We start from the raw sequence: 72,089 nt of genomic DNA on the forward strand, positions 1-72,089 counted from the left end.
CCCAATCCTTTCTTGATGATGCAACAGTCCTCTCAAGGATCCGCTTTAGCTCTCTATTTGAGACTTCTGCTTGACCATTTGTCTGTGGATGATAAGGTGTGGCCACCTTGTGTTTGACATTGTAATGCTCCAGAACCTTTTTTAGTTGTGTGTTGGAGAAGTGTGTTCCTCCGTCACTGATCTATGGCCACCCTATGTACCCCAAAATGGGAAAAGATGTCTTTCTTTAAAAAAAATTATCACCACCCTGGCATCATTCTTTGGAGTGGCTATGGATTCCACCCACTTGGACACATAATCTATGGCTACCAAGATATAGATATTCATGTATAAAGATGGAAGAGGTCCCACAAAATCAATGCCCCAACAGTAAAAAATTTATACCTCCATTATGTTTTGTAGAGGCATCTCGTTTCTTGTGGAAATCCCCCATGTTCTCTGGCATTTGTCACAATGACGCACGTAGTCAAGAACGCCTTTAAAGATTGAGGGCCAAAAGAAACCTGACTGTAGTACTTTTGTTGTCGTCCTGTCTCCATTCTGGTGACCGTCATAAGGACAACTATGGCAGTGCCAAAGGATGCTCTGTGCTTCCTCCATTGTAACACACCTCCTTAGCAAATTATCTGCTCCCAGCTTGAACAAATTTGGGTCATCCCATACATAGAAGTGGGCGTCGTGTAGAAACTTCTTTCGCTGAATTTAGTTGAGTTCTTCAGGAATGATCCCTGTGGCTTTGTAGTTGGCCATGTCAACAAACCAAGGTCTTGTGGTCACTTGTAAGAGGAATTCATCTAGAAATTCTCCCCTTACTTCTGATTCTTCTTTAGTTACTTCTTCATTCTTCAACCGGGAGAGGTGATCAGCCACCACATTCTCAAATCCATTCTTGTCTTTGATAACTATATCGAACTCTTGTATAAGCAGGACCCATCTAATCAACCTTGGTTTGGAATCTACTTTGGTGAGAAGGTGCTTGATGGCGGCATGATCGGTGAAAATCACTACTTTTGACCCCACCAAGTATGACCTAAATTTTTCCAAAGGCAATGACAATAGCTAGCATCTCATTCTCCGTAGTGGCATAATTCATGTGTTCATCATTAAGAACCTTGCTAGCATAGTAAATGGCATGGAATGTCTTGTGTTGCCTTTGTCCTAGGACTACGCCCACTGCATAGTCACTAGCATCACACATCAATTCAAATTCTTTGCTCCAATCAGGTGCGATCATTACTGGTGCAGTTGTGAGCTTGTTTTTCAGGGTTTGGAATGCTGCTGAACATTCTTCATCAAATTTGAAAACAACATCTTTGTTTAGCATATTACTAAGTGGCCTTGCAATCTTGGAGAAGTCTTTGATGGAATGAAGATATTTCCATCTTCCCTTCAGCAGTCTCTGACTCTAGGAAGTATTTGTTTAGGAACTTTTGTACGACTTCTTCCCAAGTCTGCAAGCTATTACCTTTAAAGGAGTGTAGCTACCTTTTTGCTTCCCCTGCTAAAGAAAAACAAAAGAGATTAAGGCGTATAGCAGTTTAAGGGACACCAACTATTTTTACCATGTTACAAATTTCTATGTAGGTGGCTAGATAAGCATAAGGATTGTCATTTGATAGCCCGTGGAAGAGGTTTCCTTGTATTAGTTGTATATGAGAGAATGAGGATAAGAAATGTTGGCTGCTTGAACCTCCGACCTTGCAATGCTTATGAAGAATTGGGGAGTTGTTGTACTAGGGTAGTCCTCTAGCGTCATTCTTCGTGCATGTTCCTCTTCCATTTGAATGTAGCTTTGTGGAGAGGGAAGAGGTGAGGTTTGATTGCTTTCTTATGCTTCTTGTTTCCTTCTTTTTCTTGCAGGGTTGTTACGCCTGCAAGTGGCTTCAATTTCCAAGTTAACAGGAGCTAAATCTCCAGCTGCAGTTCTACCTCGCATACACAAAAAAGCACTATCGTGCAAATTATGGAAGAAAAGGATGGAGAAGAAAAATTGAAAAAATGAAGAATAAAAGAATTATTGTTTGCGAATTAAAAATGTATGACAACCTAGTACGAATACAAAATCCTCGGCAACGGCGCCAAAAACATGTTAATGGTTTGGCAAGTGCACCAAATGTCCAAGTATTAAAATTCAGAAGTCCGAGTGTCGAATTCCACAAGGATTTTGTTTTGTACTTCTATTGTATATTTTTCAATTCGTAAGGGAAGAAATAAAGAGTGGTGTAAAATAAGTACAAGAATACTAATAGATAACCTCTAATGGTAGAGAAAATAATAGAAAGCAAAATAATTAATTAGAGAATTCAGTAGAATGAGAACATTAGGACCTAGCATGCCTTGTCGAGCGCCTAACCCCAAAAACTGATGCATGCATATTTTCTTTAAATTTTTATTAAGAGTTACCCTCTGTCAAGCATCTAAATCCTAACATAATGTAAAGATGAGCAATGCATGAAATATATATAAGAAAAGACAATAGGATAGAAAACACCTGTTGCATTGATAAATATGGAGTACATCATACATCTCTTTGGCTTTTTGGCCTGCCAGACCATAACTAGGGGTTTAGCCTCTCATGGCCATTGAGGGTCTTACACTGAAATGGGGGTATAACAATTGGTGGAGGAGAAGGGATGGAAGAAGGGAATAGAAAAAATGATGAGAGAGAGAGAGAAGAGAATTCCATAAGGAAGAGTTCTCAGGCTTTAGGTAGGTGTGAGAGTGCTCTGAGACTCGGTGTGTCCTTTCTCCTTGGCTTGACTCTCTTTTTATAATTGTTGAAGTGAATTTGGGTTTTCGTACTCGGGCTTTGCTCGTTCACCGCAAGTGCTTCTTTTCCTGCTCATCGCATGTTTTTCGCTGAGCGCGCCTTGGGTTGGGCCTGATGCTAAATCCTTAATTTTTCTTCATTATTTCTGTAGCTTTGTGCTTTTAATGCCTCCAGTTTATATATTTGGAAAATAATATCAATTCTTAACAATTTAGCATAAATAACTGTTAAATAATTATTTTTGAAGACAATTTCACTTTATTTCTCATTATCAAAAATACATTTATTTAGCAGTGATCAGAATGACCCAAAATTGCTAACAATAAACCATTAATAATACCAAGAGATCAATAATGTAGTAGTCATCAACGACAAAATTCACAATTATATTGCTTCAGTTAAATCCTATAGAACATTTATATTTCAACCATATATATTTCTTTGGTTGCTACATGCACACACACAAGATCTTTAGACGAAAAAGAATATCAAGAGATCCAAATGCATTGGGTTGAATTCGTCTTCTCTTCATCTTTCATATCTCATGGAACAAACATAAAATTTAAATATTTATAAGAGGCTCGAAACATATTTTAGTGTAAAAAAAATGTTAAACATATTTTCAATCCCCGTGATCAATTATCCAACCTCTATATTACATACATATCCTCAAATAGTTTCTCCCCTTATTTCAAGCTTCCTTGCAGCCAAAGGTAAAAGAGAATTTTCTATTAAAGAACCATGTAAGTGACAAAATAACTTATGTAAATGTAACATATTTTACATTGATTATGTATATAAGGAATGTAAAAAAAGTTATACAAATAGATTCAAATATTCAAATCTTCCTCGAGACAAAAAAAATATTTTAATTTTATAAGAACAAAAAAATATAATAAAATTTTTAAAAGAACCAAGATAAATTTCAAAAATCTCTAATTTTATGAGGGTGAAAAACATATTTTAATTTTTTTTATATAGTACAACTGTGTGAGATACTGAGAGATTGCAAGTGGTTGAGATATATATTTAAAATTATTTACTGAATAATATAATTTTCTTAATAAATATGTTATTGCAATTAAAAATTAAAAAACTCAAGTACAAATTCAAGAAAATGAAAGATACAATCTAAACTATATGTAATTTTAGAAGAAAAAAAAGTCCGGAGATGCAAACACAATTTGTTCAAATAAACAATTTCAAAACAAGTTAACAGGTAATAAATATAATTTAAATTAAACAAAAATATGTGAGAATTTTTTTATGAGAAAATTGGTGAAAAACTCAAATCAAAAAATTAATGGAGGATTTTAAAAAATGGTATTTTATCTCTGAGTTGAAATTTGAAGAGTAGATTTTACATAAATAAACTTTGTGTTAGCCATAAAAATCTCCATCTATTAACTATTAAAAACAACCTTTAATAATTTTATTCAATTAAAATAAATTAATATATAAATTCTAAGGAAGCAACCCGAGTCAGACTCACTTTATATATTTACATGAATACATATATCAGAATTACACAATATCTGTTATGACAAATAGCATGCAGCATGTTTATACATTTTTTACTTATTTAAGAAAAGTGTAATATATATACAAAATAAAATCTATTAAAGTTGTCATTATTAGATTATAACCGTTAAAGATTGCCCGCTCTTTTATCTTGTAGTGGTCATTATTATTATTATTATTATTATTATTATTATTATTATTATTATTATTATTATTATTATAAAGGCTTTTTATCCTATAAATATCCCACTCACATCTTTGTTTTACCCACCCGCCATAGTTCCTCTATTTCGCGCGCACAACCTTGAGTTCTGCTTTGGTTCCATTGGGGTTCATTCAACTCAGTTTTTCATATTTCACATCAATTATAGTAGGCCACCAAATCAATGGCAAAAGCAGAACATCCTCGGAGAAAACTCGTTATAAAGATCTTCCCTCCAGGTTCTAAAGTTTCTTATTCTTGTGGTGCCAACACTCCAAAAGATTCAATAGTGTCCAAAGTGTGTGAGCTGAAGAATAAGAAGGGTTATTATGCTATGACAATGTGGGTTAACACCGAAAACCCATCAGAATCTTGTGTCACTGATTCAAGAATTTCAAGAACCGAAATGGCAACACGGTTAACACTAAAAACCAGTCCAAAGTATGTGAGTCGAAGAAAAAGAAGGAGGATAGTGTGGATTAACATGTATGGGAGTCACTAATTTCATTGCCAGGATTTTAGTCCAAATGCCTATGGAGCTTTTTGGGCCGACCAACATCCCCATGCTGATAAGGATGGGAGTCGCTTGACAATGTAGCAGCCACTTATTGAGGGTTTATGCAATCCGCAGTTCTTATATTGGAGTACTCAGGATGTAGCTGAGCAGTAGCAAATGATGCATTGCTCTCAATACTTCCCTGGCATCAGTTGTTACCGAGCAATTGTATATACCCTGTTGCATTAATACCATCCCTGATCTCGAACAGAGAAGAAGCATTTGGAATTTTCTAAAAAACTGGAGCCAAATTCATTTCTGTCCCAAATGGACTGGTTTCATTTGTCAAACTTTGCCCACCAATGTTTGTCCTAGTAGGATCTCCCATGCCGTTCACGGCAACAACATATTGGTAATCGGGATCACTCTGCCGAACAGCACTTACCTCTAACGATGATGTCTCTTCAGATTCACCCAAAGGAACTAAAAATATTCTGAGTTTTTGAGAACCTTCATGCCTTTCAGGCCCATGGTATTCCTCCTTCATATTTTGAAGATCTTCATAAGAGAAAACAGATATTAGAACATTTCTATGTAGGTGGCTAGATGAGCATAGGGATACTTGTTTGGTAGACCGTGGAAGAGTTATGAGAGAATGATGATAAGAAATGTAGGCCGCTTGAACCTCCGACCTTGCAATGCTTGTGAAGAATTGTGGAGTTGTTGTACTAGAGTAGTCCTTTAGCGTCATTCGTCGGGCATGTTCCTCTTCCATTTGAATATAGCTTTGTGGAGAGGGAGGAGGTGAGGTTTGACTTCTTCCTTGTGCTTCTTGTTCCCTTCTTTTTCTTGCAGCGTTGTTACGCCTGCAAGTGGCTTCAATTTCCATGTGGATAGGAGCTCAATCTCTAGCTGCAGTTCTACCTCGCATACACAAAAACAAGCACTGCCGTGCAAATTATGGAAGAAAAGAATGGAGAAGAAAAATTGTAAAAATAAAGAATAAAAGAATTATTGCTTACAAATTGAAAATTTATGGCACCCTAGTACGAAGACAAAATCCCTGGCAACGATGCCAAAAACTTGTTAACGGTTTGGTAAGTACACCAAATGTCCAAGTAGCAAAACTGGGAAGTACGAGCGTCGAATTCCACAGGGATTTTTTTTGTCCTTTTATTATTATTATTATTATTATTATTATTATTATTATTATTATTATTATTATTATTATTATAAAGGCTAGATTGCTGCGTATTATTTTAACTACTTTTTATCCTATAAATATCCCACTCACATCTTTGTTTTACCCACCCGCCATATATTTCCTCTGTTTCACGCACAACCTTTCAAGCCTATCGAGCGCTTAACCCCTAAAACTGATGCATGCATATTTTTTTTTAATATTTTTATTAAGAGTTTCCCTCTGTCGAGCATCTAACCCCTATTGTAAAGATGAGTAATGCATGAAATATAAATAACAAAATACAATAGGATAGAAAACACCTGTTGCATTGATAAATATGGAGTCCATCATACATCTCTTTGGCTTTTTAGGCCTGTCAGGCCTTAACTAGAGGTTTAGCCTCTCATGGCCATTGAGTGTGTTACACTGAAATGGCGGTATAACAATTGGTGGAGGAGAAGGGATGGAAGAAGGGAATAGAGAAAATGATGAGAGCTAAAAGAATTCCCTTAGGAAGAGTTCTTAGGCTTTAGGTAGGTATGAGAGTGCTCTGAGACTCGGTGTGTCCTTTCTCCTTGGTTTGACTCTCTTTTTATAGTTGTTGAAGTGGATTTGGGCCTTCCTACTCACACTTAGCGCGCTCTGCTCGCTCAACCCAGGTGCGTGTTTTCACACTCAGTGTGTGTTGTGCGATTAGCGCAAGTGCTTGCTGGTGCGCGTAGTGCAGGCAGCGCCCTAAGCGCGCCTTGGGCTGGGCCTGATGCTGAATCCTTAATTTTTCTTCGTAATTTCTGTAGCTTTTTGCTTGTAATCCCTCCAGTTTTTATATCTGCAACCATAATTTGAAAAAAAAAACATCAATTCTTAACAATTAAGCACAAATAACTGCTAAATAATTATTTTTAAAGACAAATTCACTTTATTTCTCATTATCAAAAACACATTTAATTAGTAGTTATCAAAATCCCCCAATTAAAGACTTTGCTTGTTCTTAAGAAAAACAAAATAAGAGTAGGCTCTGAATGCTCCAACACTTTCAATAGCTGGAATTTTTCAAATTCCCTCAATTATATAGAATTGGTTAATTGTAGAAATCAATCAAGTCGGCGTGCCTCACTTTTCCTCACAAGTGTCTTAGGTGAGTGTTTAAAATTCTACGACCTGCAATTAATGTTCCCAATTTTGCACTTCATCTCAGTTAAAGTTATCATGCTTACACTTGGTGGATCACTAAGGACTTTTATTGGATTGTAATGGGGCCTGGCTAATCAAAGAAATTATGGTTTTTTTGGAATTTCAAAAATTAAGGTTATAAGAGAGCATTTTATCCTAGAAAAATTATACTTAGCCTACGCTTTATTTGTTTTTCAGTCTCAACATTTATGGCACCTATTTTCCGGCCCCAAATTTTTATTTTTTATTTTTGTTGGATATAAAACTTTTGGGCCTAACAAATTTTTGAGGGTGCCTCATTAGGTGTTGTTTTTACCTTCCTAAGACCATCTTTATCCTAGCCCTCCCCCAAATTAAGGTCTATTATGACTAAAACCTTTATGCTCTCTTAGAATCTTAAAACAAGGTCAGAGATTTCAAAAAATAGGCTCAGGGGTTTTATTTAGAAAAATAATTATTAATTTTTTACTCAACAAGGGTGCAAGGGATCAATTTTCATCAGCTACGACCATAGTCTCTTTGACCTCAGAGGGCTCACCCCCCATCAATAGAGGGCTGGACTCCTGGCCACGCAACCTGTTGGATGAAGGCCTCTGGGGTCGTAAGTGGTGGGTCCATCTTCATGTGAATGGAAAGTCGGTGAAGATCCTAGACGATGATCTATTGGCCTTAATAGATGGACTGGAGCATCCGACTGTGTTGATTCGGAAGTATTTTTTTTTTAAGGGTTAAATAAGTTTAGTCAGTAAATTTGACCTAAAAGCGACACTGACTATGATTGGTTGAAAAACCCTGGACTATATGACCTACCTTACTACCTAAGCTGACTTTGTCTTTCTTGCCATGCACTCTAGGTCGACTAAGATTGGCACCCAACTCTGTAGCATCGACAAATCCAAGATTCATCTCATCTTGAAGCAGATTTTTCATGCTCACGACACTCAAGTTAAGACTGAATTTGGGAGCAGGCCAAGGTTCTTCATGCCAATAGCATTCAATATCTTTATGGGTTTCCCCTACATCACAAAGGTCAATTGCTGAAGTGCATTTGGATTTAATCCTACACTCATCCCTCTATTTATGAGAAGTAGCATTAAACCTATGAGTAGATAGAGATATAAATATGTATGTTATTAATTCATAACATGGTGTTCAGAAGAAAAGTGCACTGAATGCTTACCAACCGTTCTTGCTCAGAAGACCTCCCTGCAAAGCAGCTCTTCTTAATTCTCTTTATAGCAACATCTGTTCCCCGCCATTTTCCATGATAAACAGTTTCATAAGTACCAGATCCTAACTCCGTAAGGTCTTCAAGATCAACATTTCTTATTATCTGCACTACATAGAAAAGGAAGAAAAAACTGTTAAACTTAAATTGAATCGTTGACCACCATTGAAAGAGTATATTAAATTATTTCATTCATGGCAATTATCTAATCAACTAAGACTTGGGTATCAACAATTCTTAATAGCCACATTTATGTGATATTGAAAGTTGAAGCAAACACCAGAACTGAAACATTTCAGTGATGATCAACCTGTAAACCATAAAGCTAACTTCCATTTCTGCTATCATTGCATCAGAAAGGAATTGATTTTTGTCTGTTTGATCTTCATTAAAATCCTGTAAATAAAAACAAAATATTCAGGAAGCCATAAAGAAAATATCATAAAACATCTTATTTCAGTTTTTCGTACCTCAGGTTCAGACTCAGGGACGATGCTCTAAGCTTCTGTATTGTTGGAGCAAAAAATAGGAGAAACAAGAAATACAGAAATCAATCTAAACACATGAACTCGTGAGAGAGAAAGATTGGAGGGAAATTTCTGTTATTCTATTGTGTATATGTTACACGTAACCATATGTCTATATATAGACTAACTCAACTAACTAACCACCATCAACTACTAACAAATTAGTAACTGTTTTTTGAATTATCCCTAACACCCCCCTTTGATTCAAAAACAGTGAATCAACAACAAGAACATTACAGCAACATTTATTGAACAAAAATTCTTAATCCTCCAAACTTTGAACTCCTATTTTCCTTCTCAGCTCATTGAATCTGCCAGCCTTCAAAGCCTTAGTCTTTATGTCAGCTAGCTGAACCTCAATTCTACAATGCACTAGCTTAACCTTTCCTTTAGCCACTTGATCTCTCAGAAAATGAAATTTAGTCTCAATGTGCTTAATTCGGTCATGAGAGACTGGATTCCTTGCTAGATCAATAGCAGAGCCATGAAGCTTGACAAGTAGTTGAACATGCTGCAATATACTCAGCTTCACAGGTTGAAAGAGCTACAACACTTTACTTCTTTGAGCTCCAGGATATAGGTGCACCAGCAATCATGAATATATATCCCATGGTACTTCTTCTGTCCAAAACATCTCCACACCAATCAGAGTCTGAATAAGCCACTAGATGTGGTCTAACCTTCTCATCTTGATGTGGGAATAAAATGCCCATATTCAATGTACCTCTAAGATATCTCAAAATTCTTTTCGTTGCAACCATGTGAGAGTGCCTAGGATCACTCATGAATTTGCTAATCATCCCAACACAGAATGCGAACTCAGGTCTTGTATGACAAATATATCTCAGACTTCCCACAATTTGTCTGAATACAGTTCCATCCACCGCAGCCTCATTCTCACACTTATCCAACTTCAAATTCACCTCAACTTCAAATTCACCTTCATGCCTTTCAAGCCCATGGTCTCCTCCTTCATATTTTAAAGATCTTCATAAGAGAAAACATATATTAAAACATTTCTATGTAGGTGGCGAAATGAGCATAAGGATCCTCATTTGGTAGACCATGGAAGAGGATTCCTTATATTAGTTGTATGAGAGAATGAGGATAAGAAATGTTGGCAGCTTGAACCTCCAGCCTTGCAATGCTTATCAAGAATTTTGAAGGTACTGTACTAGAGTAGTCCTCTAGTGTCATTCGTCGTGCATGTTCATCTTCCATTTGAATGTAGCTTTGTGGAGAGGGAGGAGGTGAGGTTTGACTTCATCCTTGTGCTTCTTGTTCCCTTCTTTTTCTTGCAGCATTGTTACATCTCCAAGTGGCTTTAATTTCCAAATTGATAGAAGCTAAAACTCAAGTTGCAGTTCTACCACACATACACAAAAACAAGCACTGCCGTGCAAATTATGGAAGAAAAGAATGCATAAGAAAAATTGTAAAAAGTAAGAATAAAAGAATTATTGCTTGCAAATTGAAAATGTATGGCAACCTAGTACAAAGACAAACTCCCTTGCAACGACGCCAAAAACTTCTTAACGGTTGGGCAAGTAAACCAAATGTCCAAGTAGTAAAACTCGGAAGTCCGAGTGTCGAATTCCATAGGGATTTTGTTTTGTACTTTTATGGTATAATTTCAATTCGTAAGGAAAGAAATAAAGAGTAGTGTAAAATAAGTACAAGAATAGTAATAGATAACAACTAATGGTAGAGAAAATAATAGAAATCAAAATAATTAATTAGAGAATTCAATAGAATATTAATGAGAATGTTAGGTCCTAGCATGCCTTGTTTGCCTAGGATGTATGATTTTTGGATTTTTCTTTATCAATTAGGTGAATTTATCCTACCTACATCTATTCAATTACTTGCCTCTAATGCCTCACGATGACAAGCCTATTTTACCTACCTATCTCCCAAATGCCTTTGTAAAGATTCAATTGATAAAATACATGAAGCTTTGATTCTAGATGTGTGCTTTAATGCATGGGCATAATGTTGTCATCCTATGTCTAACAATGATTTCCTTATGATATCTTTTCTTTTTGTTCTAATATAAGTTATCCTTTGTCGAGCGTCTAACCCCAAAAACTGAAGCATGCATATTTTCTTTATATTTTTATTAAGATTTACCCTCTATCAAGCGTCTAACTCCTATCATGATGTAAAGATGAGTAATGCATGAAATATAAATAAGAAAAGAAAATAGGATAGAAAACACCTGTTGCATTGACAAATATGGAGTGCATCATACATCTATTTGGCTTTTTAGGCATGTCAGGCCCTAACTAGGGGTTTAGCCTCTCACGACAATTGAGGGTTTTACACTGAAATGGGGTATAAGAATTGGTGGAGGAGAAGTGATGGAAGAAGGGAATAGAAAACATGATGAGAGAGAAAAGAGAATTCCCTAAGGAAGAGTTCTCAAGCTTTAGGTAGGTTTGAGAGTACTCAGAGACTTGGTGTGTTCTTTCTTCTTGGCTTGATTCTCTTTTTATAGTTGCTGAAGTGGATTTAGACCTTCGTACTCGCGCTTAGCGCTTTGCTCGCACAACGTAGGTGCGTGTTTTCACACTCAGCGGGTGTTGTGCGCTTAGCACAAGTGCATGTTTTCCCGCGCAGCGTGTTGAGCGGTCCTTGGGTTGGGCTGATGCTAAATCCTTAATTTTTCTTCATAATTTCTATTGCTTTTTGCTTTTAATCCCTCTAGTTTTTATATCTGCAGCCATCATTTGGAGAAAAAAAATCAATTCTTAACGATTAAGCACAAATAACTGCTAAATAATTATTTTTAAAGACAATTTCACTTTATTTCTCATTATCAAAAACACATTTAATTGCAGTCATCAAAATCTCCCAATTAAAAACTTTGCTTGTCTTCAAGTAAAACGAAATAAGAGCAGGCTTTGAATGCTCCAACACTTTCAATAGCTGCAAATTCCCTCAACTGCACCTTTTTGCAATTGCCATGATCTTGCAATGGAAGCATAAACAAACGTTTAGACAGAATTGGTTACTAGTACAAATCAATTAGGTCGGCTTGCCTCACTTTTCCTCACAAGGTTTTAGTGTTTCTCTTTGCGCTCAAGTGTCTTGGGTGAGTGTTTAAAATTCTACGACCTGCAATTAAAGTTCCCAATTTTGCATTTCACCTCAGTTAAAGTTATCCTACTTGCACTTGGTGGATCACTAAGGACTTTTATTGGCTTGTAACCAGGCCTGACTAATCAAAGAAAATATGGTTTTTCTGGATTTCAAAAATTAGGGTTATTAGAGAGCATTTTATCCTAGAAAACTTATACTTAGCCTAGGCTTTATATGTTTGTCAAGCTCAACACTTATGGCACCTATTTTTTTGCCCCCAAATTTCTTTTTATTTTTTATTTTTTTTTTGGATAGAAAACTTTTGGGCCTAACAGATTTTTGAGGGTGCCTTATTAGGTGTTGTTTTTACCTTTCTAAGACCATCTTTATCCTAGCCCTCCCCCAAATTAGGGGTCTATTATGACTAAAACCCTTATGCTCTCTTAGAACCCTAAAACAAGGTCAGAGATGTGAGAAGTAAGAGCAAGACTAAAGTAAGAAAGTACGCTCCATGTCTGTGCGAGCGTAGTTAGATCCTTCCTCAACAGCTTCCATGGGGCACCATCAACGTTCAGAACAAAACCTCCACCAGGTGTGCCTAGGGCTGTCGCAATGTCCTGATGGTCCGAGTACATATGTAGATACTAGGAATATGCTAGATATTCCTCTACATCAGCAAGGTTGACTAGGGTGTCAAGGAAGTCATTGATTTCTGTGTCAAACCGGATGACCTGTCCTCGCACCCTACAATATTTTGGAGCTCTGTCCTCTGGGTCATAGATGTTTGAGTAGAGTTCCTTGACCAAAGCAACATCAATTTGCTTCTTCGGGAGTTTGGTGAGTACTCGGTGCCACTACCTCCTCTGGAGCTCCCCATAAAATTCATCAAACATACCCAGGGCAAGCTCCATGTTCCTCTTTGGTAGAATGTTCTGAAGGTGAACGTTGTCTTGGTACCGGTGCCAAGTAGTTTCAAAAGTAAAGCAAGAAGAATCCCAAGTCGAATCCCCTCCTTGTGCGGGCACTACTCGGCGTTTCCATGAGGCCATCTGAAAAAAATAGGTAAGACTAGATTTAGTAAAAATAGGGGTGCAAATAGAAGGCATAAATAAAAGAAAAAGTTAAAATGATTGGCACTAAGTCGACACTACGCGCTTAGCACCTGGCTTAGCGAATTGATACCTGCATCAAAAAGTAAAATCCAGGCATAATCATATACCTTTTCGTTAATGAACTTTGAGAGAATGAAGGTAGTGAGTGGGAACAGAGAGGAATTCTGCTGCAGCGCAAGTGAAAGCAGAAAAGAGAATAAAGTAATGACGGATGGAATTTTAAAAGGGAAGAGGGGAAGTTGGGGTGTTGGGCAATTTTTGAAAATGGACCAGCAGTTATAACATGCACGCTTAGCGAGCAGTGGCAGCTAAGAGCACTAAGGGCGACGTCTCTTGGAATTCCCCCAGAAATTTCAAATTTCAAATTTAAATTTACATGAGCACTCAGCGGGGGAGTCTCGCTGAGCGTGTGTGTCAGTAGTGTGGCACTAAGCGTGTAGCTACGCTTAGCGCGAGACTCTTGTCAGCCAAACCATCTTTTGCTTCCTACACCCCTGAAATCAATATATACAGCTATAGGGCTTTTTCTTTTTCAAAAATGCTAGAAATTTTGAAAAAAAAATGTTGGGTTGCCTCCTAGTTAGAGCTTAGTTTATCTTCTTTAACTAGACGTTGTGTTTCCTTAGGGGTCATTCAAATAGACAATGCTTGTCAGCCTTTCTAATTGTCCGCCACTGTAAATTTTCAGATGTTGTCCATTGACGATCCATATCTTTTCAAGGTTGCCTGTTGTAGGGTCCATCATCTCCACTGCTCCATGGGGTCTCACTTCTTTAATCATGAATGGCCCTAGCCACTTTAATTTTAGTTTTCTTGGGAATAACCTGAGCCTGGAGTTAAAGAGTAAAACCTGTTATCCTAACTGGAAGTCCTATCTCTGTATTTTCTAATCATGATACGTCTTCATCTTCTGCTTATAAATTCTGAAGGATTTGTAGGCGTTCATCCACATTTCTTCTAACTCCAGCAATTGTAACTTCCTTTTTTCTCCAGATGTAGCTTAATCAAAGTTGACTAGTTTAAGAGCCCAATAGGGTTTGTGCTCCAATTCCACCGGTAGGTGGCATGCCTTCCCATATACCAGCTGAAATGGGGACAGGCCAACTGGGGCCTTGAATGTTGTCCTGAAAGCCCAGAGAGCATCATCTAACTTCAAAGCCCAATCCTTTCTTGATGATGCAACAGTCTTCTCAAAGATTCGCTTTAGCTCTCTATTTGAGACTTCTGCTTGACCATTTGTCTGTGGATGATAAGGTGTGGCCACCTTGTGTTTGACATTGTAATGCTCTAGAACCTTTTTCAATTGCATGTTGCAGAAGTGTGTTCCTCCATCACTGATTAGGGCCCTATGTACCCTAAAACAGGAAAATATGTCTTTCTTTAAAAAAATATCACCACCCTAGCATCATTCTTTGGAGTGGCTATGGCTTCCACCCACTTGGACACATAATCTACGGCTACCAAGATATAGATATTCATGTATGAAGATGGAAAAGGTCCCACAAAATCAATGCCCCAGCAGTAAAAAATTTCTACCTCCATTATGTTTTGTAGAGGCATCTCATTTCTTGTGGAAATCCCCCCTGTTCTCTGGCATTTGTCACAGTGACACACGTAGTCAAGAACATCTTTAAAGATTGAGAGCCAAAAGAAACCTGATTGTAGTACTTTTGCAGTCGTCCTATCTCCGTTGTGGTGACCTCCTTAAGGAGAACTATGGCAGTGCCAAAGGATGCATTGTGCTTCCTCCATTGTAACACACCTCCTTAGCAAATTATCTGCTCCCAACTTGAACAAATGTGGGTCATCCCATAAATAGAAGTGGGCATCGTGTAGAAACTTCTTTCACTGACTCTAGTTGAGTTCTTCAGGAATGATCCCTGTGGCTTTCTAATTGGCCATGTCAACAAACCAAGGTCTTGTGGTTACTTGTCAAAGGAATTCATCTGGAAATTCTCCCCTTACTTTTGATTCTTCTTTAGTTACTTCTTCATTCTTCAATAGGGAGAGGTGATCAGCCACCACGTTCTCGAATCTCTTCTTGTCTTTGATAACTATATCGAACTCTTGTATGAGCAGGACCCATCTAATCAACCTTGGATTGGAATCTGCTTTGGTGAGAAGGTGCTTGATGGCGGAATGATCAGTGAAAATCACTACCTTTGACCCCACCAAGTATGACCTAAATTTTTCCAAGGCAAAGACAATAGCTAGCATCTCATTCTCCGTAGTGGCATAATTCATGTGTTCAACATTAAGAACCTTGCTAGCATAGTAAATGGCATGGAATGTCTTGTCTCGCCTTTGTCCTAGGACTACACCCACTGCATAGTCACTGACATCACACATCAATTCAAATTCTTTGCTCCAATCAGGTGCGATCATTACTGCTGCAGTTGTGAGCTTGTTTTTCAGGGTTTGGAATGTTGCTGAACATTCTTCATCAAATTTAAAAACAACATCTTTGTTTAGCAGATTACTAAGTGGCCTTGCAATCTTGGAGAAGTCTTTGATGGAATGAAGATATTTCCATCTTCCCTTCAGCAGTCTTTGACTCTAGGAAGTATTTCTTTAGGAACTTTTGTACGAATTCTTCCCAAGTCTGCAAGCTATTACCTTTAAAGGAGTGTAGCTACCTTTTTGCTTCCCCTGCTAAAGAAAAATAAAAGAGATTAAGGCGTATAACAGTTTCAGGGACACCGACTATTTTTACCGTGTTACAAATTTCTATGTAGGTGGCTAGATAAGCATAAGGATTGTCATTTGATAGACCGTGGAAGAAGTTTGCTTGTATTAGTTGCATATGAGAGAATGAGGATAAGAAATGTTGGCTGCTTGAACCTCCGGCCTTGCAATGCTTATGAAGAATTGTGGAGTTGTTGTACTAGAGTAGTTCTCTAGTGTCATTCTTCATGCATGTTCCTCTTCCATTTGAATGTATCTTTGTGGAGAGGGAGGAGGTGAGGTTTGACTGCTTTCTTATGCTTCTTGCTCCCTTCTTTTTCTTGCAGCGTTGTTACGCCTGCAAGTGGCTTAAATTTCCAAGTTGACAGGAGCTAAATCTCCAACTGCAGTTCTACCTCGCATACACAAAAACAAGCACTACTATGCAAATTATGGAAGAAAAGGATGGAGAAGAAAAATTGAAAAATAAGGAATAAAAGAATTATTTCTTACAAATTAAAAATGTATAGAAACCTAGTACGAATACAAAATCCCCGACAACAGCGCCAAAAACTTGTTAACGGTTTGGCAAGTGCACTAAATGTCCAAGTATTAAAATTCAGAAGTCCGAGTGTCGAAATGTTGTCATCCTATGTCTAACAATGATTTCCTTATGATATCTTTTCTTTTGGTTCTAATATAAGTTATCCTTTGTCGAGCGCCTAACCCCAAAAACTGATGCATGCATATTTTCTGTATATTTTTATTAAGAGTTACCCTCTGTCGAGCATCTAACCCCTAACATAATGTAAAGATGAGTAATGCATGAAATATAAATAAGAAAAGACAATATGATAGAAAACACCTGTTGCATTGATAAATATGGAGTACATCATACATCTCTTTGGCTTTTTAGGTCTTCCAGGCCATAACTAGGGGTCTAGCCTCTCATGGCCATTGAGGGTCTTACACTGAAATGGGGGTATAAGAATTGGTGGAGGAGAAGGGATGGAAGAAGGGAATAGAAAAAATGATGAGAGAGAGAGAGAAGAGAATTCCGTAAGGAAGAGTTCTCAGACTTTAGGTAGTGTGAGAGTGCTCTGAGACTCGGTGTGTCCTTTCTCCTTGGCTTGACTCTCTTTTTATAATTGTTGAAGTGGATTTGGGTTTTCGTAGTCGCGCTTTGCTTGTTCAGCGCAGGTGCTTATTTTCGTGCTCACCGTGTGTTTTGCACTAAGCGCACCTTGGGTTGGGCCTGATGCTAAATCCTTAATTTTTCTTCATTATTTCTGTAGCTTTGTGCTTTTAATCCCTCCAGTTTTTATATTTGCAACTATAATTTGGAAAAATATCAATTCTTAACAATTCAGCACTAATAATTGTTAAATAATTATTTTTAAATACAATTTCACTTTATTTCTCATTATCAAAAACACATTTATTTAGCCGTTATTAATATGACCCAAAATTGATAACAATAAACCATTAATAATACCAAGAGATCAATAATGTAGTAGTCAACAACAACAAAATTCACAATTATATTGCTTCGGTTAAATCCTATAGAACATTTATATTTCAACCATATATATTTCTTTGGTTGCTACATGCACACATACAAGATCCTTATACTAAAAAGAATATCAAGGGATCCGAATGCTTTGGGTTGAATTTACTTTCTCTTCATCTTTTATATCTCATGGAACAAACATAAAATTCAAATATTTATAAGAGGCTCAAAACATATTTTAATGTAAAAAAAATGTTTAACATATTTGCATTGTTTTCTCCTTTGTTTATTTGACCCCTTGCAGTCTTTTTATCAATGTATTAAAAAGTCAATTTGTGCTAATCTCTCTTTCCTTTTCAGCATATAAAATTGTTGTTGTCTTGTGTTTGTGTTTTCATAATTTAAATAGTCTACTCTGTCCGGACTGTTTGATGTGTTTGTTGATGGGAATAGAATATTTTCTCTTCTATTTTCAATATTTTCAACTTTTTCAATTCTCATATTCTCAAAAGGTGATTTGATCTTTTTGTTATGTAATTGCTAAGCATGACTGAAAATGCATGCTCCCATTAGTTAGCCCAGAGCCAAGGAAGACATAAAAGTATTTTCAATCCCCATGATCAATGATCCAACCTCTATATTACATACATATCCTCAAATAGTTTCTCCCCTTATTTCTAGCTTCCTTGCAGCCAAAGATAAAAGAGAATTTTCTATAAAAGAACCATGTACGTGACAAAATAACTTATGTAAATGTAACATTTTTTACATTGATTATGTATATAAGGAATGTAAAAAAAGTTATACAAATAGATTCAAATATTCAAATCTTCCTCGAGACAAAAAAAATATTGTAATTTTATAAGAACCAAAAAATATATTAAAATTTTTAAAAGAACAAAGATAAATTTCAAAAATCTCTAATTTTATGATGGTGAAAAACATATTTTAACTTTTTTATATAGTACAACTGTGTGAGATACTGAGAGATTGCAAGTGGTTGAGATATATATTTAAAATTATTTAATGAATAATATAATTTTTTTAATAAATATATTATTGCAATTAAAAATTAAAAAACTCAAGTACAAATTCAAAAAAATGAAAGATGCAATCTAAACTAAAACTAAATTTAAAGAATAAAATTATAAATATTTTAAATTATTAAAACTTTATTTAATTATTATATTATTTACTCAATTAAGTAATGTTTTTTGTTCCATGTAATGAATGTTATAAAATAATTAATATTTTTAAGCTTTAAACATATTTATATAATCATCCTAGAAGTTTCATGCAATTACGCAAACATCTTTTTTTTTTCCATTAGTTACTTTGTCTTCAAGAAGATGTTAGTGTAACATACAAAAATGTGTTCATGTAATATTTTCAAACTTATAAATAATTATTTCAAAGATATAGAGGGATTAGTGCACTGATATAAAAAAAAAAAAAAAAAAAAAGTGGTGCTATATGTAATTTGAGAAAAATTCAAGAGATACAAATGTAATTTGCTCAAATAAACAATTTCAAAATAAATTAAGAGGTAATAAACATAATTTATATTAAATAAAAATATGTGAGAATTCTTTTATGTAAAAGTTGGTGAAACACTCAAATCGAAAAATTAAATTTTACATAAATAAACTGTGTTAGCCCTAAAAATCTCCATCTATTAACTATTAAAAACAACCTTTATTAATTTTATTAAATTAAAATAAATTAATATATAAATTCTAAGGAAGCAACCCGAGTCAGACTCACTTTATATATTTACACAAATACACATATCGAAATTACAGAATATCTATTATGTCAAATAGCATGCAGCATGTTTATCCATTTTTTATTTATTTAAGAAAAGTGTAATATATATAGAAAATAAAATCTATTAAAGTTGTCATAATTAGATTATAACCGTTAAAGATAACCTGCTCTATTATCTTGTAGTGGTCATTATTATTATTATTATTATTATTATTATTATTATTATTATTATTATTATTATTATTATTTTAAAGGCTAGACTGCTGGGTATTATTTTACCTACTTTTTATCCTATAAATATCCCACTGACATCTTTGTTTTACCCACCCGCCATATTTCCTCTGTTTCCCGGCACAACCTTAAGTTCATCTTTCGTTCCATTGGGGATTCATTCATCTCAGTTTTTCATATTTCACATCAATTATAGTAGGCCACCAAACCAATGGCAAAAGCAGAACATCCTCGGAGAAAACTCGTTATAAAGATTTTCCCTCCAGGTTCTAAAGTTTCTTATTCTTGTGGTACCAACACTCCAAAAGATTCAATAGTGTCCAAAGTGTGTGAGCTGAAGAATAAGAAGGGTTATTATGCGATGACAATGTGGGTTAACACCGAAAACCCATCAGAATCTTGTGTCACTGATTCAAGAATTTCAAGAACCGAAATGGCAACATGGGTTAACACTAAAAACCCGTCCGAAGTATGTGAGTCGAAGAAAAAGAAGGAGGATAGTGTGCGTGTGGAGTGCAAGAACAGAGAGAAGAAGAAGCGAAAGGTGGAGCACGTAATGACGATGGACCGTTGCAAGAAGATGCAATGCTGGGCGATGTTGAAGCGTTTGATGGTAGGAAGAGATGCATGGGCTTTACAGAAGGATGTTCTTCATCCTAAGATTTTTTACGTTCTTGATAAGTCTGAAGCCATGAAAAAGCCAAAGGGTTTGGAGGATATTGAGTCAAAGTTGAAGAATTCGGATTACTCAGAAGCTTATGAGTTTGTTGATGATGTGAGGCTTGTGTTGTCTTATGCATTGCAATACCCTCCAAGGAGTGAGGTTCATAGAACTGCAACAAGGATCACCGAGGGTTTTGAGGTCAATTGGAAAACTATGAAGGAGAAGTGGATGCGTGAGGAAGAAGAGACGAACAAGATTTGCAAGAGGGAATTACATGTGTGTCCAAATGAAGGAAGTCAAGTGAGTAATTATCTCACCAAAAGGAGCAATATTTCTATATGCTGATTCAAAATAGCTTCTCACCACAAGTCAAGAAAGCTATGCCAATAAGGGTCATTATGAGCAGCATGGACATTACCCCTCTTCAACAGTTTCATTTAATTACCTGGTTTATTCATTTTTATGTATAAAGTATCTATTGAGTTTCACGTAAGAAGTTTCTACTGTTTCTATTTTGAGTTGTAAGATTACTCCTCAATAACAAGAAAGTTCTGTTATGTTATGTTTGTTGTGTTCCGTATCTCCTTGATGTTCTTGACATGACTTTGAAAAACATTTTATTATTACGTAATAAAGCAGCACGGATTACAATTTATCAAGTAACCCCAAATTGATTGATTATGGAAAGGACTTCATTAATACACTACTGTTGGTTCTCGATCAGTATCATCAAATTGATTCGGAAGTACTTTTTTTAAGGGTTTAATAAGTTTTTAGTCCGTAAATTTTTTTGAAATTTGACGTTTTAATCCTTAAACTCTTGTTTGATTAGTCAAGATCATTTAACTTTTTTTCATTAAGGTTTTTAGTTCATAAATTTTTGTTTGACCGGTCAAGGTCTTTCAACTTGTATTATCTTATGCATTGCAATACCCTTCAAGGAGTGAGGCATACAGAACTGCAACAAGGATCACCGAGGGTTTTGAGGTCAATTGGAAAACTATGAAGGAGAAGTGGATGCATGACGAAAGAGAGATTAAAAAGATTTTCAAGAGGGAATTGCATGTGTGTCCAAATGATGATGATGGTGAAGTTCATGGGAAGTGAGGAGTTATCTCACAAAAAGGAGCAATCTTTTGATTTGCTGATTCAAAATATGATATATAGGAAGCAGAAAGTTGACCTGTTTGAAGATCGTTCTGGAGTTTGGACATCCATCTTCAACAGTTTCAATTTAATTACCTGGTTTATTCATATTTTTATGTAAAAAGTCTCTATTCAATTTCCTATAAGTTTCTACTTTTATTTTGAGTAGTAAGGTTACTCCTCAAATTAAAGAAGAAAGTTCGGTATTTTACCATTTTTTATGTAAGTTTGTTGTGTTCCTCATCTCCCTAATTGTTGTTCTTGACATGACTTTAATTACTATTGGTAATAAAGCAACATCGATTACAATTTATCAGTACACCTAGTTAATTGATTATCGAAAGAGCTTTATTAATATGTCTAAAATCATCCCAATTAATGACCATGATTTGAGTTTCTGTGATAATTAAAGAACAAATTATTGAATTTAGCTCAACTCATTTTAGAAAATAAAGTAAGTAATTGTAGTTTTTGACGAGAAAACCAGCCTTTGATATTATGTTTACATAAACATCAAATCATCCAAGTGTTGAAATATTAGTTATTGATTTTCTTGTATGACAACGGTTAAATTACATATATTAATCTTGCTTCCATTAAAGGAATCCAATCCCAAATTATTCATAGATATATAAACGAAAAGTTTTAAGGTTTTATCTCTTTTAAATAGAGTAAGTCTTAATCATTAGAAATTGATTTATTATTAGTTAAAATTAGTATAAGGCCTAGTAGTTAATAAGGTAAGCCTTAATCTTATTTAGGATATACTTGAGAGTGGTGTTTAGGAAGGGAAGGGATGGTAGGAATTAAGAAACCAAAAAAATCAATTTTAAATTAATGAAATTGTATCATTTCTATAAAAATAAACATAGTTATATATAATATTTTAAAAAAATATATACCAATCTATCATTCGATCTCTTTACTTGAATATCATATCAATTAAAGAATATTTATTAAACATAAAATTTTTTCCTTTTCTTCCCTCCAAAAAGCTCAACTTCCAAACATATTCCTAATCTTTTTTACATAAATTTTAATAAAGTTAAAAATAGCTTGTCTCTGTAAATAAATGAATGATTTTTAGTTTTGGCTGGTAGTAGAGGCAGGCATATTTTGGGAGGAAATTGAGAAGGGATGGTTGTAGATAGCCCCTTTGTTACTATTCCATTTCAGTTTTATTTCCTAATTCCTATTATACATTACTGTTTTGTTGTATATTGAGAGGACAAGGTCTTTGATCTTGGAGTTAGTTTCCCTACTCAACACATATTTCTCGGTCCCTACCATAGGGTTTACATTATAATCTTCAAAAAAATAAAAGGAAAGAGGATACTCACATCAATCAAAACAAATATTACACGCACTAGTGTTTGTATACATACACTAAAGACACCTTTTCTTTCCTATTTTTTTATATATCTTCTGGCAAAATGTTCTACCATGCCCCAAGTACAAAATTTTATAGATCTGAGCAATCCTACTAGACCATGATCTCAACCCTGGATTTTACAAAAAAAAAAAAAAAAAGAATAAACAAATGAAGATATCATAGCTAAAAGAAATCACAAGAAACAAATAGGTAAGTGTTGTCGTAACCCTGAAAGCATGTTAATTCCAATCTTGACTGCTTCTTTAAAGACACTACTGTACAATGAAAATCCTGCACCATCAAACATGCATAAAATGTGGCTGTTTCAGGAAGCTCCAGCAGGTCTTAACTGATATGCCTGATGACTCCCTTTTGCTTGAAGGGCCATAGACATAGATCTTAACCTGCTAGTTATCTCTGTGAAGGATGGCCGGCTTTCAGGGTCAGGTGACCAACACTCTTCCATAAGCTTCCTCCATTCAGAATCACACCGTTCAGGCACAGGAGGTCTAAGAGTGTTCTTTACAATACCCCCTACATGAACATGTCACAAAAAGGGAGGCAAGTCAGTAATGGAAGTCAGAAAGCAATCAATATTCTTCCGGTGGCATTAACTAGTAGTTTAGGAAGACATGCAACAAGAAACCATATCTTTGGCAAAGATTGGTATACAATAGGAGCAATTAACAAGTGCAATAGGTAGAGTAGTGCGTGCTAGTCTTTTTAAATTATAGAAGATATATGAATAACACATTCCCAACTTCTATAACATAAATTTAAGAACACTTAAATTGTCATGGATACTTATATGTCCAGCTAGTCGAGAATTTGATATATTTTTTAATCCCCTTCATCAAGGTAAGTCCTTAATAGTGGTAATAATAGTGTGTTCATACTCAATGGCCTTGTCTGGTCAATTTCAAACAGCTACTTGCTAAGTATATTTGCAGAACAATGAACAACATAGAAGTCAGAAGAGTTTCTAACGGGGATTTCTAGCTAACAGTTTCAGCCATCATTTGAGTTGGAATTTTGGAAAATACCAGCAATGGTTGAAAATTAAAAAAAAAAATTATTTTATGCCCTACATATCCTCCAATACACCTGGCCAGTTTTGTAAGTTTTTTTTTTTATTTTTATAATTGGATATTTGGATTCAATCTCTGCATTCTAATACTACCAGTATACTAAACTAAGTAAAAAATTAATGAAATGCAAGTTGGCCAAAGCAAACAGCCAACAAAAAGTGGAGGCACTTAATCATTAACATAAATACCATCTGGTCCGGCATTAGACATACCAGGAGATCAATAAATGAGGTAGTCAACAAAGAAAGATTCACAACTACACTGCTTCAGGTTAATCCTATAAAACATTTCAACCATATTTTGTTACTTGAGCACATGCACAATCTTATGCTAAAAACTAAAAAGTATCACATTAGCATCCCTTACATATATCAATCATAGTAAGACCAAATAGAACAGAAAATAATGCAACATCCTACAATAATAACATTTCAATTTTCTCTATGATACTCCACTCCTTCCTCAAAATTTCTTTTGTTTGATAAAAGAATGTAACTTTCCTTTACCCTGCAATTGGATGGGGGAATTAAATGGGGTAATTCATTTTTTTGAAGAATTTAAAATACTCACCCGTAAAATAAGCTGTTTGGATAAAAAGTTTAAGGAGCAATTAAAATTCTGGTATTTGTATAAGGAATTTTAATTAGTTCAAATAGGAGAATTTCAAATTCTCTTTAAAAACTAAGAATTTGAATTTCCTCTCCCCCACGGACTCTCGCTCTCAGGCTCTTGCGACTCATGCCTCCCTAATCTCACAACTCTAACTTGACGCTCCACTCACGACTCTCACAAGCTTCACTCTGCTTTCTCTCATGGTGGTTCTAAGCTTGCTTTCTCTCTCGTGTAGTGTTTTTGCAAATTTCAATCACAGTACAATCCCTTCCACAGCAGCGCCTCTTTCTCCAATGGCGACGGAGAACCGTCTTTATGTTTGACAAAATCCTTTATCAGCAGACAAACACCAGTGCTGCCGTCGTAATCCAGTTGTTGAACACGGCAGCGGTGGAGATCGACGGTTCATCAAAGTTCACAAGCACAAAGCCAACCTCTTCTTGTTTCTTCTCATCTACCTCATCTTTGTTATGCTTCTCTTTGTTTTCGTTTTCAATGTTTGGCCATGAAATCTTGTGTGCTGTGTTTGCTTTGGAGGTGTGTTCTTGCAGTAACGAAATTGAAATGATGATACTGTTTTTTAATTGTTTAATATTATCTAATATTAAATTAAAATTATTTTTAAATTATTAGATAATTAAATATTGGTTAATGTTTGTTTTAGTAATGTTAAAGTTAAAATTTAATTTGTAAAATACATATTTAAAACTAAAATTTTACATTAAGTGGAAATTGCATTATTCAATTCAAACAATGAAATTCAAATACAATCAATTAGGAATATTTTTCGGCCAACGTCGGCTAGAAATGCCAAAAAAATCACCAACTGACACCTATCGAAAAACCTGGATGGCACCAGCAAAAAAATAGTTCTAGTCAACGTTGGCTGAAAAATATTCGCTGGCAACATAAACCCTACTCGATGTCGAACACAAAATAGTATCGGTTGGTGTTGACCTAAAAGCATCACTGACTATGGTTGGTTGAAAAACCCTGGTCAAAATTATCAATATTTAAAAAAAAAACTAGCGTACCTCATTGCCCAGAGGCTCTTCGCTATGCGAAGGTATGAGGGAGGGATGTTGTACACAGCCTTACCCTTGCATATGCAAAGAGGCCGTTTCCGGATTCGAACCCATGACCAACAAGTCACCAAGGCACAGCTTTACCGCTGCACCAGGACTCGCCCTCAAAATTATCAATATTTATATTTTAAAATTATTTTTTAATTAAATATTTTAAAATTAGATAAGTGTTTATTTTCTATAAAATTTAATATTAAAATTTCGTCTATTTAAAATATAAAAATGAAATTTTGCATATTGAGAAAATTGAATTGCCCTATCCAAACAAAAAAAATTCAAAATTTAAGAAATTTGAATTGATTTATTCAAACAAAACATTTGAAAAATAAAGGAAATTAAAATCGAAGCAATTCAAATTCCAGGCATTTCAAATTCCCTAATATTTTGAAATTTCTTGTCCAAACACAAGGTTAAGGTATAATATTGTTGACAGATTCTTACCAATAATGGCACCACAATGCATATCTGCATAAGGTTCCTCTCCTGTTAATAGCTCCCACATTGAGATGCCAAATGAGAAAACATCAACCTGTCAGTCATTCCACAAGCTGAATGCCTGTCAAAAGACTCATTGATTCCTCTATATTACTGAATTTTATAAGAATAATGCCCAGTTACCTTTTCAGAAACCCGACTGCTATTCCCATTCAACAGCTCCGGTGCCATCCATGGAAGGGTTCCCCGCACACCACCAGATACAAGGGTATTACGTTTAATTCTTGATAATCCAAAATCTCCAACCTAGGAAAAAATAATCAGCCATGTTGCAAAACAAAAAGTATGTCATATTAAGTAAGACAATTAGATAAAACTTCACTAAATCAGACTAATATTTTTTCTTTGATGCACAGGTTCTAGTTTCTTTCTACCCTGGGCTTTTGCCTACTCCCATGTACTTACATAAATAAAGAAAAAGAACCAAATAAGTGCAAAGAAAAAAAAAATTCACTCCAAAAATTCTGTGCATGATGTAGCAAGTGGTGACAGAAGAGAATCATACAGGGTTGGAATTGAGTTGAATTACATGCTTGTGATTTCACCATCCATGTCAATGCCACTCCTCTGACAGGTTGGATGGAAACAAATGTGATACATGAGCTTTAGATATCAAATAGTGGATTACCAAGAAGGACTATATGACCTACCTCACTACCTAAGCTGACTTTGTCTTTCTTGTCATGCATTCTAGGTCGACTAAGATTGGCACCCAACTATGTAGCATCGACAAATCCAAGATTCATCTCATCTTGAAGCAGATTTTTCATGCTCATGACACTCAAGTTAAGACTGAATTTGGGAGTAGGCCAAGGTTCTTCATGCCAATAGCACTCAATATCTTTATGGGTTACCCCTACATCACAAGTGTCAATGTGTCATTGCCCCTCAAAAGTTTGAAAGCCCCGTGTTTGCTTATTTAGAGAAATTTGATGGGTTCTCTATGATTTCAAACAATATTTTCCCCTATAGAGACATCAGCCTAGGAATTTGAGCAGCATAGCACTTTCATGTTGTGGGCTGACTATAGTTTACCTTTGGAATATTCTACCCAGATCAAATTTTGGACTCACCCACTGTCCCCAAAATGAACAGCCTATGTTTGATATGCCTCCACCTGTTGATCCTGTGCACTTTTATCCTAGATTGTCGATCATGATGATGTGTGCAATCACTGCAACAAGTTGGACAACAACATTGATAAGTGATGGGCTTTCTGCTGCCACCCTCCTCACACTGTCGATAATGCAGAGGCTACTCCATAGAAGACCCTGAGTCATTGGATTATTTGACACCATCTTTGGCTACCTATTCTGACTTTTGAAATGGTTTGTGGAACATAAGGGCTTGGGTTCCGTTGCCTTTGCAGTGCATCCTGATAAATCCTATGTTTGTCTTTCCTAGTAATCACCCCTAGGTCTTGGATTCTAATGACATTGATCACATATTTGACAATAAATCTCAATTCTCCAAAATTTCTGCATTTGGTTATTCCTTTGTGGTCACCTTTGCTAATGGTTCCATAACACAATCTCAAGGGCTTGATACTACCCATTCTCTCCCTTTTTTTTGCCTATATGTTTTATATTTATGTTCAAGCTTCCTCATTTAATTTTCTTTCAATTAGTTGGTTTACTCATTCTCTTGATTGTATGATATCTTTGTTGGATACTCGAATGCTAATAGTAGGTTCCTTGCTAATAGGAGATCCATTTCTGGGTATTGTCTATTTATTAGGGATAACTAAATTAATATCCTGGAAAGGAATAATGTTGAAAGGTCAATTGCTGAGGCAGATATCGAAATTGAACCATGACATCAACTACTTACACGAACTCATTTGACTCAACAATTGTTTCAAAAGCTCAAATTTGGGAAGGTTAAGTAAAGGACACCCATTTATGCTAATAATCTACATGCCCTAAAACTATTTCACAAGACCAAACACATTGAGATAAGTTTCCGTTTCATTAGAGAGAAAAATCTTATCCAAAACCAAAAACATCACCACTTAGTTCATTAATTCAAATGACCAATTTCTGGATGCTTTCACTAAGTCCTGGATAGGTCCTAAGCTAAGTTATATACATGACAAACATGGTGCATTTGATCTATATGCTCCAGCTAGAGGGGTGTTGGAAATTATTTAAATGGTGTCAAGATTCATTGTATAGGATGATCAAATCATGTATTTATGGTAATTTGGATATTTGTTAAATTGTGATTAATAATTTTTGTCTGTATAACTCAATCTTTGCAATGTAGTTTAACATATGAATTTCATTAAATCTCTATTCTCATTCCTTAACATTAACCAAGCTGAAACTTGACATCACGGATTCTTACCTTGCATATGGGTCGTTGTGGATCCCTTAGATTGACAAGTAAATTGTCACATTTCAAATCAAAATGGACAATATTTTTTGAGTGCAAATATTCCATACCAAAAGCTGCATCCATGGCAATTATTAGCTTTTTACGACGATCTAGTAATCTGCATAAAAGAATTGGAAATTTGGTACATCCATAAAAAACTTATTCAAAACATTAGTCAAAGAAAATTGACTAAATTAGAATACCTGTTGTTCTTTACAAGGACATGCCTAAGGGAACCATTAACCATATACTCTGTTACAGTTGCTAGGGTTCCACCAGCCCCATCCGGTACTATTCCATAAAATGCAACCACATTGGGATGGTGAAGATTTGAGAGGATTTGTGCCTCTCTCCAGAAATCTTTTGCCTACCGAAACCATGAAACATTGTAAGATTCAAGTGCATAGCTGACTTTTTCTTTCAATAGAACTCAACAGAGCAACTTTTGAAATTGGTGTCTGGTATACAATTTTTAAATGAATATAAACTTTTCAGAAAAACTGCAAAATAGTATGTAAGGCATCTCTTTTCACCTTATGGTTTAAATCTAAAAAACTTACGTATTAATTTATTTGAATTTAGGACATAAATAAAATTTAAATTCCATAATGATATTCACATGGAGATAGATACAAAAAGAGATAAAAGGGTGAGGGAAAGGGAATGAGGCAAGGAGGGTGGAAGAAAGAGTGCAAGTGCATTTGGATTTAATCCTACACTCATCCCTCTATTTATGAGAAGCAACATTAAACCTATGAGTAGATAGAGATATAAATATGTATGTTATTAATACATAACATGGTGTTGAGAAGAAAAGTGCACTGAATACATACCAACCGTTCTTGCTCAGAAGACCTCCCTGCAAAGCAGCTCTTCTTAATTCTCTTTATAGCAACATCTGTTCCCCGCCATTTTCCATGATAAACAGTTCCATAAGTACCAGATCCTAACTCCGTAAGGTCTTCAAGATCAGCATTCCTTATTATCTGCATTACATAGAAAAGGAAGAAAAAACTGTTAACCTTAAATTGAATCGTTGACCAACCATTGAAAGAGTATATTAAATTATTTCATTCATGGCAATTATCTAATCAACTAAGACTTGGGTATCAACAATTCTTAATAGCCACATTTATGTGATCTTGAAAGTTGAAGCAAAAACCAGAACTGAAACATTTCAGTGATGATCAACCTGTAAACCATAAATGCTAGCTTCCATTTCTGCTATCATTGCATCAGAAAGGAATTCATTTTTGTCTGTTTGATTGTCATTAAAATCCTGCAAATAAAAACAAAATATTCAGGAAGCCATAAAGAAAATATCATAAAACATCTTATTTCAGTTTTTCATACCTCAGATTCAGACTCAGGGACGATGCTCTCAGCTTCTGTATGAGATAGGGATACAACAACACTTCCAACATCCTCTGAAATATATGGACAAACAACACCATTCATGTCTTCTACTACAACAAACGGCTCCACTCGATTTACATCATTACACCTTCTTGATTGTTCTGAAATTTTATCTTCAACTTTTGACATTCCAGAGGCAGAGTATTCGGGGATAATCTGACTCACCATTTGACCAGTGCTGATAATAAAGTCATCAAGATAAGATGGTGCAATTTTAAAAGACATAATATTGCTTGAATTATCCTGGTCATTCAATGGCATGTTTAGATTTGGACTGAGATCATCACGAAATGCAGAAGGATACAAACTTGCAGAGCTTACAGTAGGATTTTCTTGAAAACCTGCAGCCCTCTGATTCTTACAAGGATGAATTTGTTTGGCTTTAAGAGAATCTGGGTGAATGGACTGCTTGAACATATGATCTCCTTGAGAAAATTTGTCACAAGAGCCTACTTCACAATTTAAAATTGGAGCATTTAAATCAAAATTTCTGGTCAATGAAAAATCAATCCCTTGTTCACCATTCAGACCTTCAGCCAAAGCACATTTTTTGTGATCACTAGTCCTTTGGCTCATGTCAAGATCAGATCGGGCCTTTCCCACTAGATTATTTAGAGAGAGGCCCATCATGCCTGATGAAACAGGAACTATACCCTCAGAAGGTAGCTCCCAATTCTTTTGCATATTAATCATAGCATTGAAGTTATTAGCAGGGAAGGACTCCAAAAGATGCAATTCAGGCACATGTCCCATATCAATGACAGCTGATTTCACCTCATGAACCTTGTTATCAATAAAAATTGGATTCTTTTCTTCAATTAACTTCATCCTTTCTAATTTTACAGAATTTTCCTGAATATCCTCAGCAACATAGCTGGGTCCACTCAAGTCAGTTTGAGCAATAAGGTTCTTTTTTTCAGTTATAATGCTATCCATCATATGAACAGGATCATTCATTCCCAATGAATCATAGTATGGAGAAGATGCCAAATCTTGCCTTTTGTGTGGCTCAGATGACTCAACTTTTGGTGTCTTACTTTGCATTTGAGGATGATGGACAATGGACTCATGCTGATTCTCCTTAAGGTTCACCTGTGAGACTTTAGGGGGTAACATCGAAGATAATTGACACTTTTCAAGGTTAATGGAGAAAGATTGACCAAATCCATCTTGCGAGATGTAACCAGACCTTGCTCCACTCTTGTTCAACTGTGGATCAGATAAGGCATGGGGCATCCCATGAGGGGAGTCTGTAATTCCATAAGATTCACCCTGTTGATAGATTAGATCATCCAAGCATGAAAGAGGATTTTCAGAGTAGACTCTTCTTTCCTTTTGCATGGACCTTCCACCAAAAATTTCATCACTGTAACCATCACTTGGATTAACACATAAGGGAGTCACTAATTCATTGCCAGGATTGTAGTCCAAATGCCCATTGAGCTTTTTGGGCCAACCAACATCTCCATGCTGATAAGGATGGGTATCGCTTGACAAAGTAGCAGCCACTTGTTGAGGGTATCTGCAATCCGCAGTTCTTATATTGGAGTACTCAGTATGTAGCTGAGCAGTAGCAAATGATGCATTGCTCTCAATACTTCCCTGGCATGAGTTGTTACCGAGCAATTGTATATAACCTGTGCTAGAACCTGTTACCTGGATTGGAGTGGGAGGAATTGGCAAGGGCCTTTGGAAATTCAGGGAATCATTCAAAATTCCATCTGGATTTAAAGCATTAATAGCATCCCTGATCTCCAACAGAGAAGAAGCATTTGGAAATTTCGAAAAAACTGGAGCCAAATTCGGTTCTGTCCCGAATGAACTGGCTTCATTTGTCAAACTTTGCCCACCAATGTTTGTCCTAGTAGGGTCTCCCATGCCATTCACGGCAACAACATATTGGTAATCAGGATCATTCTGCCGAACAGCACTTACCTCTGTCGATGATGTCTCTTCAGATTCACCCAAAGGAACTAAAAATATTCTAAGTTTTTGAGAACCTTCATGCCTTTCAAGCCCATGGTATTCCTCCTTCATATTTTGAAGATCTTCATCAGAGAAAACAGATATTAGAGCATCAAGATCCTCCCCTGGAAGCTGGTACTTGATTGTGTGAGGTTGATTGCAAATACCCAAGGTCTTCTTCATAAGCTGTTCCCATGAAATATCCTTTCGGATAGATATAATGTGTGTGTCTCCCCCTACATATCTGAGTTTCCCATCGCTGGGTCTTGGTAATATTTTTCCACCGAAGCTGCATAGAAACTTCATTTTCCCAGACTGAAAATCATCTAAAATTCCCAAACCGGAAAATCCATTGGACTGAGAAGCTTCATATCTGCGAAGGGGTGATACAGCTGAAGCGAGACTAGACTGGACACCAACTGGTTCTTGAAAAACCTTCCTTGACACACCATCTCTCTTCTGAATTTTGCTTAAAATGTTGGCAGAAGCTCCATTTTCCATCTCCTGTGCTGGCTGTTTTATAGCGACAAAGTCAGATATATCAGAAGAACTCTCAGAGTCCATTCTCCTCAACCCCAGAATATTAGTAAGATCTTCATATCTCACATGGCCATTCTCCCTGTTCAACCCAAACACATTCTCACAATATCGAGGTATATCAGGTGAAACAGGAACCCTTCCAGCAGCAATTCCATCACAACCAACATTTGTAGAAAATTCTTCTCCTGCCTGTATAGCAATATTGTTATTATTTACATGACGTCCAGTATTTGAGACACCACTGGATAATTCTGGTTGAGCTTGGGCATGTTTAGGAAACATGGTAGGATCCTTACCAGTGTTGGTACCTAACAAGTTTCCTGTCTTATTTTCTGGCATTTTCTCAGCTACTCAGGCTGCTAGTTCTTTTCATAGTGCTGATATAGTAATAAGGCTAAAAGTGTAAAAAGCTGATTAACCAACAAATTCATGTCTGATTTCTCCTTCCTACTTACACCCAAGTCTCAATTCTCAACGACCAAATACCAGATCAACTATAACCAAAACCAAGATGATATATATTTGGGGATACTGAACAGCAGCAAGAACTCATGTACACGCTTTTACAACCAAAGAGAGAAACACACCTTCCAGCAATTAAACATGGAATAAATGCATACACCACAAGAAAAAATAGAATCCCCTCTTCTTCCAAGTTTATCTAGCCGCATACACACAAACCAACCAACCTTGAATTATTTACAAGGGCCAATAGTATCTATGACAAACTGATGAGTATTTCAGACCAAGTGGAGAGCCGCAAACCAGCAATCCTTCAAAATGCAACATAAGCGAATCAGAAGCAACAAACACAACATTGTCAATTGCATGAATTGAAGACAGGAATCAAGCTATCAATCAAAACACAAAATTGTCCAAATTTAAAAAGTGTAAACGTTTCCAAGTCGCTCGTGCAAGGGCTCAACATGGGTTATCAATCAAAATCCAAAAATTTCCATATTTCAAAACTGGACTCAACATAAGAAAAAGAATAATCTAAATTAATAAAGGTGACACCAAAGGCAACAAAAAGTGAACATTTCCAAGCTGCTCATACAAGAATTCGACATGGGTATCAATCATAATTTCCAGATTAAACAAATGGGCACCCAACAAAAAAGCCTATTTTTTTAATAACAAAATCAAGTCATAGAAAACAATGCAAAAAAAGCTACCCTATGATCAAGAAACTTTATTTTCCCATATTCCACAAGCACCATAATTGAAGCAAACACAACCGAATCAGAGAGAAGAAAGAGGAACAAAAAACAAAAATAAAAAACAATTGGATCATGGATTTGAATTGAATTGAGGAAAAGATTGAAAGGGGGAAAGGGTGAACGTAGCTTACGCGTGAAGGTTCAATTTCTGCGTTGGGAAAGCAACATTGGCGAAATGGCGAGAATTAAGCAGCGATAACACACGGTGGCCATATCCATGAAAGCAAGTTTGGATCTCACACAACACAAAAACATAAAACACACACCCTCTCTCTCTACGTTTGTTGCATATTCTTGTTCCGATGTTCCTACGTGGACACATTCTTTTTAGTTTTGACAATTTTCTGGAATGACAAATAATCATCGGAAAATAATATAATATTTCAAAAAGATACCGCAAGAGGAAAATAAAATAAAATGAGACAGAAAAAAGAAAACAAATCAACCCCAAAAGACTATTTCATGCCACCCTCCACTTTTTGTCAGAAAATTATTCTCGAATTTTCATTTCTGTTTTATTATTTTGTTGTATATTATGTGTCGCTTGTGTGAGTTTTTATTTTCTGAATTTTATAAAGATTATATATAAAATGTGTATACCATAAAAAATAAAATTTATGAGTAATTAATAAAAAAAATTATATATATAATTTTATTAATTTTTATAATAATAACTTGAAAAGTTATTTCAAATTAATTATGTAAAATAGTGACACTGTCATAATACATAGAAACTACACTCAAATTTTATAAGAGTAAACAAATTATATGCTGAAATTTATAAAATGATTTCACACACAGTTATTTAATTATAATATAAATCATATTAATTGATAGTATAAACCTATTTTATATTATTAGTGTTTATTTATAAATAAATAAAAAATATTAGCCGTACGTAATCACTAAATTCATTTCATTATATTGTGTATTATGTATTATTTGTGTACAACTATCATGCCTGCCTTGTGTTTTATTTGTATTAAAATAAAATAAAAGCTGTATCTTATTTATCATTTATTTACAACTATCATGCATGCCTTGTTGTTTACTTCTATTTCTATTAAAATAAAATTTTATATATAAAACAATGTGTGGCTTTTTTAATTCGGCCCCTCGTAAACTACAAAAGCAAAAGGCCCGTCAGAGACGGCCTCTCGTCTGGAGTAGTGATGATGTGTCCCTCTCAAAAATTAAAAATAGCTATTACGTCTACGTGCTTCCCTCCAATGGAATCATTCTTATACTCTGAGACAGTTGTTCTATGTGATGGTATGGTTCAATGTATCGTTTCTTAAGTTAGTTTCATATATTCTTTTTTAAGTTAACAAATATTTTTCTTAAATTAAGAGAAACTTTTCAAAAATATTCTGCTCACAGATTTTAGGAAATACTATCGTAAATATGAGAAGGTAAATAATCAAGTTTATACCTCTAAAGACATTGACAAATTGATCCATAAAAAAATAAAAATTTAAATTTAATCCTTAAATGTGTGAAATGTATGATAAATTAATATTGTAGATAATTTAATGATAAATTGGTTCTTAAACTTTTCCACTGAATATTAAATTGGTCTTAAAAATAAAAGTTATCGTCAAATTGATTCTTAAATATTAATTTAATGACAAAATATTTTCACAAATTTAAACTAATTTGTCCCACATATTGCACATTCAGATATTTAATTAATATTTTTCATCTTTTAGATACTAATTTATCATCACATCACAACTTTATATTAGTGACGCTGACGCATATAAAAATAAATAATATTAACTTTGGTCCTATATATAAGAAATAATTATGTAACTTATCAACACTAATAAAAAATAGTTTAATTAATTAATTTGTTATAAATTTTAATTTTATTTTGAGACTAGTCTTTATATAAATTTTAAATTGATTAATTATTTTGTTTTTGTGTGTGGCATATACTTGATTGAATAAGTGCTCGAGAAGCTTAATCCTAGGTTCGAGATGACGTGTCTTTGACTTGAGAAATTTTAATCAACATATAGTCAACCAATCAAAGTAAAGAAATTTCTTTATTAATGACATTTTTAAAATTATACGAATTTTTAGGATAATTTTTTTTTGAGATTGATAAAATTATTTTAATTATAATTAAGAATTTTCATGTTTTTAGTTCAAGGAAATATTTTATTGTGCATTAATAATTAGTTTATTGAGCATAATTAGTGTTTTAATCATAGAAAAATCATTTTAAATTGGATTTGAGTTATTTCAAAGGCCTTGAACTCATAAAATTATTTGTTACAATATGATTTATTTATTGAAGTCAGATTAATAAAATAGGATGGTTATAGATACCCAAAAATGTTTTAAACAAATTATATTTTGAAAATGACTAAAAAGTCCCTGGACTTAATTTTGGAGTCTCTATATAAACTAAGAGAGGCCCCTACCCTAGGAGTTAGTGGCTGAGTTTTAGGACAAAAAAAGGGAAGTTTGGTGCTTGGTTTGTGAGAGGTAGGTTTCTCATATATATTTTTCGTGGGTTTTTAATTTTCTCTCTTTCTTTTTTCCCTTTAAATCTTCTCATTTTCCCTTGCATTTTTTTATGTCATAGAGTTTCTCAAGGGCTACAAGTGGGTGGTCCAATTTTCCATTTTGATCATGTAGAGCTTTGGAATCAAGGTAAGATGTAGTTATTCCAAATCCTTGAGATCTTTGTGTGGTTGCAATGAGTAAAGTTTTAATTTTTATGTTTTGGAATGTTGTGTATTTTTCATATTTGTCTCTATCAATGTCAGTGGGACTGTTGTGTTTGTTATCTTCTATTTGGGATGACAAAATTGAATTCCTTGACCCCAAAAAGCCAGGAACGCATATAAAGTTTGTTGAATTTGGATTTAAGTAGCAAAAGTTACGTAAAAATTGAGTTTTGAACCATTTAAAGGTGATTTTCCACTATTTTTTGGGAAAAAAGAAATTGGGACTTTTGAACTCCAAGAATGGATTTAGAATATAGATTTTTTGAAACTTAGACTTCTATGTCATTCGGAAAAGTTGCTTCTAAGTTATGTTTCTATCATGAAATTCTCATTTTCTAGAATAAAAGTGTATGACAAAATTTTAATACTTCATTCATGAATGGTATCAAGAACAAGAGGAATTGTGGTTTATATGAAAGCAGGACAAAGATACTAAGAGATGATTTCGAGTCATAGAATGTGTGTGTGTTGAAGTATCTGAAACATGCTAGAAGGGGGATTGAATAGTGTAAAGAATGAAAACTTCGTCTTTTGAAAACTATCTAAAGTTTTTCTCAAACAGATATCAATGGATGAAGAGTTTCGTCCAAGGGGGTCGAAATTAATTTGTGCTTAGAAAACCAGTTCACAAAACTTGGATATGATAGTGTAGAAGTGACTTTAGAAAAAGAACAAGTTATATAGAAAGAGTACTCCTTCAAACCTTGAAGGGTTCTACAAATCAAATATTTGATTACAACCAAGTATTCTCTATTTCACTTCTGGCTATAACGAGTACTCTCTAGGCCACTCCTGGCACCTCTTTTGATAGAAAATGTATTATAATCACTCAAAGAGTGTTTACAGAGGATTACTCGCCCGCTAGATGCTTGGTCTTTTAAGCACCTCTTTTCTCTCGCTTGTCGGTGCGAGTTTGAGTTGAAGGAGGTGGAACCTGTGGAGTTGGTTTGACCTTATTCATTTGAGGCACAGTGGCTTCATCCGAAGGTGGTGCAACTTTCCTTTTTCTGAACACTAAGTCATCTTCATCATCATCAATCTCGCCAAGCTATCGTAAGAGTTCTATAGTGCATGATGGTTGTTGCTTTTTAGGTTTTCCCCTTCTTGATACATGGTACATTGCACTTATTGCCTTCGGAGCAACCAGAGAAGGTGGTGAACACAGTGGTACAGGGGCAACCTTGGACAAAGGTGCATCCATGTTCTTTTTGGTTCTCTTCTCAGCTTGAGAGGCGTCTGCATCCACCCTGTCTTCTTCTTCAGCAACTTTCCACATTGTGTCTAGTTGGTCATCTCTCCTAGTGTTGAGTCCAAAATTTTTTATGAAGTTCAGAAGAATGGAATCATCCACTTGGGGAGTCTGCTGAAAAGATCCATGATCAACTAGCCTAATTTTTTATATGTTTTCTTGGCTGAAGGCCTTTTGTTTGGGCAAGAATACCCTATAAAAGTATATGTGGTCTTGTACTTCTTCAGGAGTCTCGTACAAAAACTTCTTTATCACTCCATGAGCCTCAAAGACTTTGGTCAGAATGATTCCATGGTAGATCCTTCCCAATGTTCTTGTCCTTTATCACTTTAGTTGCAAAGCAATTGAAGAGAATCTAGGGCAAGTCAAAGAGGGTGCCCTCTATTAGGTGATACAAAATGAACTTTTGGGCATTATACGATAAGTCCTTTGATCCCTGTTTGTGGATGATGGCCTTGTTGACGATTTGCTGAAAAAACTTTGCCTTGCTTAGTAGTGCCATATTTCCTCGGCATGTTGGCCTAGTTGGGCCTCACTTGACATTTCTGACTAGAGCGGAGCTGTATCCATGGTTGGTGGTAGTGTCATATCATGTATTAGCATGTGGCGTGTCCTTCCAATCGTCATCCATGGTTTGCATAAGACTATGAAGGCCTAGGAGGCTTAGTGGCAGTTTTGGGCCTAAGATAAGAACAGTGTAAGAGTAGAATGGAAAATAGCATGTCATGAGTGATGTTTATTAGTCAACCACTCGTGGTGGTTGTTAGGTTATGTGTGGGACTTAACACTCATGTTTGTGGTTCTGAAAGGGATGGAGTACTCACTCTCTTATTACCATTTCAAGACTAGATGACAAGCCCGACACCGCCTTCGCCATTCTACATTGATGCTATCGAGACCATATGGGAACATGATGACTCGCTCTGTGTGGATCACTTCTACGGGTTCCTATGTTGTTGTCGTATGCCATATGTACCAGGAGCCAGGATTCACATAGTCAACTTTTATGTTTGGTGGACCCAACCTATGTCATCTTATTATCGCTTCACGATGCTCATGCTTGAGGTCATCATTCCTTTTGAGTCGCATTCACCACCTGCCGACATCGTGATATCTTCTATTGGATTTGGCTCCTCATCTAAGGATACTTGATGCAATCCTCCCTAGAAAGGGACCAATCACTAGAGCCATGAGCAAGAGGCTCCAAGAGGATTGGGCTAGAGCTGCTGAAAAAGGCCCTAGGGTTCTCATGAACCTCAGGGTAGATTTCTGAGCCCATGGGCCAAGGTCGGGTCCAATTATCTTTGTACATATTAGACTAGGATGCCATTATATTTGGTCCTTGTATTTAGGGCTCCATAATGTAGGTAGGGTACCCTAGAAATATAGGATTTTTCAGCCCTTGTATTTTAGGGCACCTAGACTAGTTTTTGTATTAGGGGTAGTTTTGTAATTTCACATGCACTAAGTGAATATTTGATGTGTGTGTTGGGAAATAAATTTATTTGAATTGGTAGAAGCCCAATCCAATTAAATTTTAGAGGGGGAGGTGAACATTTTCTTACTACACCCCATTGCCACATCATATAGTCACACTTTGTGCATGTCCTTCATTCTTTACATGCCTCATGACACCTAAGCACACTTAGTGGAGAATCTTGGAATTGATCTTGGATCAGTGGGTTGAACTATAACTGAAATTCACTAATCATAATTAGTGAAATTTTGGCTCCAAAGTTTGGCTCCACAAATTCAATTTCAAATTCAAGTGAAATTTGAATTGAAATTCAAATTTCCCTCCAATTTCGTGTGACACTTAGGCTATAAATAGAGGTCATGTGTGTGCATTTTTTGAACTTTGATCATTTGAAAATTAAACTTCAGATTTCAGAGCTCTTTTAGAGCATAAAATTTCGTGCTCTTCTCTTCCTCTCCCTTCATTAATCTCCTTCTTCCTCCAAGCTCTTATCCATGGCCTCCTATGGTGGTAAGCTTCTTCTAGACTCATCTTCTCCTTGAAGTGGCGTATCCTCTCTCTCTTCCTTCTCTATTCGCTGCCATTCATCTTCCAAGAAGCAAAGGAATTCATTGATGAAGAAGATCTTAGGCCTACAAACTCTAATGGAGCTACACCAATACTAATGCCACCTTTCTTTCTTTGATGTCTCCCCATTTAGTGTTGCCTAAGTCTTGGGTGCTGCCCGAGGTGGATGTGGTGGATCTCTTGTCAGAAGATGAGGTAGAGGACCTAGAGGAGGACACTTCGTATGAATAGGACCTCATCACAAAGCCGGGCTTATGGAGGAGGATTCTTCAAAGGATTCATCTGAGGATTCTCGTTAGAAGGGCTTTCTCCATCCAACTTTATTGAATTCTTTTTGTGGATACAATTGACTTTGGGCTTGGGTAAGGATGACTACTCTAAGTTTTAGGATTTTCCCCTTATATGTATTTTGGGACAAGTAGACCTAGGCTCAGACCTTTTGTAATTATTAGTCATGACTACTTACATTATTGTTTTGGGTTGTATATGTTGCTCTTTGGTTCCTTTGGGACGTACATATTTTGTTAACTCTTCTGGCATATGACACTTAATTATTATATTTGGTGACCATGGATGTTCACCTGTTTATTTTCATCCATTACTTATCTAAGCATGCATGGTTTATTCACATTTTTGTTTTATCCACCAACTCAAAGTTTTAAGTCGTTAAATGGTTTCTTGAAATTGATTAAGATCGTTTTTATTTCTAACAAAAAAGTTTGCTACCTTTTCTAATCTTTCAGTTAACATTAATATGAATTGAGTTTTAATCTTTTTTTTCAAATAAAATTAATGGGTATTTGAAAGGTTATATTTAAAGGTGTTATTGTTGGATCGAGTGGCCTCAGAATAATTAAGAAGGAGGGGTTGAATTAATTATTCCTAAACCTTTACTAATTAAAAAATTACTCTTCTAAGGCTTTTACTAAGTTGTTAAGAGAATAAGGAGTAGAAGAGAAACTTAACATAAAGTAAAAGCGGAAATTAAAAGAGTAGGGAAGAAGGAAACAAACACACAAGAGTTTTTATACTGGTTCGGCAACAACCCGTGCCTACATCCAGTCTCCAAGCGACCTGCGATCCTTGAGATTTCTTTCAACCTTGTAAAAATCATTTTACAAGTAAAGATCCACAAGGGATGTACCCTCCCTTGTTCTCTTTGAAATCCTAGTGGATGTACCCTCCACTAGAACTGATCCACAAGAGATGTACCCTCTCTTATTCTCAGTCAAACCCTAGTAGATGTACCCTCTACTTGTACCACAAAGGATGTACCGTCCAATGTGTTAAGACAAAGATCTCAGGCGGTTAAACCTTTGATACTTTGTGAATGGGGATACAAAAGAATTCTCAAGCGGTTAGTCCTTTGAATACTTTTGTATAAGGGAGAGGGAAGAATCAAAAGAATTCTCAGACTGTGTCATTTTGAATTCTTTGACAAGGGAGAAGGGAGACACAAAAGAATTCAGGCGGTTAGTCCTTTGTTCTTTTGGAAAAGGGAGAAAAGAGACACAAAAGAATTCAGGCGGTTAGTCCTTTGTTCTTTTGGAAAAGGGAGAAAAGAGACACAAAAAGAATTCAGGCGGTTAGTCCTTGGCGAATTCTTTTTGGCAAAGGGAGAAGAGATAAAAAGAATGAATAACACAAGTTTTCAAGGTTTAGAAAACAAGAAAACTTTAGAAAGCTTTTGACAAAGAAAGAAGAAGAAGAAGTTCAAAGAGACTCAGAAATTAATTGGCAAAAGTTTGTTGTCTAAAGAATGAATTGGAAAGATTGATCTTAAAATGCAAAACAAAGCCTTGCTTTTATAGACTCTTCATGTTTGGTCAAGAGAACCATTAGAAGAGTTATGACCTTTAGAAAAACTTAAAACCAATTTGAAAAAGTCAAAAACTATTTGAAGAGTTACATCTTTTGATTTGTTCAGAAACTATCACTGGTAATCGATTACCAAATAAGTGTAATCGATTACACAAAGCTTTTTTGTGAAAGGATGTGACTCTTCACATTTGAATTTGAATTTCAACGTTCAAACACTCTCGTAATCGATTACCAAAACATTGTAATCGATTACAACTTTTTGAAATTAATTGGAACGTTGTAAATTCAGTTTGAAAACTTTTTCAAATCCATTTTGCTACTGGTAATAGATTACAATAATCTGGTAATCGATTACCAGAGAGTAAAAACTCTTTTGTAAACATGTTTTGAGAAAAATTCATGTGCTACTCAGTTTTTGAAAAAACCTTTTCATACTTATCTTGATTAAGTTTTTTCTTGATTCTTGAATAGCCTTTTCTTGATTCTTGAATCTTGAGTCTTGAACCTTGATTTCTTGAATCTTGATTCTTGAATTCAACCTTCCTCTTGAATCTTGAAGTGTTCTTGATTCTATCTTGAACATCTTGATGCAACCGTTGTTCAGGGATCGATTCTTATCACCATAAAGGATGAGTGATGAATTGTTAAGAGAGGGTGGATGACATACAATATGTACACTAAGGGACAATCCGAACATTTAAAAGGAACCTGGCTGGATGTTGAGTTGTGATAACCTAACTAAGGGAATTTTTGGTTAGTTTGATTTCTGACAGGTATATGTTTAAGTTATTGTGAGACTTAGGTTTTCTCCATTTTTTTGTATTAATATGAGTAAACCTAGGCTTTAGAAACATTTATATATGTTTAGTCATCTTATTTACTTACTATTTACCTTTGATAGTTATTTGCTTATGTTTAGTGGTCATGGAGGCTCATCTCATAACTTTATATATATATATATATATATATATATATATATATATATATATATATATGTTATTTCAAAGATGTAAGGTTGTGTAATTAAAGTTTAACCATTTATTGTGTATATCAACTTCGGGCTTTAAATGAAACAACATTATGTAAATACGTAGGTTGCATACGATTTTGAAAATAGATCACTTTCTTTTTAAGTTGATAAATTTCAATAAAAAGAAAAGAGTTGAGGAGACTTCCTGAAAATTTTATCATATCTTTTTTTTTTCTATTATGACATTTATGTAAATTATTTAAACTCACTTGTTTATAAATATGCATAAAAGATATTTGAAGTGCATTTGCAAACTCATATTCTAGGGTGTTGCACTTAAAATTCAACAAGTTGTTTGTGTTTGGATATATATGTTGAAAAGTGCTAACATAATTTTATAGCATTTGGATATACATTGTTGCATAAACACTTATAATATGTTGTTTGATTTACAAATTAAAAAAAATCAAAATCAAAATGATTCAAAATAGATTTATTTTATAAAAAAATTAATTAAAAAATAAAAAATAACATTATATGCTAAAAAATATTAAAAAATCACTAATTACCATTTACCTAATTTTTGTTTGTAAAAATGTTAAGAATCATAATCTAAAAAAAATCAATTTCATATAAATATATATATTTAAAACTATGATTTAAAAATAAAAAAAATCACCATATACCTATCAATAAAAACATGAAAAGTAAAAATATGAAAAATAAAGCTAGATAGTTCTAGGCTTTCGATCTCTAACGGTATATTTGACTCTCCATTTGTCTAATACTTCCTTTAGTTGGTTCCTCCCATGTGATATCTTCAAGTGTTGTATTGTGTAAATCAACACTATCCTCTAAATCAAAATTTCCATCAAATAAACAAAATTCTTCATTGCTTGTGTCATTCCTTCTAATGAAATTATGCAAAGTCATACAAATAAGAATGATTTAAGTTGTAGTCTTCAATGAAAATTAAGGCATGTTTCCTAATATTCACCCCTTAGCTTTGTAACATCCAAACGATCATTCAATTGTACTTTGAAGGCTAGAGTGGATATAACTCCAAAAAAGTTCAAGTTAACCTGAAGGAGGATATGGAAAATGTAATCAAGGTGTGCGTAATGCATCCATGAAGACTCTAATATTGTGTGCAAAATCCTCTCATCCCACTAACACAAATGTGAAGCGCATATTGTAATCACAAATAACTATTACATTAGTTTATGTATATCATTTTCTAAAGGTGTAAGGAATTTGTTGTTCAGCAGATACAATGATTTGCACATGTGTAACATCTATAGCACCGATACAATTCTTAAAAGGAAGTTATTTATCATCCTTTATAATTTGATCAGGAATATCTTTAAAGGTAGGGTCATTAGGCTTTATAATGTCTTTCGAAAGTACAAGTATCACATTAGGACTCTATGAAAATGTCTAGAAATAGTTTCTCCAGAATCTTGGAGTCTTTCTTGGGCATTGCAAACTAAACTTGGTTGTCCTAACATATATAAGAAAATCCCAACTTCATGAATTGTCACACCTCTTGTGACTGTAGACCATAATTTTGCTCCAAAACATTGCATAATTGTAGAACGCATGTTTTCTCATCCTCAATATTTCATAACAATGATTATCTTTTCCATGAATAATTTCTTGAATCCATTCATGACCTGTCAATTCAGAAGTTCTACAAGGACTCTTCACCACATGATTTAAGCAAAAGTTTGCAGCATGCATTGCCATCAACAATAATACTATTTTTCTCTTTTTAATTTATGACAAATGATTGTTATCACATGAATTGTCACTACTTGACCTAGAGGTAGTATCATTTGTGTTGGTGCTTGGCATCCTGTGTAATTTTCAAATATAAAAATGTTATTTACTTTAACAAGAATATAATTATTAGTAATAAAGGATAAAAAAAATAATATCATAGATTGATAGGTCAATTAAACACACATAGGTCCACTTAACATCACATATAAAACTTCAAAAACATAGCATCAATGATGAGTTGCATCACATAATCAAGCCAAAGGTACGATACAATTGATAAATTAATGACGAGACACATAAACTACAGTGTGACTCTTAAGTCTTAATCCATTTAAGTTGAAGAATATGGCCATCCATGAGAACAAATGTCTCCATGTTTGACTTTGATTTCATCAATCTAATACCAATTATGTGGGTCTCACTCCTGTACTCCAACCTTGGTAATTTCTTATGCATGCATCTCCAAGCAATCAGAAATGTTAGAAATATTGGTAATAGTTCCACCAGAAATAATATTTTCACTATTAAAACTTTCAATCATATGATCAAATTGGTCACACATCTGATGACCACCACTACTTCTCTTGTTATCCTTCCCACCCACTTTTCCTTTTTGGCCTTTGAGTAGCAAGGCTTGTTATTTCTTCCTCTTGCATACCTAAGTCCTCCTCATCATGATCCTTATTCATTGGTGTATCTCCATCATTTGCTTCAACTTTTTCTCCAACTTGTTTTAGGTCCTTAGATGGCCGCCCATGCATTATGACCAATGGACACAATATCCTCGAAAAGGATTTCTATCTCATGTAAATTTTTTAGCTCCTTGCCTTTAAACTTTGCAACTTTAGGATATTTATAAAAGAAAATTAACTAAATATTTTTTAGATCAAATAAATAAACAAATGAATACATAAGATAAATTTGAGATATGAAATTACCTTAATCTTGACCTACCACCACTCTTCACTTGTTGTAATAGTTTGAGAAGCATGGTCTCATCCAACTTTTGTATTTTTCCCTTGAGTTTTGACCACAGTTGCCAGTCCTTTTTTAAAAGATCTCATTTGCTTATACCCATAAGATAAGCTAGTTTGTTCATTAAAATTCTTGATCATGTGGCTTATTTCCAGCTCTTACTTGCTCAGTGCATACTTTTTAAAATGTGTCACTATTTTTTCATTCCATTCAGCTTTGGATTGTTTTTTGCTATACCATTATTTTTCCTTTGTTTGAAGCCATTTTAGAGGCTATTCTATCAAAACACAAAAGTAAATAGAAGTGTTCCTATTTATAAATATATGTAGGATTACTTGAATTCATCAACTTTGCACCCAAAAGACAAAAGTCAAAAGTCAAAATCAAGTAACTTAAGAAATATGAAAATTTATAACAAGAAATTAAGACACTTTTGTCATTTATAAATTAATAGAAATTTTTACTGATAAAAGATTAATAGAAATTTATAACAAGAAATTGAAAGAATAAAATAATTCGAGTATATAAACACTGATGAACAAAAATTGGCCGGGAGCGTGAAAGTAAGGCATCATGATTTATGTGAACTTATGATTGAAGAATTAAAATTCTAAGCCAACATGAGTTGTTGAAGAATGTGTGGTGGTTGTGTAGAGGCCCATGTATAAGTAAGATTGCATGGGTAACTTTCATTTTTATTGATAAGCTCATGTACAAAATTAGATATCAACCTTCCAAGTGACTCACCTTCCAAGTTCTCAACTTAATCAGTACTTTTCCATATTGGTTCAATAAGTAACTCACCTTCCAAGTTCTTAACTTAATCAGTACACTCATAAGTTTTGAATTTGTAAATTTGATCATTCCTAGCATATGCAGTTAAATACATCAATAGTTCCCTATGAGAGTTTTGTTATATTAAAAATAACAATCTACCCAAGAGATAATTAAAGCAGTGGAAGCACAAAATCTCCTATGAACAGTTTTCCTTGGTCGTGATTAGTCTATTGACACATATGGTCTTGCATGTCCTTTACAATCTAAAAAAATAGATCACATTCTCCATAGAAATATTGTGATATAACTATATATTTACTTCATAGGGGGACAATAGCATATGATATCTTGATTATATATTGTCAAATGTTCTCCAACATTTGATGTCCATTTATCGATTCATGAGAAAGTTCAAATGATATTCTTCTAAACAAAACACCCTACCTATATTGATTTTATACATATTTAAGAAACCACTTAGTTAAGCACTATTTTATTAAGAGTTTATCACATGAATGTTTAATTATAATTGGCATCCAATTTTACTAAAGTAAATTAAAAAAATATTTTAATAAGTGTCATCATAAACTTACAAATTATTAAACTTTTAAAGAATTTATAAAATTATATATCAACCACTTTCACAAGTTTATATAAACTTAGTATAAGCTCTTTGGTATTATAAAGTGTGTCTTTTGTAAATTGTAGAACCCAGAATATCAATGGACTAGTACTACAAATGATTGGTTGGTTAGTTATCAATAGGGGAGTGAAGGCATAGGATGTCATTGTGTCCATTACCATTACCCCTATGGTTCTAAATGACTCATTCTATCCTTTCTATCATTCCTATGATGAAACTGTCCAACATGTGTTCTTCTCATGTAAACAGGTTGATACCAATTGGAAATGTTGATACTTTTGGCTCTCGATATCAATAGGTTTACCTGAATCACCAGATATGATTTTTTTTTTGGCAATTTCACCTAATCACAATGTCCACAAGTGTTCATGATGGGTGGAGGTTGGTGTGGTGTGTGGTGGTGCGGGTCATTTGTAGGCACAAAAATGCCTGTATTTAGGGAAGGGTCCTTGGAGATTGGAGTAGTCATGCAAGAAATATCTTTCAATCCTTTATTGCATGGTTATTGAATTCGGATTTAAATCACTAGTCTCACTTTTGTGCCTCAAATCTTGCCTCCACCAATGAGAAGCTAACACATAATTTAAAATAATTACCTTTATTTTTATATTTTTTTACACTACCCTTAATGCCTTTATCCTTCTACCTCTACAATTCTTTTCTCTATCATTTCAAATCGGCATTCGGGGTATAATGTGCACTGTGCCAACATCATTAACACCTTACCTGGCTTGATTAGGCTTGTAACATTCTTGATTGTCAACTTCTCAACGGCTTTCACACTACAATACTTCATAGGTTGCACTTCACTCAACTCCTTGTTGGTCAGAACCCTTCACTAGTCAGAACCTTCCATAGGTAGCCTTTTCCGAGACCTCGATAATCTGCTCTGCCTGCTTTTAGGATTAATGACTGACCCCACAAACTAACACAAGATTTTTCAGTGTGTTTTGTTCTCACTAACATGCTTTCCAGGAAATGTCCTAGAAGGTCACCCATCCCATAACTACTCCCAGCCAAACATGCTTAATTGTAGAGTTCTTATATGATGGGCTACCGAAAAGTAGATGCATCTTGTTTTTATAGGTAGTATCCCTTAATTCCTTTAAGCTATCCTCAACTGCATAGTCTCATACTTGCACAGCCTCTAGATCCTTCTCATTTTGGTATGATTCGATCGGGGTGTTATATACTCACTAGCTTTCACCTAGTTCGTCCTTGAACCACACTGTACTAGATAGAGGTTTTCTCTGATACCATTTGTAACATCCCTAATTGTCGAATTCTCGACGACTTTCACACTATGACACTTCACGCAGTAACACTTCACTTAACATCCTTGTTGGTCAGAATCCTTCACTAGTTAGAATCCTCTGAAGGTAGCCCTTGCTAAGACTTAAAAAATCAACACATGCGTCCAACATCAATTATCAAATTCAATTTCAAGAATATCAAAATTACAAACCATCAAAACATCTGACAATCAAATTCACCTAAATCATAACAAAACAAAGTGCTTTAGGGTATTCACAACCCATCAAAGAAACAAACTTGCTATAATCATAAACCTAAGATTATACAATCTACCTGTGGCTCATTACCACTCATACAAGAAAAGAAAAAGAAAGAACCCACTTTTCGGCAGCCCATCACTTAAGAACTTCATAGTTAAGCTGTTTGACTTCGAGTAGTTATGAGATGAGTGACCTTTTGGGAAGTTTCCCAAAAAGCATATGAGTAAGTACAAAACATGCTTAAAAGTCTTGTGTCGATTTGTGGGTCAGTCATTGATCTTGCAAACAGGCATAATTAATTTTCAAGGTCTAAGAAATGACTACCTGCAAAGGGTTTTGACCAACAAGGATGATGTGTGAAGTGCCACCTATGAAGTATCGTAGTGCGAGAGCAGTCGAGAAGTCAACAATCAGAGATATTACAAATGGTATAAGAGCAAACGTCTCTCTCAGTACAGTGTGGTTTGAGGACAAACCAGGAAAAAGTTGGTGGGCATGTAACATCCCGATCGAATCACACCAAAATGAGAGATCCAAAGGTTATGCAGGTATGAGATTGTGTAGTTAAGGATAACTTAAAGGAATTAATTGGTATTACCTATATCGATAAGATGCATCTACTTTTTGGTAGCCCATCACTTAAGAACTCCATAGTTAAGTGTGCTTGGCTTGGAGTAGTTATGAGATGGGTGACCTTCTGAGAAGTTTCCTAGAAAGCGAGTGAGTGAGGATAAAGCACACTGAAAAGTCTTGTGCTGGTTTGTGGGATCAGTCATTGATCCTGGAAGCAAGCAGAGCTAATTTTTGAGGTCTCAGAAAGGGCTACCTAGGGAGGGTTCTAACTAGTGGAGGGTTTCGACCAACAAGGATGTTGAGTGAAGTGTCACCACATGAAGTACCATAGTGTGAGAGCCACCGAGAAGTCGAAAATCAGGAATGTTACAACGCTCATTGCCTTTTAAGCTAAAGACAAGAAAAAACCATAGTTTGAAATACCAAGACTAAGACATTGCATACCACAACAAATAAAACACAAACTAGCACCTGTGACCAGGGAACTATTTCTACAACCCAGAAATTCTACAGAAGATCAATGAACTATCATAGTAAATTAAAGCATTATATAAAAAAAAGAAGAAAAACCTTCAATCTAACGATGCCTAATTAAGCAACACCTCTTTAATTAATTTGTCCAAGTTCATGTATGAAAAACTACAGGCCTACAGTCCTGTGCTTCGTGGATTGCTAAGTCATATGGAAATTCTCAATTGTCTTACCAACTCAATTGATTAAATCTCTACAACAATGTTGGCGTGCGGTTAAGAAACTACTAGGTATCTCTGATGGTGGTGTGCATAGTCACATAATTTGCCATTTGCTCTGGTATTTGATACTAGTTTAGGTATGTTGCATGTGACCTTATAAAGAGTTTGTACATTGGGGGGGGGGGGGGTATACCTAGCAAATTCCCTTTGATTTCCTTTTTAGATAAAATTATAAATTATTACGAAATATAATAATTATTTTATACATTAATTATGGATACAAATTTAAAATATACAACTTTTGTAACTTATGATAATTTTATTATGAAATATTATAAATTATTAATTATTATCAATATAATCAATACACAGTTTACTATGTGTGGAAATGTCCTTTATACTTAAATATCTTTTATTTAAATTTAGAGAAAATTACAAAAATACCCCCATAGGTTTACTCTAATTACACATGCACCCTCTTTTTTTTCACATACACAAAACCCCCTAACTTTTGGCTATTTGTTACACTTGTACTCCCCAATCTCATAACATTGTTAGTCTATTAACTCTAACATGTCATGTGTCAAGCGCATGTCTTTTAATGAATTTTTTATGTCTAAAATGTCCTTTTTCATATTTGGGTACACTCATTAAAAGGATCGAAAAAAAATACAGCAAGAACAAGTTCAAACAAAATTCAACTCCATGCATGGGAAATTTTTTAGCAGCAAGAACAAGTTTAAATTAATTTTTCCTATATCAACTTCCAACAATAAATAGTAACTGAATTAATCCAACGATACAATTCAAAAACAATTTTTCCAATGGATTATTCTCAACTGGAACTGAAAAGACATTGGATAGAAACACATTGTTTGTTGAACACAAAATTGTACCGCATCAAAATAAAATGATTTGCTAAAAGAATGTTGTTATCGAATCAAAGCAATACGTTGGCTTTATAGCCTTACAAAAGCAATAACCACCTATACATTTTCTATGGTCTAACCTTCAAAATCCAATACTTATAGAAGAGAGGAGTGTAGAAGGAACTAAAAGAAATATAAAGGAGTTATATAAATTATCTTCATTTCAAGTATAGTATTCAAATGATTTAATGACCACAAATTGGCTACATCTAGTTGGAGAAGACTAGAATTACTTGTCTCCAAATCAAGCAAAACCCTAAAAGCCAACACTATAAAAAAAAATTAAATCAGATTCGCTCGTCCTCGAGATCTACTCCTCTTCGTGAACTAAATCTACTCCCTGCCATCTCGAATCGAATCTGCTATCACTTTTTCAGATTTGCTCACCTCTATGAACCAGATTTGCTTGATGTAGATTGAAACCGTTTCAGATCCCACCTATGCAAACTTCGAACGAGAGAAGCCCTTTATTATTGGACCAAAATTGCAAAGTGATGAAGGTGCTCGCTCCCCACAAGCATTTGTCGATGCAACAACTTCCATGAAACCTATCTTCTCCTTCCTCCCCTCCATCGGTGGACATGGCAACTACTTTCTTTTGATGCTCGAGCAGGCGAAGCATGATGTTACACATGTAGATCCAAGGACGTCGACCAAGTTGGCGAAGCGAGACTAGGTGTTGGTGACATAACTGCCTAGGATGTAGATCTTACCAACGAGGAAGAACACTCGGGACGAAAAACTCAGAGGAGATGCACATGGGGAGCGGGGGCCTTCTAAAAGTCAAGATGAGTAGGATGAACCAGGATCACTCCTGGCAAACCCTAGTTAAAATAATGTAAGGGTAATCTTGGGTTTCTCTATTAATGTCTAAAGAAGGAGGGAGTGCATGTGTAATAAAATTAAATATGAGGGGGTGTTAGCAATTACCGATGCAACTCTCATTACTCATATCAACAAGAGTGCATGACAGTTAGTTCCTTTATTGAAACCAACACAACTTTTCTAAAAAAAATAACAAAAACAAACCTTTTTCATATTCCTCTTCTTATTTGTTATTTCCTATCCTTATTGTTCTTCTTTTTTGGTGCAGCAAATCCTGTTTTTGTGGTTCAATCCTTTCATGAATTGAATACTGAATTCCAGGGAACCAATTCAAAAACATGCCTCAAATTGGTACACATGAACCAATTCACAGTTCTCTGATGGAATAAACAATTTATGTTTCTATGGTGGTGTCACTATTAGAAAATTGACTTTTAACATCACCACGTTAACATCGGTTATGACAAAAATTGATGTTAAAAAATACACGATGAAATTTTTATAAATAAGATGTCATCATTAACATCAGTTTTTTGAAAACCGATGTTAAGAGAGGGATATCAACATCGGTTTTTTAAAAAAATTGATGTTGATATCCCCCTTTTAAAAAACCGATGTTATCTTTGCTTAAACAACATCATTTTTTTTTTAAAAAAAAAAAAACCAATGTTGTTGAGTTTTTTTTTTTTTTTTATAAAAGAAGGGTTCTTGCGGCTAAACCCTTTTTGTATCATTTCAGTTCTTGTGTTCTCCTCCTCTTCCTCGCAGCGCAACAACTCTCATTCTCCTCTTCCTTGTGACTCTCACTCTTACTCTCTCATTGTGACTCAACTCCTTGCGGTAGGACATGCCCACCGTGCCATCACTGCATTCTCGCTCTCTCACTGTGAGACTCAACTCCTCACGGCGGAACGTGCGCACTGTGTCACCACCACGTTCTTGCTCCGTGACTCTTATTCTTGCTCTGTGCTCTCATTCTTGCTATCACTCCCGCCCTCTCATTCTCGCTCTCACTCACAGCTCTACTCAATCTGGTTCTCATTCTCAGTCATAAAAAGGTTAGTTTTATTTTTGTGTTTGGTTGTTGCTGTGTTTCTGTATTTGGTTGTTTGTGTGTTTGGTAATGAAAATGCTTGTCAATGAGACTTTGTGCTGGTGTGAGAATTCTGCCATAGCCTTTGGCCCCCATTTTTTTCGTGATAAGAATATCGTTGTTGGTTTTCAAAAATGGGTATATGCACTACTGTGTCTTTCAACTTCGGGACATGTACTCAACCAAGTTCATATGTGTTGGTTTACTACTTGTAGGTAGGCATGCATACTTATTTTTAATAGTAACTTTAATATTGTAAATGGAGTTTAGAAACAATGGATGAAGATCAACAGAACTGGAAGAAAATGGCTAAGACAATGATTCAGATTAAAAAATAAAACTAGAGAAAATGTTCAACACAATTCATATTATGGATCAAATTAGAAATTTCAAGACTTTTCTCAAATAAATATGACATGATATAACACATTTGCTTATATTAGTTTGCTTGTTAAATGTAGCCTTATGGTGAAGTCAGTATGTCATTTGTTGTAAGATGGAAGGATGAACTAGAGCATACTTGGCATCTGTTAGACAGTAATGGCAACGTGCACTTTGTTACATACAACCAAGATTTGGTGAGCCCAACTCTACTAGCTGGATGGATAAAACTTAGAGATTTCCATGGACTCATTGGAAATCATCAAGTGACCTTAACTCACTTTGGATAAAGTGTTTTCCTCCTCACCATCTTTAAATGCAGCTCTAAACCAAAAGCTTACCCTAAATGCCACTCCTTGTATCACCAAGTTCCTAACTCAATCACTTTTAAAGTCCTATTGAGTGAGTACAAAGTGACTTGCAACAGTTTGGCAAGTAATTAAGCACTCCTCTGTATGTCAAATTTTAAAATCATATACATATCTAATATGAATTTAATGTTAATTTCAGGATGTGCCTAGTACCATGTACTCATTTATGAAATCTGCATGATTCACCTATCTGAACTTGGAAGGGATTACAGAGTGTAGGATTGTTTATATTCATTGGAGGAAGACTGCAAAAATTGGGAATGGATGGAGGAATTTTGTGCAATCACAAAATTTGTAAGCTAGAACTCATTATATTTGAGTTCGCAGATGCAACTTCTATGTTTTATTTTGAATTTGTTTGTAATTAAAGTACATTATATTATAGTATTATCGATATGTAAATTTTTGTTTATAAGTCTTGGTGGTATATATTTTGTGGGAATCGAAACATCCTGAACACATTTGTGGGAAATTTTGGTTTATAAGTACTCTTGATGCATGATATATTTTGTTTAGAACTCTTAGTTATATATTAATTCGTGTAAATTTTTGTTTATAAGTCTTGGTGGTATATTTTGTTTATAAATTTAGCTTATCTTATGAGTTTTATACAACTTTGAATGATAAGTTGTCATACAAATAATTATAGGTTGGTAATTAAAAAAATATGATATTAAAAAAATCAAAAAACAACATTGGTTTTTAGAAAAACCGATGTTGTCAGTAAACAACAACATCGGTGTGTGTATATATATATCATGCTTTATACATGTGACATAAATTAGGTAATGTAGAGAGGACAACAACATATATAATAAGTGGTGTGATAGGGGCAGGGGTGTTGTCTCTAGCATGGTCAGTGGCACAGTTAGGGTAGATTGTTGGTCCTTTTATCATTATACTTTTGGCTGGAACAACCTCTCTTTCAGCAAACCTTCTTTTTGACTGTTATAGATTCCCTCATCCTCAACATGGCAATATTAGGTGCCCCTCCTACATCAATGTTGTTAAGGTCTACCTAGGTTAGTGATCAAACACTATTATATATGCCATGCTTGGTTAATTTGCTATTTATTTCCACTTTTAATTTATCAATAGGAAATATTATGATATGATAAACTAGGAAACACAAGGCAAAATGTGTGCGGAGTGGTGGTGCATGTGAGCTTATATGGTGCCACCACGGCCTATGTCATTACATCTGCCACCAGCATCAGGTAAGCCCATGCATGTGTTTTTAATTTGGTATAGCCTTATTTTTTGTTCTACATATAGCTAATGGTGAGTTAGGATGAGTGTAATGTACATATTTGGGTTGGATACTTTTGACTTCATATGGCTAAAATAATGTCAATGTTTGCCAAAATGCTTGCAACACTAAATAATAAAATTTATTATGTGATATAAACTTTAGAGTTTAGATGCATATAGTAGACATTTTTGAATTATTTTTCATTTGTATTTATTTATTTATAAATGAAGATTAATATAGATAAGGAAATTAGGGGGGGTGGGGGTGGGGATATAACCTGATGCATTTGGTAGAGTTTCATTTTCAAATAGAAAAGTTGAGAAATAATAGAAAAAAATGTATTTGTTAATCAAATCAACGTTGAAACATGAAAATAAGAGATGGTAATCATTTATAAAATTAATTTAATTTGAATAAAAATGATTTTAATTGTAATTGATTGTGAAGTAAAGTTATTTATTTATGTTTAAAAATCTTTACTCTAAAAGAAAATTAGTACTAAAATTCAATATTTTTCTTTATCTAACGCAAAACTACCTAAATGGAAAGTTCATGGACAACAAAGATAGCCAAGTTCATGGATGGATTTGCATGGATCCTACAGTTGGATACTGGCTAGCTAAGTTCAATGCTAGTGAGGCATGGAACACTACTAGAATAAAAGCTTTTTACAACACTGGTTTCACGACGGTTATACAAAAACCGATGTAGTAACTGATGCGGTGACATTTTTGTAAATAATTGTAATATTTTAAAGGCGGTTTTACCAAAAATGACTTTAAAAATGCTTTACTATGTCGGTTTTTAAAAACCACCTTCAAAAGCATGTGTTCTCCCACTCTCTCATGCTGAGGTGGCATGTTTTAATTGGATTAGCTAGCTTACCCTAAATCTCAGTTTTTCTTCTACGCTCCCTCATTCTTCCATTCTCATTGTCGTCGTCATAGAGAGAAAGAGGGAGAGAGAGGGAAAGCTCACTTCACTCCTCCGTCGAGCCTGAACTGTATCCCAACAACGCCTATGACGTGCCATGGGTGGACTATCAGGCTCTAGCACTCCGACGACCTTGTTTTGGAGCGCACCAACACTCATTATATAAACCCACCTTCCCTCAAGTTTGAGTTCATCGAAAAATCAGAACCCAACCAACCAAACCAGCTATGGCAGAGATGCAGAGGCCACTCAAAGGAACCATTGCAATTGCCAAGCTACGTGCGTGCTTTTCCTCTCTCCGACCCGCCATCGCTGTCGTCGCACCTCCTCCGTCACCCTACGGTAATCGATTTCTCTTTCTCTTGTGGTGTTTTGGTCGACAGAGAATAGAATGGAACTTTGTAGTAGCTTTTGTTATTGTGTTTTGTTTCCTGAGATTGCAGAATAATTAGTTTGGGGCTATTTTGTATTTATTATGCTTTTTCAGCTTTTGGATATGTGATGAATTGGACTTCTATAATTATATTGAATATGCTAGCTTGTGCTTGTTACTGCTGAATGATATGGCCTCCTTTTAACTTTTATGATTACTACTTTGTTGCTGGGGGAGGGAATGGAGTTAATACTTAGTATGGAGAGAGAGACAGGTGGAGTGGGAACCTTAAAATTGAAATTCGTAATGTTCTATTTTATTATTTGAGCCACAAATTTTCATTGTCAGTCACAAATGCGAGTTAGTTCTTTTCTGGTGTGTGGCAATCTCATACTTGATATTGCAAGATACATTTTTTTCTGCCCATTAAAGGTTTTGGGTGTTTCTCTGCTAGTAAAGTCAACAACTCTTTGATTGGATAAGTAATTTTGATAAATTTGAATTGAATTAGAGCTTTTGTTAGAGGCTTCTATTGATTAATTTTACTTGTCTGGTCTATTTGTGATTTGAGTTATGGATCAAATGGTTTCAGTCCTGATTGATAAATTGAGTGTTGAGTTGTGGCCCTGCCTCCATTGTCCTTTTAAGTTGTTTATTTCTTGTGGCCCTTGTTATGCCAGACACAAAGCTAATTTCGATGGAGCACATCCATGCTTTTTAATGGCAAATTCGGCAAGCTTTGCGGTTGAGCTATGGGGAAATTCTCATTACTTCTTAGTTTTACAACTTCTGGGCATAATAGTAAATTAGGACATCCAACCTGTATTTCATCTTGCATTTTGGTTTACAGTTATGCAGTTAGAACATCTGGCCTTTATATCTCAAATTCTATTGAATATATCCCAGTGAATAAGGGATATGCGGATATCAATGACTGATTTTTCTGCTTCTCTATTAATTTTCCATCTTCCTTGGTTGGATATTCTTCTAGGTTGTTTGTAGATTCAATTCTTTCTCTCTTTTTCATGCTTAAGAATTAATACTAAGGCCCCAAACCAAAACATTCTCATTTTCCTGTGATGGTGTGATTTGTGATGCTTTGTTCTTCCTTTGTCTCTACCTTCCTCCTCTTCAATTCTACAATTTTTCTTTCCTGTATCTCTGTAACAATACTTTTGATTTTCTGTTGTTTTCCCCCCATTCTTTAATACGAGTACTATTTTAATTTTGAATAGTATTTCAAAAATCATATTTATTTAAATAATATATACTATATGTCTAAAATAGCTGCACTTGGCTATAGCCCTGCAAACCAGCTATGAATTGCTACTAAGTGTGTTTGTGGTAGTTATATATGCTAAATATTTTGCATTAACACATGCTATAAGGATATTCGTTAAGACATTGACACTTAAAAACATTAAATGAAAAAGTAAAGCATGCAATGTATTTGGAACTTATAAACAACTGTATTTGATTTAATCTGTACATTTTTTATTCTTTAAAAAGTGCCTTTGGTGCTTTTAGCCAAACCTATCTTTAATAGTTGTTGTCTTGCTTGTTCTTTCTTTATTGTTTGTATTTTATTTCTTTCTTTTTAGCTGAAAATGATAACAAGAAGTTTACATGCATGTTTTTCACCTGTAGGCTAGGTGCTATAGGGGGGTTGATAATGCTGCTGCTGCTGTTCTTGGAATGTAGGAATTGCAATTCAAAGATTAACAAAGTTGGGGTTTGAATTGCCTCTAGTAAGACTACACGTTTCTATTATTAGTTATTATCTTTATTTTAATGTTTGCATGTGAGATTGGAATCCTTTTCTTCAGAGGCCATTTCTAGTTGGTCCACCTGTGAATCTTAGCTTTATTTCTTGTCTTTACAGCACTATAGGTATATAAAAACATGTTTTGGAGAAATGTTTTTGATGAATCCAAGTGTTTAATTCTGTACAAATGAGACAACTAAGACCGGCAACTTCTGGTTTGTTATCATGGGATTTTTCCCACTTAGGCAATGGCAGTATTTGAGCTTGCCAAACTTTTGTTGACATCATTGCTTAGTGTATGATCCCTTATGTCTTTTGCCTTCTTGGGAGAGCTCTTGATAAATAGGTATTTATTTCTCTAAATTTAAGTTTGAACCAAGCCATCAATTTATGCTTAATCCAATTGATTTAGCCTTTGGTGTATGTTTGGGAGTTTGGATTGGGAAGGGAGGGGAGGGCAAATTTTTTATTTCTAATTTTATAAATAAAAGAAATAAAAAGATAGATTAATGTAAACTTCTTTTATATTTTATATAAAAAGTTATAAACTTAAACTATAAATTTGCCCCTCTCCACTTTTCTCATTCAAAACTCTTGACTCCGAGAGGACAATTTAGCTAGGCACTACTAGGCAGCGTGACTCACAGGTATTTTGTGGGATTGTCCAACAAATGTTATCATCTTCAAAAAACCGTCTTAGAATGTAGACATTCTAAGACGGTTTTTAATTTTATTTTATTTCTTTTTTAAAAAAATTACATTCCAAGATGATTTTTCAAAAATCGTCTTAGAAAAGTTACATATTCTAAGACGGTTCTTAGAAAAATAACCGTCTTAGAAAATGTAGCTTTTTTAAGACGGTTTTTCAACAACCGTCGTAAAAAGTTTTAGTTTTCTACGATGCCAGCTACTAAGACGGTTCAAAACTGTCGTTAAAAGTGCCTTAGAACCGATGTAGAATTCTCTTTTTATAGTAGTGGAAGAAAGTTTTTGGTCCAGTTTTCATTTATTTGAATTCTCCCTATGATGAAATTGGCCCCCTTAAGCTATGGGAAGACACTAAACTACAGGTTTAATATTAATTTACTTCATCTATCTAATGTATAAGTATATGTTATATAGCTTGATGGTATAACTTAGCTAATAGTGACACAAGCATACATATATATGCCAAACCAAACTTACAAATGTCAATGGAAGTTCAAAGCTGGCCTTACAATTTTCCTGAATAAACAAGTTTCTTAAAACTTGTTATGCATGTGTATTTTTTTTAAAGCTGCCTATTATAGGAAATATATACGATTTGCTATCCTCTCAACCCTATAGAAAATTTAAGAGACATGACCTTAAATATGGACCCTTGATGCATCTTCAACTTGGAGAGGTTTCCACTATTGTGATTTCATCCTGAGTATGCTAAGGAAGTAATGAAAATCGATGACATTAACTTTGCCACAAGGCCTAAAGTCCTAGCTATTGATATAATGTCTTACAATTCAACAAGTATAGCTTTTGCTCCTTATGGCAATTATTGGAGGCAGCTAAGAAAAATTTGCACATTGGAGCTTTTAAGCCTAAAACGTGTCAACTCATAACAGCCAATTAGAGAAGAAGATTTGTCCAATCTTGTCAAATGGATTGATTCACATAAAGGATCCTCCATCAACCTTACTCAAGAAGTACTTTCATCAATTTATACAATTGCTTCAAGGGCTGCCTTTGGTAAGAAATGCAAAGACCAAGAAAACTTTATATCAGTTGTTAAAAAAACAATAAAAGTTGCAGAGGTTTTGATTTTGACATTGGAGATTTGTTTCCTTATGCTACTTGGCTTCAACATTTCATTGGTGTGACACCTAAGATTGAGAGGTTGCATCAACAAGCTGATCAAATAATGGAAATTAAACATCATCAATTAGAATAAAGAGGGAAAGTCAAAAGACAAAGGTAACCAAAGTGAAGCAGAAAAAGATCTTGTGGATGTTCTTACACAATATGAGGATGGTAGCAAGCCAAATTTTTCCTTAACTTGAAACAACATCAAGGCCATAATTCTGGTATGGATCATAACCTCCTATAAATACATTTTATGAACATAATCTTGCTCACACTAGCTATATATGAAAGTGGAATTAGTAAGATATTGGTGTATTTGATTTTTATTTTGAAAAACGGATTCTAGTTAAAAGAAAGAAAGAAAGAAAATAGACACTTACACCAAGTGCATGCCTCACCACATGCATGCAGTACCACTCTAGATGCATAACTCAATTTTGAGCTAGGATAATGAAACAAAAGAAGTTAATGAGAAAACATTTCCTAGCTATTTCTTTTTTTTTCAATTTTTAAAATATTTGTTTTGGAAACAGCTTTCAAAACTTAATCGATGTTGGTTGAAAAATTGATTGCTTAATAACATGAAATTATTTTAAAAAAGTTTTCAAAACAAAAAATGAGAAGGAAATCAAACAGACCCTAAATGTTTAACACTTTCCCCTTTATATCTTGTTTTCCATTTATGAGATCTATCAATTAGAGAAAGATTTCCCACATAATTCTAGCAACATGCAGGCTATGTTTTTTCTTTTAACTATCTCTTTGGACATCATTGCATTATCTTAATCTTATTGATAAACTATTTTTCATGACATTTTTGGTGCTAGAGGTGAGACATCAACAACAACCATAGATTGGGGCAATGGTTGAACTGGTGAAGAATTCAAGAGTAATGAAGAAAGCACAAGCTAAGGTGAGAGAGGAATTTAGTGTTACCCATAACTACTTGGATTGGTTCATTGCATTGCCTTAGGGTGAACACAGGTTTCCATACATGGACTTCCATTCTTACTGTTATTGCTAGAGAAATTTAAAGTTATTTAAGATTTCAATGCTTACCTCACATTACCACCCATTACCATTTATGTGGGACAAATATGTTTGACAGCTTAAATTTAGGACAACTGCTTAACATGGTTTGGAAAGGTCCTTAGGTGACAAATAAATGCTTAAGTATAGTTTTCAGAGGCTTTTGGCTGATCCAACAGTTTTTATTTTCTAAATTATTGGGCTCTTTATGTTAACTTCAAACTATCTTAAATCTCTTGAATTTTAATTAGTTAGTTCCCCAATCCAGCGATGAGACCTTTAATGTTACTCGGGCACAAAAGATTCTTGATGAAGACCATTATAGATTAATTGATGTGAAGGAAAGGATGGATTTAACACTACTAGAAAACAGCGTTCCACAATGATTTTTCAAATTTGAATCCAACGTCGTAGAAAGTAAAGACTTTCTACGACAGTTCTTAAAAAATCGTTTTAGAAAAACTACCATTTTAAGATAGCTTTTAAAATCGTCTTAGAATGTATTCTTTAAAAAAAATAAAAATTGAGAATTCTATGACGATTTTTTGGAGTGTCTTAGAATGTCTACAATCTAAGACAACTTTCTAAAGAACCGTCTTAGAATATCTTTTTTTAAAAAAAAATAAAAATTGGAAATTTTAAGACGATTCTTCCAAAGAACCGTCATATAATGTTTTTTTTAAAGAAAAGAATTTAAAAATAAACCCACTGTTATTTTTTTAAAAAAAAAATCATTCCTTTCCCTCTCTCAACGCCCTTTCATGCATTCCAAACACAACTTGGTATTTGTGTATAAATACAAATTTTGAAACAAAAGGCCAACCTTAGCCAATAAAGGTGAAATTTATGAGTAATTAGTAGCATTTTTTACATACCTCGAGATAACAAGGCACGTTTCCAACAGAATCAGCCTTTGTCTTCCCATGCAACCAAGCCTCCCTATTATAGCCAAACACATGGAAGGAATAGTTTCCATTATTGAAAGCCATGTAATAAAAAAAATAAAGTGAGAAAAAGAAACTCATCTTTTACCGCCTTAATTATTTATTATAACCTCATTTTACTTAATTATTATACTAATTGAAATAAAGTTGGAGCCAGCCAATTCATAGCACATTACCCGTGGCTATATTAGATTTATGTATGCATGTGTGTATGTGTGTGTGTGACCATTCAAGGATGTCTCAAAGGACATAAATCACTTTGGCAACAGATTTCTAATTATGGGTCTACCAAAGGCTTAGCTTTGACACTAAGTTTCCCAATTGTAAGGCCCATATAAATAGGCTAATGTCTGAGCCCCCCAAAATTCTTAGGAAAGAGATATCTCTATTTTTAAGGTGGATTTTGGAAAATATCAAACTCCTATCTCTTTGAATGGTATGTAGGAGTGTATTTGGGTTCTTTTTTTACTCTCTTTTCAGCCACTAGAAGAGAGTATATTATTACCCTATCATGGAGATTGGATGCTCATGGTTTGTAGACAAATAGAACAAAGCAAATTGATATTTGCTATTGTACGAAACATCCCTCACTCCTATTCAATATTGGCATCTCCATATCAGAAAACTTAATACAAGAGAAGAGAAAATAAAGTAATATGATTGTTGTTCTATTACCCTAACTTGGGGATATGGCTTATGGCAAATGGTGTGGATTCATATCAAAAACAAAAATACAAATATGGCCTTTACTTAAGAGTTCAAAATCTAGCAGATTCCTATTTCTCTGATTACCATTTGATGTATTTACACAATTTAATTACTATTTAAATCACCACAACAACTAAAGTGAAAGCCTAAGCTTTCAAACAAAGCAGCATGTTATCCATCTATCCCTAAATAAACATGTTATCAACCAAATTCTACAAGTCACCAAAAGTAATTACCAACTCCATTCCTCGTACAATCAAAATTTATAAACTCAAATATACAATCCATCTCCAAAGCTCTGAGAATCAATATAGAAAGTTCTCATTGATGTTCAAGAAAGACCATCAAAGGGAAGCTATCAGAAACATTTTACAATCCTTAATATCAATAACTATAAAGGGGCATAGAATAGAACAAAACTCAGGGTCTAAAAAAGAAAAAGAAAAAGAAAAGAAAGGCATACATAATTATATATACGTACATGTCTAGTTTAGTGAGGTTGTAGGCGTGATAAACAAGGTGAGCAGTGGAGTCATCATCCATCTTCCAACCGGTAAAGCTAAGATTGTGTCTTCGAGCAAGAGACTCCTTCACCCCTTGTTTCCATTTCTTGCAAACACCACTTGCCCTTAAAGCAACCACCACATGAAATGATTGGTGAATGAATTATTAAAATAATGAAATGAAATGAAACACTCGTATATGAGCCAAATCAATGAAGGAAGTGAACAAAACAAAAATATGAGCCAACAAGTCAATTGGCAAGCGATCAATCTCTGCCTTAACATCCATAACTAGGGTAAGGTTGGCCCTTTGGCTACTAAAACCACAAAGCCTTCACCTCAAATTAACCTTAAGCTCTTCCTAGTTCTGTTCTATTCTGATGGAAAGCCAAGTAATATAATATAATAATACACACACCCGAACATGGCAAGTGAAAAAGTGTCCTCATGTTTTCGTCATCCTTTGAATTGCCATGTCCTTCCTTTTTGTGTCTACTCACTATTTTTCCTTTTTATTAGTTAAAAAACACCAGCGTACAATTGTTTTGTTGTCTAATGGTATGACATAATTTTACCTTTCATCTATCATCTCTACAATGTTGCATAGATTAGATTCAAATTCTCTTTTCTGTTTGATTGTGGATCCTATATGTCTGAGTGTATTATGTTTTCCATCAATCCCATTTTTTTGTAATATCACATGGTATTGATTTTAATACATGATTAAATAATTGGAATTCAGAAATGATGATGAGTTGAGTGTCGTGGGGCAATAAATTATACCAGTTAAGTTTGTATTAGTTGCACTAAAATTATTTTAATTTATAATAACCAGATAAAGAAAAACAAAAGAGAGAGAAATGCTCATGGGAATAAGACATGCATGAATTGCTCCAATTTTTATTAGTATTTTTGTAGCATGACTGCCAGAGAAACATGAAAAAAATTACTTACAACATGATCATAACTTTAAAAATATGACTTGATAAAAAAACAAATATGTTGTCAATATCATTCAAAACAACATGTTGCGTGAGACAAAAAACCAGAAAGCATATGTTTTTAGAAATAGTTCTTGTGAGACATGGGAAGGAACTAAGGGAATCAATATTAAAAAATACTAGCCAGTGAATGAATAATTAATACCCTTACCAGATATGACTTCCTTCTCTGTCCTCCACTTAAGACCAATCTAATAACAAAATCTAATTTATCAAATATAGATTGACAAACTCCTCATGTGTGAGGTGTCAAGTAAAAAGCTCCAAGTTGATCAGGGAGGAAATGATAAAACATCTGGAAAAAAAAGAGGATGCAATGCTCTATAGAATGGCCCCAAAAAGTATTAACAATAATCACTGTTGGATGGCAATCATGCAGAAAAAGGAAACAAAGAGCAGTTGGAAACAAATCCCTATGATTGTGCTACTAATAATGACAATCATGCAAAAAAGGAAACAAAGAGCCATTGGAAACAAATCCCTATGATTGTGCTACTAATAATGACAATCATGCAAAAAAAGGAAACAAAGAGTCGCTGGAACCAAATCCCTATGATTGTGCTACTGATAATGGAAAGTTGTTGGAAGACTAATCTGCTTTAAGTGGCACAAATCAATCTTACAAATAAACCAAATTGCAGCTAACCATATTTAGGAAATTTATTCTATATTTAGAGTTTTCTAATATGCAGTCAATTCACATTTAATTACTTTATTGCAGAATCATTGTACACTATGCTATATAATTATCTCCTGTATCTCTTGTATCGATGCTGAGTGTTCACGTTTTTTTAAAAAAGGCTATACAATTTTTCAGTTTTCTTCTTGGTATCTAGAGCCTTTGTGAACACCTTGCCACACCATGACTTCCTTATCTCTAAATATTAGCAATTTCATCACTCTGAGCCTCACACCTACAAACTACCCACTATGGCGTGAACAAGCCTTAGCATTAGCAGAAAGTCAAGACTTGGTTGGTCACCTTACGAATGATGATCCACCCCCCCCTCAATACACCACACCAAATTCCAATGATACAACAAACACAGAAAATTTTGTTCCAAAATTAACTGACGAATTCATTGCTTGGCGCAAGAAAGATAATCTTCTTCGAGGATGGATAATTGGAACACTCTTTGAGGAAGCACTTAGACTCGTTGTTGGCTTAGACACTACCCACGCCATTTGGACTGCACTTAAAGATTCATATGCGGAAGACTCGCAAGAATATGAATTCACACTCCATCAACAAATCACATACCTCCGCAAGGAAGATGATCAAAGTATTGGTGAACACATCCGCACTTTCCAAGGTTTATGCGACAACCTTGCCGCAATTGGGAAACCTGTCCCAGACAAAGAGAAAGTTTTCTATCTCCTCACAAGCCTCGGCCACGAGTATGAAACATTCACAAAAACTATGCTAAAACCTCCAAGGCCATCATACTCTGAGTTAATCTCACAACTCCAAAGCCATGATCAACGTCGCAACTGGTTCTCCAATCATTCCAATGTGCACAACTCTTCCACTCCTCAAGTGGCTTTCTATGGCGAACAACAACGATCTCGTCAGTTTTCCACCCAACATCAAAGGAATTCTCAAACCTTCACATCAACTGGGAAAGGATTTCAGGCTTAACAACCCATGAACCAAAATAAAAGCCAAACCTTTATGAGCTCACAACAGAGACGTCCTCCACCACCCGAACAACATCGTATGACTACTACAGTACAAGAACAATATCAGAATGAAAAATGTCAATATTGTGATAAAATGGGCCATATAGCAAAGATATGTTGGTGGGTGTCCAAGAAACCAACTCAATCTGATGATATACCTCAAGCACTTGTAGCCCTTACCTTAGACAACACAATTGCTGAAACAGAATGGAGCTCTGACACTGGGGCCTCTAATCACATGACAGGTAAAGCCAATATATTAAGTAATATCCAACAATATTCAGGTACGGACTTTGTGCTTATTGGTGATGGTTCTTCTCTCCCAATTCATGGTATTGGAGACACATTGATTAAGCAAAAAAAATATTACTCTACCTCTTCATGATGTCTTACTTGTCCCTAATTTAATAAAAAATTTGCTTTCTATAAGCCAACTAACAAAACAATTTCCTGTTAATTGTGAGTTTTCTAATGTTGATTTTTTTGTTAAGGAACGAGAAACAGGGAAACCGATTATCACCGGGAGGCGCAAGGGTGACTTATATGTTTTTTCCCCTATGCCAGAATCATATTTTTCTAATCGTTTCAAATCAGGATCAGCAGACATTTGGCATCAACGTCTAGGACATCCTCAAATAAAGGCTTTACAATTAATAAAGAACAAAGGATTAATTGATGTAGTTGGAACCTTGAAATCTAAACATCTTTGTGATAGTTGTCAATTGGGAAAACTTACTAAATTGCCTTTCTCTTCTTCTGAACACTCTATCTTTTCTATCTTTGAAAAAATACATTGTGATTTATGGGGACCTACTTTTGTCTTATCTATTAGTAAATTCAAATATTATGCATGCTTGGTTGATGATTTTTCTAAATACACATGGATCATTCCCTTACAACATAAATCTGACTTTGTTAATGCTTATCTATCTTTTGAACAATATGTTAAAAAACAATTTAATAAAGAAATCAAAGTTTTTCATTCTAATGGAGGAGGTGAATTCATCAACTCCAAACTTTCAACTCATTTTCATTTAACATGTGTTATACATCAAGTTTCTTGCCCATATACACCTCAACAAGCATGTATGGTTGAAAGAAGACATAGAGTAATACGCGAATTAGGTATGACTATGTTATTTCATAGTGGTGCACCTTTATGTCTATGGGTTGAAGCTTTCACTACAACAGTCTTTCTTATTAATAGACTTCCCCAATTTTGTGATGAGTATGGTATAGAACACAATTTTTCTGCACCTAGGACACCCCAACAAAATGGAGTAGTAGAAAGGAAAAATAGAGCCCTAGAAGAAATTGCTAGAACTCTTTTAAATGACGCACCTCTTCCAAAATACTTTTGGGTAGAAGCGGTTAACAACGCATGTTATATTATGAACAGAGCCTTAATCAGACCCATTATTAAGAAAACTCCATATTAACTTTTCAACAATAGAAAACCAAACATTGCAAATTTACATGTTTTTGGATGTAAATGTTTTGTTCTAAACAATGGTAAAGAAAGCCTAGGAAAATTTGATGCCAAGGCAGATGAGGGTATCTTCCTTGGATATTCCTTACATAGTAAAGCATTTAGAATATACAACAAAAGAACCATGACAATTGAGGAATCAATACATGTTACTTTTGATGAAACTAATATTACCTCCCCGAGAAAGGAGTTTGTTGATGATATTGCATATGCTTTGGAAGATACTCAAAATGAAGAAAGAAATCTGAAAAGAATGAGAGATGATGAAGACAAGGATGATCAAGATGACACAACACAAGAAAATGATAATCTTCCCAAAGAATGGAAAACTTCAAGAAATCATCCTCTTGACAACATCATCGGTGATATCTCAAAAGGGGTAACAACTAGACACTCTCATAAAGATTTATGCAATAATATGGCATTTGTTTCATTAATAGAACCTAAAAAATTTAAAGAAGCTATTATAGATGACCATTGGATAGTAGCTATGCAAGAAGAATTAAATCAATTTGAAAGAAATAATGTATGGGAATTAGTAGAAAAACCTTCAGATTATCCTATCATAGGAACTAAATGGGTATTTAGAAATAAATTGGATGAAAATGGTATAGTAATCAGGAATAAAGCTAGACTTGTAGCAAAAGGATATAACTAAGAAGAAGGTATAGACTATGAAGAAACTTTTGCACCTGTAGCTAGATTAGAAGCCATTAGGATGTTATTAGCATATGCATCTATTATGAATTTTAAACTATATCAAATGGATGTCAAAAGTGCTTTCTTAAATGGTCTAATTCAGGAGGAGGTATATGTGGAACAACCTCCTGGGTTTGAAGATTCACAAGAACTAGACCATGTCTATAGATTAAAGAAGGCACTTTATGGCATAAAACAAGCACCTAGGGCTTGGTATGAAAGATTAAGTAAATTCCTATTAGAAAAGAATTTTACTAGAGGGAAAGTAGATACTACCTTATTCATAAAAAAGAAGTATAATGATATCTTGTTAGTACAAATTTATGTTGATGATATAATTTTTGGATCTACTAATGAATCTTTGTGCAAGGAGTTTTCTATTGATATGCAAAGTGAGTTTGAGATGTCCATGATGGCTGAGTTAAATTACTTTCTTGGACTACAAATCAAACAAAAAAATGATGGGATCTTCGTCAATCAAGCAAAATATTGCAAAGAACTCATTAAGAGATTTGGAATGGAAAACTCAAAACACTTGGCTACCCCTATGAATACAAGTTGTTATCTTGACAAAGATGAATCCGGTCAACCTGTCGATCCAAAGCAATACAGACGTATGATTGGATCTTTACTTTACTTATCTGCAAGTAGGCCAGATATTATGTTTAGTATATGCATGTGTGCAAGATTTCAATCAAATCCAAAGTTTTCACATTTAATGGCAGTAAAAAGATTCATAAGATACCTATTAGGAACAATTAGTTTAGGATTATGGTATCCTAAGAATTCTTTATGCAACCTAGTAGGATACTCAGATTCAGATTTTGCTGGATCAAAAACAGATAGGAAGAGTACTAGTGGTACATGTCAATTCATAGGGTCTGCACTTGTTTCTTGGAATAGCAAGAAACAAAATAGTGTAGCATTATCCACAGCAGAAGCAGAATATATTTCTGATGGTAGTTGTTGTGCACAAATTTTGTGGATGAAACAACAACTATCTGACTATGGAATAGTATTAGATCACATTCCCATAAAATGTGACAACACAAGTGCCATAAACATATCTAAGAATCCAGTTCTTCACTCTAGAACCAAGCATATAGAAATTAGGCATCATTTTATTAGAGATCATGTTCTAAAAAGTGATGCTGTTTTAGATTTTGTAGATACTAAAAATCAACTTGCAGACATCTTTACAAAACCACTAAGTAAAGATATCTTCTATAACATTAGAAGAGAATTAGGACTAATAGATGTCAGTGATTTATCAAAATAAATCTCTATATTACTATGGTATTTGAACGATTTAGTATTTCCTATTTGCATGGTATGTTTAAACAAACATTAAGTATGTTATTTGACTATATGGATTTTATAGTTAATCTATTTATGATTGTTACTTCATGATTCTTGCTTCATGGTTTGGTTGATATTTTTTTCATGAATGTTGTATGAATGTTTAAGCTATATTTGTATACTTTAAGTTTGATACGCACTTTGGCTTTTTGTTGATGCCAAAGGGGGAGAGAAATGGGGATAAATCAAGAACTCACATGAGTAATCAATTTAATTTTATGATAAACATAAATTCAAAAACAAAGGGGGAGAATTTATGAGAGTGATCGACTAGGAAAAAGTGTGTGTGTTTCTTGATTTCAGAAGTTGTCATCATCAAAAAGGAGGAGATTGTAGAAGCAAAGCTTCATGGTGAATCAAAGGTGTTTTGATGATAACAATGATGATAACAAAAGATGATGACAAAGGTGATGACAAAAAGCTCAAAGATCAATCAAAGAACAACTCAAGTGAATCAAGAACAATTCAAGAGTTCAAGAAAAGAATCAAGAAGAATTCAAGACTCAAGAAGAAAGCCTAGAATCAAGAATCAAGGTTCAAGGTTCAAGATCTCAAGAATCAAGATCAAGATTCAAGAATGAAGAAAAGACTCAATCAAGATAAGTATTAAAAAGTTTTTCAAAACTTTGAATAGCACATGAGTTTTTGACAAAACCTTTTACCAAAGAGTTTTTACTCTCTGGTAATCGATTACCAGATTGTTGTAATCGATTACCAGTAGCAAAATTGTTTTGAAAAAGTTTTCAAATTGAATTTACAACATTCCAATTATTTTCAAAAGGCTGTAATCGATTACAATGTTTTGGTAATCGATTACCAGTGCCTTTGAACATTGAAATTCAAATTCAAATGTGAAGAGTCACATCCTTTCACACAAAAGCTTTGTGTAATCGATTACTCTAATTTGGTAATCAATTACCAATGACTGTTTCTGAATAAAACAAAAGATGTAACTCTTTAAAAGGATTTTGACTTTTTCAAATTGGTTTAAGTTTTTCTAAAAAGTTATAACTCTTCTAAATGGTCTTCTTGACCAGACATGAAGAGTCTATAAAAGCAAGGTTTTGTTTTGCATTTTTAATTCAATCAATTCATTCTTTCACACGTTACTTTTCCAATCAATTCTTTACAAGCCTTGAATCTCTTTGAACTTCTTCTTCTTCTTCTTCTTTATACCAAAAGCTTTCTGAAGTTTTCTGGTTTTCCAAACCTTGAAAACTTGTGCTATTCATCTTTTTATTCTCTTCTCCCTTTGCCAAAAAGAATTCGCCAAGGACTAACCACCTGAATTCTTTTTGTGTCTCTCTTCTCCCTTTTCCAAAAGAATGAAGGACTAACCGCCTGAATTCTTTTGTGTCTCCCTTCTCCCTTGTCAAAGAATTCAAAACGACACAGTTTGAGAATTCTTTTGATTCTTCCCATTCCCTAATACAAAAGTGTTCAAAGGACTAACCGCCTGAGAATTCTTTTATATCCCCATTCACAAAGTATCAAAGGTTTAGCAGCCTGAGATCTTTGTCTCAACACATTGGAGGGTACATCTACTTGGATTTGACTGAGAACAAGAGAGGGTACATCTCTTGTGGATCAGTTCTAGTGGAGGGTACATCCACTAGGTTCAAAGAGAACAAGGGAGGGTACATCCCTTGTGGATCTTTGCTTGTAAAAGGATTTTTACAAGGTTGAAAGAAATCTCAAGGACCGCGGGTCGTTTGGGGACTGGATGTAGGCATGGGTTGTTGCCGAACCAGTATAAAAACTCTTGTGTGTTTGTTTCCTTCTTCCCTACTCTTTTACTTTCCGTTGTGCATTTAATTTCCGCTTTTACTTTCTGTTAAGTTTCTCTTCTACTCCTCATTCTCTTAACAATTTAGTAAAAGTCTTAAAAGAGTAATTTTTAATTAGTAAAGGTTTTGGAATAATTAATTCAACCCCCCCTTCTTAATTATTCTGAGGCCACTCTATCCAACAATCATACGATTTCCTCTCCTACACAGCATGTAGTTAGCATATTTGATTCTTGGCTACCTCATACTAACTCCAGTTCTTGTGCAGAACTGAAAACAATGACAATAGTTTCTGCTTTCGCCCCACCATGCTCAAATCCTTTAATGCAATCTCCTGCCTTACAACTTCCTATTGCATCTTTTGGTCAACTAGAACAATCCTCGTTGCCTGAACATGAGAACCTTGAGTCACAAAACTCACCAATTGAGTCAAACCTTGAGCTTAGACCTCCTACCTCAATACAACCACTTGAATCTGCCTCTTCTACCCAGACTCAACTTCCACATGTTGTACCTACTCATCCCATGGTTACTAGCTCACAACACGGAATTACAAAGCCAAATCCTAAGTATGCCTTAATCACTATGTCATCTCCAGACATTCCACGCAACCCATATAATATTCGCTCTGCATTAGCTCATCCTGGCTGGAAGGCTGCCATGTGCGAAGAACTTGAGGCTTTACACAAAAATAAAACTTGGGAACTCGTTCCTCGCACCCGTGACTTGTATATTATTGGCTCTAAATTGGTTTTCAAATCAAAACTCAAACCTAATGGATCCCTAGATCGGCTCAAAGCTCGTCTTGTTGCAAAGGGATATCATCGGGTTAATGGAGTAGATTATACTGAAACATTCTCTTCTGTAATCAAGCCAGGCACCATCTGGTTAATCATCACCATAGCCCTTGTTAAGAATTGGCCCATTCGACAACTTGACGTAAAAAATGCATTTTTGCATGGTTTTTTTCCTGAGAACATATACATGGAGCAACCTCCTGGCATGGCTGACCCTCAATTCCCCAACCATGTTTGCAAGCTTCAAAAGGCTCTTTATGGCCTTAAACAAGCACCTCGTACCTGGTTTGATCGTTTTAGTTCTTTTCTTCTTAAATATGGTTTCTTTTGCTGTAAGGCTGATCCATCCTTATTTATTTGGCACTCAAATATTGGATCACTAATTCTTCTCCTTTATGTAGATGATATACTCCTCACAGGATCCACTACCACTCTAGTTTTTAACTTCATTAAACTTCTACAATCCGAATTTTCCATGAAGGACTTGGGCCCTCTCCATCACTTCCTTGGCATTGAAATACTATAGACAACTGATGGTCTTCATCTATCCCAGTCACACTATGCCCTTACCATCCTTGAATGAGCTAACATGGTTGATTGTAAACCAAAGAGCACACCACTTGAAGCTAAGATGAAGATGACGTCCAATACCACTCCCCTTGATGATCCAAGTTACTTTCGTGGGCTTGTTGGATCTTTACAATATCTCACTCTTACTCGCCCTGATATTTCATATAGTGTTAATTTTGTGTCCCAATTTATGAACTCTCCTACCATTGTGCATTTACAAATGGCTCATCGTATATCATGATATGTCAAGGGAACTATTGATGTAGGTCTTCACTTTACTTCACATACCACACTTGATCTTTTTGATTTTTCTGATGCAGATTGGGCAGGTTGTCCCGCCACTCGACACTCCACCACCGGTTATTGTATCTATCTTGGAGGAAATCTCATCTCATGGTGTGCTAAGAAACAACCCACAGTTTCTCGCTCCAGCACGGAAGCTAAATATAAGGCCATGGCAAACACTGCTGCTAAACTCACATGGCTTACCTTTCTCTTGCAAGACCTTCGCATTTCACTACCATCCCTTCCACTGTTATACTG

The 72,089-nt window shown here is 34.7% G+C and overlaps 2 protein-coding genes across 6 annotated transcripts in view; one reads left to right on the forward strand and one right to left on the reverse strand.

Annotated features, from left to right (window-relative positions):
* Positions 1 to 22,593: 22,593 nt before the first annotated feature.
* LOC100809991 (uncharacterized) lies at positions 22,594 to 33,803 on the reverse strand. Of its 5 annotated transcripts, none has more exons than XR_419573.4 (10): positions 33,576 to 33,797; positions 29,657 to 32,997; positions 29,496 to 29,582; positions 29,137 to 29,289; positions 28,507 to 28,670; positions 28,274 to 28,421; positions 26,051 to 26,173; positions 25,874 to 25,961; positions 22,875 to 23,181; positions 22,594 to 22,777 (listed from the first exon to the last, which is right to left on the reverse strand). XR_419573.4 is itself a non-coding variant. In XM_006602486.4 (9 exons), the coding sequence occupies exons 2-9, from the start codon at positions 32,561 to 32,563 to the stop codon at positions 22,973 to 22,975; spliced, it is 3,879 nt and encodes a 1,292-aa protein (XP_006602549.1). In that variant the 5' UTR covers positions 32,564 to 32,997; positions 33,576 to 33,797; the 3' UTR covers positions 22,594 to 22,972. The 5 variants fall into 5 exon arrangements, 3 of the variants coding, with proteins under 3 accessions (XP_006602549.1, XP_014626481.1, XP_014626482.1); XR_001386219.3 differs by lacking the exon at positions 22,594 to 22,777 and adding an exon at positions 23,948 to 24,012 and having other exon boundaries at positions 23,045 to 23,181; positions 33,576 to 33,803; XM_006602486.4 differs by having other exon boundaries at positions 22,594 to 23,181.
* Positions 33,804 to 71,565: 37,762 nt separating this feature from the next.
* Positions 71,566 to 72,089, forward strand: part of LOC102659549 (uncharacterized mitochondrial protein AtMg00810-like) — a 618-nt gene continuing 94 nt past the window's right edge. The window contains exons 1-2 of the mRNA XM_006603421.1: positions 71,566 to 71,776; positions 71,867 to 72,089. The exon at positions 71,867 to 72,089 is cut by the window's right edge and continues 94 nt beyond it. Of these exons, the coding sequence (XP_006603484.1) occupies positions 71,566 to 71,776; positions 71,867 to 72,089 (434 nt within the window). The remainder of the gene's footprint in view (positions 71,777 to 71,866) is intronic.

This window comes from Glycine max, chromosome 18, assembly GCF_000004515.6.
Source record: "Glycine max cultivar Williams 82 chromosome 18, Glycine_max_v4.0, whole genome shotgun sequence".
Lineage (NCBI taxonomy): Eukaryota > Viridiplantae > Streptophyta > Magnoliopsida > Fabales > Fabaceae > Glycine > Glycine max.

Coding starts and splice junctions, on each gene's coding strand:
- LOC100809991 (XM_006602486.4), bottom strand. CDS start 32,563: ATGCCAGAAAATAAGACAGGAAACTTGTTAGGTACCAACACTGGTAAG. Junction 29,583..29,656: donor TCCCTGAGTCTGAATCTGAG/GTATGAAAAACT, acceptor TTTTATTTGCAG/GATTTTAATGACAATCAAAC. Junction 25,962..26,050: donor GCAGTCGGGTTTCTGAAAAG/GTAACTGGGCAT, acceptor AATGACTGACAG/GTTGATGTTTTCTCATTTGG.